The 69119-nt window shown below is 48.5% G+C and overlaps 5 protein-coding genes across 7 annotated transcripts in view; 1 reads left to right on the forward strand and 4 right to left on the reverse strand.

The window, feature by feature from the left end:
- LOC125444858 (membrane primary amine oxidase-like) overlaps positions 1-2568 on the reverse strand; it is a 13166-nt gene extending 10598 nt beyond the window's left edge. Inside the window, exon 1 of the mRNA XM_048517586.1 lies at positions 2512-2568. Within this exon, the coding sequence (XP_048373543.1) occupies positions 2512-2568 (57 nt within the window). The remainder of the gene's footprint in view (positions 1-2511) is intronic.
- Positions 2569-12306: 9738 nt separating this feature from the next.
- Positions 12307-26238, reverse strand: PSME3 (proteasome activator subunit 3). Its single transcript, XM_048517096.1, has 11 exons — positions 26085-26238; positions 23010-23042; positions 22649-22711; positions 22383-22487; positions 19799-19847; positions 17026-17138; positions 15700-15768; positions 14658-14725; positions 14465-14519; positions 13956-14042; positions 12307-12534 (listed from the first exon to the last, which is right to left on the reverse strand). The coding sequence occupies exons 1-11, from the start codon at positions 26229-26231 to the stop codon at positions 12454-12456; spliced, it is 870 nt and encodes a 289-aa protein (XP_048373053.1). The 5' UTR covers positions 26232-26238; the 3' UTR covers positions 12307-12453.
- Positions 26239-26636: 398 nt separating this feature from the next.
- BECN1 (beclin 1) lies at positions 26637-40090 on the forward strand. Of its 2 annotated transcripts, none has more exons than XM_048517095.1 (11): positions 26637-27336; positions 27535-27602; positions 27814-27872; positions 28892-28982; positions 29697-29851; positions 30878-31072; positions 31773-31919; positions 32840-32989; positions 33076-33136; positions 34215-34357; positions 39539-40090. In XM_048517095.1, the coding sequence occupies exons 1-11, from the start codon at positions 27186-27188 to the stop codon at positions 39705-39707; spliced, it is 1389 nt and encodes a 462-aa protein (XP_048373052.1). In that variant the 5' UTR covers positions 26637-27185; the 3' UTR covers positions 39708-40090. The 2 variants fall into 2 exon arrangements, 1 of the variants encoding a protein (XP_048373052.1); XR_007246231.1 differs by having other exon boundaries at positions 26676-27336; positions 34237-34357; positions 39539-39670.
- A 786-nt stretch (positions 40091-40876) lies between these two features.
- On the reverse strand, positions 40877-52465 carry CNTD1 (cyclin N-terminal domain containing 1). Its single transcript, XM_048518371.1, has 8 exons — positions 52395-52465; positions 50490-50682; positions 50323-50398; positions 49305-49461; positions 47531-47693; positions 43093-43237; positions 41208-41304; positions 40877-41058 (listed from the first exon to the last, which is right to left on the reverse strand). Exons 1-8 carry the CDS (start codon positions 52413-52415, stop codon positions 40936-40938), a joined length of 975 nt encoding a protein of 324 aa, XP_048374328.1. The 5' UTR covers positions 52416-52465; the 3' UTR covers positions 40877-40935.
- A 3765-nt stretch (positions 52466-56230) lies between these two features.
- Positions 56231-69119, reverse strand: part of WNK4 (WNK lysine deficient protein kinase 4) — a 30751-nt gene continuing 17862 nt past the window's right edge. For both annotated transcript variants that reach the window (XM_048517953.1, XM_048517952.1), the window contains exons 12-17: positions 67678-68144; positions 66050-66149; positions 63995-64310; positions 63697-63899; positions 59954-60054; positions 56231-56993 (exon numbers count right to left, since the gene is read on the reverse strand). In XM_048517953.1, coding sequence (XP_048373910.1) covers positions 56991-56993; positions 59954-60054; positions 63697-63899; positions 63995-64310; positions 66050-66149; positions 67678-68144 — 1190 coding nt within the window. In that variant the 3' untranslated portion in view covers positions 56231-56990. The remainder of the gene's footprint in view (positions 56994-59953; positions 60055-63696; positions 63900-63994; positions 64311-66049; positions 66150-67677; positions 68145-69119) is intronic.

The raw sequence follows: 69119 nt of genomic DNA on the forward strand, positions 1-69119 counted from the left end.
ATCAACTTCACGAATACTCCTGGAGCTGCACTTAGTCCGAATGGCATCGCCAAATACTCAAGCTGTCCCAAATGGATGTTAAAAGCAGTTTTCATTCATCTGCAAGTAGCAGAGTGCTGGACTAGATGGACTCTGGTCTGATCCAGCAGGCTCTTGCTTATGTTCTTATGTTCTTATCCCCCTCTTTGATCTGCAACCAACTGGAGGCTTCCCAAAGATCCAATTTAGTGAAGATTTCCCTTTTGGCCAAACAAGTCAGAAGGTATTTAATTAGTGGGAGCAAGTAGGTATTCCTAATTAAAATGGCATTAAGGCCACAGCACAGCCTCAAGGTTCCATCCTGCTTTGTCCTGAACAGCACCGGAGCAGCCACAGTAGAGAATGCCAGTCATATGAACCTATGATCTATGTTTTTGTCTAGGAATTCTCTAAGGCATTCCAGCTCCTTGGGTCCCATAGAATATAGGTGTGTCCCCCCCCCCCAGCTCCAACATATTGGTTCCGTCAGTGGTGTGATTCAAATAATTTAACAACCGGTTCCAGTGATGGGATTCAAATAATTTAACAACTGGTTGTTTACAAGCACCATTTTAACAACCGGTTCTGCCGAAGTGGTGCAAACCGGCTGAATCCCACCCCTGGGTACAGTCCATTTTAGAGTGGAGAGGAAGTTGTCATACTCCCACTCTACAAACCCCTCCCTTAGATCCCTATACTTTGGGGTATTGGTTCTTTGCCCTCTCTAGCCAGGACAACCAGTCTGCCCTTACCACTTGGGCTCTCTTCCGGTCCCTTAGTCAACGCTTGGGGTTTGAGCTCCACATGTTCTGTGCACTTGAGACCAAGGAAGGTAATAGTCCTGGAGTTCCACCCGATATCTGGGTTGGGTTCTGCGAGCCAGCCCCACCACCTTGAACTATTTTACTACCAGTTCAAGCACGAATGGGAGGAGTTCCCAGTGATCTCCCACTCCCATCGTTACTGGGTCTGTCACATGAGTCACTGGAGTCTGAAGAAGAAGAAGAAGAAGAGTTTGGATTTATATTCCCCCTTTCTCTCCTGTAGGAGACTCAAAGGGCTTACAATCTCCTTGCCCTTCCCTCCCACAACAAACACCCTGTGAGGTAGGTGAGGCTGAGAGAGCTCCGTAGAACTGTGACTAGCCCAAGGTCACCCAGCTGGCGTGTGTGGGAGTGCACAGGCTAATCTGAATTCCCCAGAGAAGCCTCCACAGCTCAGGCAGCAGAGCTGGGAATCAAACCCAGTTCCTCCAGATTAGTTACACGAGCTCCTAACCTCCTACGCCACTGCTGGGCCATCAGATGGCCATCCATTTGTTCAAATTGGAGCAGGTATTTTAATTCCTTCGTGGCCAGACCCAACCCTGTGGCCCCTGCTGGGTTCATTAGGCATCAGCTACAACCCAAGTTCAAAATTCCCTGTAGGACCGTGATGGTCCCCTTCTGTGCGTTCTTTAACTGTAATCGTATAAAAAGAGGCCCTATTGAGCCAATCACTTCTCCTTATGATCTCCCCGCTGAAATAGTTTAGGGCAGTGATAGCGAACCTTTTCGAGACCGAGTGCCCAAACTGCAACTCCAAACCCACTTTTTTATCACGAAGTGCCAGCACGGCAATTTAACCTGAATACAAATACAAATACAATACCTTTAATGGCATATATTAACCTGAATACTGAGGTTTTAGTTTAGAAAAAACGGTTGGCTCTGAGGCATGCGTTACTCAAGAGTAAGCTTGGTGGTAGTCGGTGGCTTTGCTTTGAAGCAACTGTGCAACTCTTCCAACGGGTGAATCACGACACTAGGAGGGTTTACTCAGAAGCAAGCCCCATTGCCAGCTTACTCCCAGGTAAAGGATCGCGCTTTAGTTCTTCGCATTAAAATCAGTGGGGTTTAACAGCTCTTGGCAGGGTTACCTACACTGCTTCCCCAAAACTAGGTCTTAGGTTTAATGCTAATAATCGAGCCCAGCGGCCCAGGCCAGCCTAGATGTGTGGTGTGGGGGGGGCACTCTGCGCGTGCCCACAGAGAGGGCTCTGAGTGCCACCTCTGGCATAGGTTCGCCACCACTGGTTTAGGGCAAGTCCTGCCCATTTCCAACTTTGTTCCTTGTCGGAGGACACTTCCAAGGGAGAGCTGTTCTCCATAGGTTGCTGCTGCCATTCAGCTATCAATACCCTCAGGCCCTGGAGTAGGATAGCCTTGCATTTTGCTTTCCTGGGTCCGCCGCAGCTTCTCCCCTTTGAGGTTTCCAGAGGTCAGGGTCTCTCCATGGTCTTTTCTTTTGGGCAAGTGGCCATCAGGTGTCTTTCGTCCCCGCATCTCAAACATAAGCCCATCTGCACTGTTCTCCAACAGTTCTGTTCTTTACCCATGGGGATCCGCCTTCGAGGAGGTGCCTCCTTGTCCTAGGCAGGTTAGCCATCCTTGCTACTTAACCAGCTTCACTGTCAGGGTGCAGTTCTCGACTTCTCCAGCTAGCCATACTCACCCCATGAGTGTCTGGGGGGTCATCCTGCAACATCTCTTGAGCCGACACAAAAACCATTGCACCTTGTACAGCCTCCACCCAGTCGTGCAACCTTGCTTGCTAGCAGTCGGAATTCATTCATGTAGGCGCTCACTAACCAAATATCCTGTTGGATCTGCAGGTCAGTGCAGGCACGTTCCTCCTGAAATGGGTCTTCAAAGAGAACTCGGAGGGGCAACATGAAGTCCTTGAACACCTCTAGTTCAGATGTCCCCATGTCAAATAAGTCCACCAGCCAGTGGTGGGATCCAAAAATTTTAGTAACAGGTTCCCATGGTGGTGGGATTCAATCTGTGGCATAGCGCCAATGGGGCTGGGCGGGGCATGACGGGGGTGTGGCTGGGCATTCCTGGGCAGGGCTGTGGCAAGGACACAGCTGCTGCGCCGGTCCTTGGGTGGGAAGTGAATGCACGCAGGCGCAGGCTGCCACGCACGCCGGTGCACCTCCTGCTAGACTGCTTCAAGTTCTGTGCGCTACTGCTGAGAGGAGGGGCTTAACTAAGGCAAAAATCACGTGGCAAAATCACCAATTAGTAACCCCCTCTCGACACACACAAATAATTAGTAACCTACTCTCGGGAACCTGTGAGAACCTGCTGGATCCCACCTCTGCCACCAGCCCCCCATATCAAACTCAGCTTCCATCAGATGGAAATATCAACCACCACGCTCATAAATTTGGATGAGGAAATATGGCAGCTTCTCCAGTGCCCCTCTGAAGGTGACTTTCAGATCTTGAACCATCAGGGCCCATCTGTCAGGGGGATTGTATCTATGTGATTGAGATGCATTCCTACCTCAATGTAACTGCTTGAAGCTACAAACCAATGTTACTAAAAGATACATGTAACCAGCCTGCTATATGTCACCACTGCCATCTGGGGCATTCTTTGCTTTATGATTTCACATGCTTTGTAGATAACTAGGTTCCCCTGACACCCTGGTCCCATGAGAGACAGAGCTATATCCGTTATCTTGTGAAGCCAGGTGGCTTTCTCTTACTATCTGTCACTGACCTTGGAGCACCTCAGTTTCTTTCAGGGAGGGGAGATTTGCAATGGCATGCCCTCCCCAAACAGCACTCCTCAAAAGCAAAAGAATCCTCAGGCTAAGTGAGCAAGCCTCCGAACCCTGGCAAGGACCAGTGCTGTCTTGCTAGGCTGAGAAGATCAGTTGCTACTAGTCTCTGAACAGGCACTCCCGTGCTGTTGCCAGGACTTGCATGCATCCAGAGGAAGTAGGAGGGAATTAGCTCTCACACAACTCAGTGGGTGCGCCTGTTTCTCCTTTCACCAGGTGTACCTCAGGTAGCTGCCAGTGCTTCCCTGCAGTCAACTCTGTCTTGAACTATTGTCGGGGGCTATCCAGTGGTGGGATCCAAAAATTTTAGTAACAGATTCCCATCGTGGTGGGATTCAAACTGTGGCATAGCGCCAATGGGGCTGGGCGGGGCAAAACGGGGGGGTGGCCAGGCATTCCAGGGGTGGGGCATTCCTGGGCGGGGCTGTGGCAAGGACGCAGCCGCTGCGCCAGTCCTTGGGTGGGAAACGAATGCACGCAGGTGCAGGCTGCCACGCACCTCCTGCTAGACTGCTTCAAGTTCTGCGCACTGAGAGGAGGGGCGTAACTAAGGCAAAAATTACGTGGCAAATTCACCAATTAGTAACCCCCTCTCGGCACACACAAATAATTAGTAACCTACACTCGGGAACCTGTGAGAACCTGCTGGATCCCACCGTTAGGGCTAGCTTTCCCCAGTCAGTCAAGATCTGCTCCTACTTTATTTTATTTATTTATTGTATGTAGTCCACATTTCTCACTAAGACTGAGGTAGTTTACAAAATAAAAATAGCCAGTGAGAAACAGTACAAGGCATCCCGTAAACACAGTGAGACTGGATTACAGAATTAGAAAATATAATAAAACTATGGCATATGTCCTAAGAGGAGCAGTGTAAAATGCTTCAGGCAGTTCAGCTGAGAGAAGAGGTGGGTCAGGGAGACAGGACAGAGGTTTATCTTGTTATGCACGATGGGGAGAGAGAGAACAGACAGGGAGAAGTTTTTCTCCATCTCTCATAATACTGGGTCATCTCCTGAAGCCGAAGGGTGAGACATTTAAAACAGACTAAAAGAAGTATTTTTTCATAAAACGCACAGTTCAGTTGTGGAACTCCCAGCCCCCAGGACTGGGTGGGGGCCACAAACGTGGAAAGCTTTAAGAAGGGACTGAACATGTTCATGGAGAATAGGACTATCCAAGGACTATCCATGCTCATGGAGGATAGGACTATCCAAGGACTATCCATGTTCATGGAGGATAGGACTATCCAAGGACTATCCATGTTCATGGAGGATAGGGCTATCCAAGGACTATCCATGCTCATGGAGGATAGGGCTATCCAAGGACTATCCACGTTCATGGAGGATAGGACTATCCAAGGACTATCCATGCTCATGGAGGATAGGACTATCCAAGGACTATCCACGTTCATGGAGGATAGGACTATCCAAGGACTATCCATGCTCATGGAGGATAGGACTATCCAAGGACTATCCATGTTCATGGAGGATAGGACTATCCAAGGACTATCCACGTTCATGGAGGATAGGACTATCCAAGGACTATCCATGTTCATGGAGGATAAGACTATCCAAGGACTATCCATGCTCATGGAGGATAGGACTATCCAAGGACTATCCATGTTCATGGAGGATAGGACTATCTATGTTCATGGAGGATAGGACTATCCAAGGACTATCCATGTTCATGGAGGATAGGACTATCTATGTTCATGGAGGATAGGACTATCCAAGGACTATCCATGTTCATGAAGGATAGGACTATCCAAGGACTATCCATGTTCATGGAGGATAGGACTATCCAAGGACTATCCATGTTCATGGAGGATAGGACTATCCAAGGACTATCCATGTTCATGGAAAATAGGACTATCCAAGGACTATCCATGTTCATGGAGGATAGGACTATCCAAGTCAAAATGGTTACTAATCATAATGCATACCTATTTTCTCCATTATCAGAGCAGCATGCCTATTCTATGAGGCGCTATGGAACGTAGGCAGGGCAATGCTGCCGCAGTCATCTTGCTTTTGGGATTTGCCTTGGACCAGGGGTCTGCAACCTGTGGCTCTCCAGATTGCAGAGAGAGAATTGGGAATTGTAGTCCATGAACATCTGGAGAGCCACAGGTTGCAGACCCCTGCCTTAGAGGCATTTGGCTGGCCACTGTGTGAATAGATTCAAGTGCTAATTCCCTCCCACTTGCTCTGGACGCATGCAAGTTCTGGCAACAGCACAGGAGTGCCTGTTCAGAGACTAGTAGCAACTGATCTTCTCAGCCTAGCAAGACTGTCATCAGGTCATCAGGATTTGGAGGCTTAGGAGGGCCTGTAAGACAGAGTTGTTCTGTGAAGCTTTTGTTTGAAGCCCAAAACTGTAATTGTTTTCAGCTTCAATTACATCTGTTGTTGACCCTAAAACCCTAATCCCGGGGTGGCCAACCTATGGCGCTCCAGAGGTTCATGGATTACAATTCCCATCAGCCCCTGCCAACATGCCAATTGGCCATGCTGGCAGGGGCTGATGGGAATTGTAGTTTATGAACATCTGGAGCACTGTAGGTTGACCACCCCTGCCTAATCCCTTATCTGCTTTTCAATAACATATGTTGCTGGTCTGAATTCTAATTCTGGTTTTAAACTTTTAGTCGATTTTAATTTTATTGTGTTTTCTCCAACCTGGATTTGATCTTAATTATTAAATCGAGTTTTATATGTTATGTTTTATGACTAAGCCGCTCTGAGCCCTTGTGCGTATATAAATCAAAATAAATAAAATAAAAAGATACAGGAAGAGGTGGCATTTAAGCAAATGGATAGTATGGTGAAGCTTAGAAATCAAACTCAGTGAAGACAGGAAGCGAAGAAGAAGAACGAGAAGAACAAGAAGAGGAAGAGGAGTTTGGATTTATATCCCCCCTTTCTCTCCTGTAGGAGACTCAAAGGGGCTGACAAAACACCCTGTGAGGCAGGTGGGGCTGAAAGAGCTCCGTAGAGCTGTGACTAGCCCAAGGTCTCCCACCTGGCGTGTGTGGGAGTGCACAGGCTAATCTGAATTCCCCAGATAAGCCTCCACAGCTCAGGCAGCAGAGCTGGGAATCAAAACCCGGTTTCTCCAGATTAAATACATGATCTCTTAACCTCCTACATCACTGCTGCTCCTAAAGCCAAGAGGTCAAAAGCATCCACCAGGAAGCCTTATGATGGGTTGATGTGAAGCGTCAGTTGACAAAATACGCTTTGCGAGCATCAGGAACCGCCAAATCACTTGTTTGACTTCATTTCTGCCTCGCACCTTTCCAGGCAAGGTGTTCCCGAATGGCGTTCAGAGGTGGTTTGCCCTCGCTTGCCTCTGTGTAGCGACTTCCTTGGTTGCCTCCCATGCAAATACTTGCAAGGGCTCTGCTTAGCTGCTGGGAGCTACTGAGATCAGACTAGCCTGGCCTATCCAGGTCACTGCAATGTTTTTCTTTGGCTTAGTGCAATTGTCTGACTTGACAAATCATATTTTCTGCTGCTGCCTCATCTCACCAAATCACTGAGCAACTGAAAGAAGAGAGCAAACAGGGAGTATTAGGCTGACCTCCCTGTAATTTTGATGGCTCAGACGAGATTTTGGTTTGTGCCTTTAAGTTCCACAGCCTAACAGACAAGGCAACAGAGAACAGCTCTCTGCTAGAAGAAGAAGAGTTTGGATTTATATCCCCCCTTTCTCTCCTGCAGGAGACTCAAAGGGGCTGACAATCTCCTTGCCCTTCCCCCCTCACAACCAACACCCTGTGAGGTAGGTGGGGCTGAGAGAGCTCCAAAGAACTGTGACTTGCCCAAGGTCACCCAGCTGGCGTGTGTGGGAGTGTACAGGCTAATCTGAATTCCCCAGAGAAGCCTCCACAGCTCAGGTGGCAGAGCTGGGAATCAAACCCGGTTCCTCCAGATTAGATACGCGAGCTCTTAACCTCCTACGCCACTGCTGCTCCTAGTCATGTTCTTCTCCGAAGGGAGCCATGCTGGCAAATGCAGACATTCAGCTGATGTTCTACAGTAGCATTCCGCAGGATAAAAGAAAGATAAGCTTTAGCAAGAAGCCCTGACATGTGAGAAACAAAAGAAAAGAGAATAAGGGCACTGCAAGTAATGACTCCTATGGGAAATATTGCTGTTTGGGCCTACTGATAGCCTAGGAGCAGCAGTGGTGTAGGAGGTTAAGAGCTTGTGTATATAATCTGGAGGAACCGGGTTTGACTCCCAGCTCTGCCGCCTGAGCTGTGGAGGCTTCTCTGGGGAATTCGGATTAGCCTGTCCACTCCCACACACGCAGCTGGGTGACCTTGGGCTAGTCACAGCTTCTCGGAGCTCTCTCAGCCCCACCCACCTCAGAGGGTGTTTGTTGTGATGGGGAAGGGCAAGGAGATTGTCAGCCCCTTTGAGTCTCCTACAGGAGAGAAAGGGGGGATATAAACCCAAACTCTTCTTCTTCTTACAAGCAAGTGGTTGTGGGACGAGTATAAACAGGAACTCCTGTGTGCAGACTGAAGCTAATTAGATATAAGTGAGCTAATAACTGTGAGAAGTTAAGCTGGGTCTGCCCTGGGTAGTATTTGGAGGGGCCACCTCCAGGATATTCCAGCGTCGTGACCTGGAAGCAGACAATGACACAGTACCTCTGAATGTCACTTGCCTTGAAAACCCTACAGAGTCACCCTAAGTCAGCTGGGACTTGACGGCACAAAAAGAGTGACTGTGAAGTTATTCATCACCACTGTCAAAATCAGCCGTGCCTTCTAGCCAGCAACGGTGCAAAGCAAAGGAGGATATTTTCCTATTGGCTGCAAGAGGTTCTTTGGGAAGTAGCCGAGTCAAAATACCAGGTCTGTACAGCCGGTTGCCAGGTGGCGCATACAGCTGTGCACCGTTGAAATGCGCCAAAGCAGGGCCTGATTTCTGAAGCTCCACAGTGGCCTCTAGTGGCTGCTGGGCTTTTCTGCGTCACAGTGAAAGAAAAATCATACTGGGAATTTTTATGGGCAGGTAGGGTGTGGGAGGGGGAATAGTTAAGGCTCTGTAAATTACACTATGAATCTTTTAAGTGCAAATTATCAACGAAAGGGGGAAAGGAAGGAATTGATGTAGAAAGGTTAGGTCCATATCCCATCATAAATGAGCAGAATTAGCAGTTATTTATACCCGATAGTGCCGTGGTGGCGAACCTATGGCACTCCAGATGTTCATGGACTACAATTCCCATCAGCTGATGGGAATTGTAGTTCATGAACATCTGGAGTGCCATAGGTTTGCCACCACTGTGATAGTGAGTGGAGCTAGAGGTCCAAATAGAGGAGCAAACATTTTGCATGGGTCTGCAACCTGCGGCTCTCCAGATGTCCATGGACTACAATTCCCATCAGCCCATGCTGGCAGGGGCTGATGGAATTTGTAGTCCATGAACATCTGGAGAGCCGCAGGTTGCAGACCCGATTTAGGGAATAGCTAATAAAAATTTCTAACGTGGATCCTGTGGAGCTAGTAAAGACTATAGTGATTAAGGAAATCCAACTTGCTCTTTAAGCCAGGATGTAGAATTTAATTTTTAAATTAGCTCTGATTCAGAACTTTGACATTGTACAGTTCTTCGATTTGAGGTGTGGGGGTGAACGTAGAGCAGGGGGTTCAGGGGGATTAAAATGTCCCCCCACCAGTCTCTAAACGTGAGTTATTATGCATGATTTGTGTTCCCTGATTCACTCATGATTTGTGTTCCCTGATTCACTCAGCATTAATTGAAAATGCTGGGGGGAAGAATTAGGACTAATAAAAGGAAACACTTCTTCACACAACGTGTGATTGGTGGTTGGTAATATGCTGCCACAGGAGCTTGTGATAGCCACTAACCTGGATAGCTTTAAAAGGGCTTGGGCAGATTTATGGAGGAGAAGTCGATCTATGGCTACCAATCTTGATCCTCCTTGATCTCAGATTGCAAATGCCTTAACAGACCAGGTGCTCGGGAGCAGCAGCAGCAGCAGAAGGCCGTTGCTTTCACATCCTGCATGTGAGCTCCCAAAGGCACCTGGTGGGCCACTACGAGTAGCAGAATGCTGGACTAGATGGACTCTGGTCTGATCCAGCAGGCTAGTTCTCATGTTCTTATGTTCTTATGAGGGGACCAGCCCGTTTGTCCAGCGTAGATCGTAGCAGATGACAGCGATGAACCATGTGAATGAGCCTTGGATGATGTACTGGCTTTCGTAGATGGCTGCTACTGAATCGCAGCTGCCAGCCCTAGTTGAGTCATACAAGTCAGAAGGTATCAAGTTACCCAGAGGTTTCTACCGGGCCTCAGGTTACCAACCTCCAGGTGAGACTGGAGGTCTCCCAGAATTGTAACTGTCATACAGATGACACAGATCTGTCCCCCTGGAGAGAATGGATGCTTTGGAGGGTGGACTTTGTGGCATTATACCATGCTCAGGCCTCTTCCCCCACCAACACAGCCCCTCTCATGCTCAACCACAAAATTTCCAGAAGAGGAGGAGTTTGGATTTATATCCCCCCTTTCTCTCCTGTAGGAGACTCAAAGGGGCTGACAATCTCCTTGCCCTTCCCCCCTCACAACAAACACCCTGGTGGGGCTGAGAGAGCTCCATAGAGCTGTGACTACCCCAAGGTCACCCAGCTGGTGTGTGTGGGAGTGCACAGGCTAATCTGAATTCCCCAGATAAGCCTCCACAGCTCAGGCGGCAGAGCTGGGAATCAAACCCGGTTCCTCCAGATTAGATACACGAAGCTAGAGCTGGCGTTCCAATTATCCCCCTATCAAAGGCTAAAATGGGCTTGGAAAGAGTCCTGCCCCCTACTCCTGCCTTTTGCTAACAGACACTGAAGCCTGGAATATGTGGTTGCCTAGCAACAACCACAGAGGGAACCAGTTGCTTAAAGCTACAGGCGCTCATTTTACCATTTTCAAATTTTTAAGCCCCCCCATGCACTTTTTTTTTTAGATTTTTCTGAAAACTTGGAGCCCTTTTTAATTCTACAGAAAGATCCATCTTGTCTGATAATACCCTTAAGTCACCTGAATTTAAATATCCAAACATTTGGCCGACTTTGATATCAGAATATTAGATCTACACAAACATACGTGTAAGTATAATGCATAGTAGCTACAACTGGGCAAAGCCGGGGTCCAGCCTCCTCAGCTATGCTCCAAGGGGGCCGGGCTCTGACCAGGGCAGAGGGGGAGCTTGGGCGGCAGAGACCCCCGTGTATCGCTCTCTGCAGCTGAAGGAGAAGTCCTGGGCTCAAGGTCCGAGTTGCCGATCCACTCACACACAAGGGCACCAGTGAGGAGGAACTCAAAGTATCTATTACCTTTAATTTGTCGACATAGTAAAAGTTGTACATACGTTCAATGTGGCAAGGACAGATGAACAATCCAAGAAAGCAACTGATCCCAGGGCGGGGCGGGGCGGCTTTCAGGCAGCAGCTCCGAGGAGTCCTAACCCAGACTTGACTCCAGGGAGGCTGGCCCAGCTACAAATGAGAAAATGACACCACGGGGTTGGTAGGGAGAGCGTAGAAAAGTTGAGGGAGCTGGAGCCTCCTGTGCCTTTGGGAGCTGGCAGGATTTCTAACAGTAGGAATCAAAAGCAGCCAGAGGGAGGAAGGGGCTGAAGAAGGTCATTCTGCCTGCCACTATTTTCACAAATCTAACACCACAAGAGGGACAGGAAGTCAGGGAGAAAGTTTCATGGGAAGCTGTAGCATCTCAAGCTAGTTGGCACCTCCTTCCAGCTTTCCTGAAGACCAGAGAAAGGGAAAAGGAGAAAGGAGCCTAGCAGGATTCATCCAGGCACAGGGGGCCAAGATAGTGTCCAGGGCTGTCCTGAGAGCCAAAAGGGCCAGTCTCACAGACTGCTGCAAGTCACATTCAAGGGGCCAAGGGAGCCTGACTCCGAGCTGTTAGTGCACTGATTCAGGATTTGCAAACCAAATCCTGCTAGGCCAGGGGTCTGCAACCTGCGTCTCTCCAGATGTTCCTGGACTACAATTCCCATCAGCCGGGGCTGATGGGAATTGTAGTCCAGGAACATCTGGAGAGACGCAGGTTGCAGACCCCTGTGCTAGGGCGACAGTTTGAGCAGCCTGTTTGTCCCCTGTCAATCATCATGGCATGAAGGACGCCAAGGAGGAAACTACTGAAATTTGAATTCTGGGAAAGATTAACAGGCCTCAAAACAGCGAGTGGGGAAGGATGGAGGGGAGAGAGACAACCTTACAGTGGTATTAGGATCTGGGTGGCTAGACAGGTCACTGGGAAGGATGCAGACAGCCAGGGGAAATGAGAAGGGTTGTTTCCTTGTTTCCCTTTCCAGGTTATGTTTTCCTAGGAAAGACTGCAGGGCTGCAGTGAAGGATCACATAAACCAGCTCTTTGCCGCACTAGACTCAATGCTGCTCTTGACTAGGATCGAGGGATCAACCCCCCTGGGAGGGAGAGTTCCTCTGGGCTGCTACAGAGCAGTCGCTCGCAGCCGTTGGCATCGGGATAAGAACTGTTGGCTGACCACTCGTCCCTTTCCCACCCAGCAAGAAGAAAACCTCAGCCTTGTGCCTCCAGGATGCCAGAGATGGGCGCCAGCCCCGAGACCAAAAACAAAAACCAGCCAGAGAGAGCTAGGAGAGAGTTTCTTTAGACTTAACTAAAAGTGTGCAAAGCACGGTTTCCAGCCAGCTTCCCCATCTCAACAGTCACATAACAACTGACAAGGCAAAGACTCTCTGGAGCCTGCTGAACATTTACGAGTTCAGAGTGTCGACGTGCTCAGTAGAGGGTTTCTGCGTTGCTGCTTCGGGGCCGCTTGATCTTCTCAATGTTCTTCAGGATCATGTCATGCAGGGTCACCTGGTAGGAGGGAGGGGGAGAGAGAGAGAGAGATAGAGAGAGAGAGAGAGAGAGAGAAAGGGGGGCTCATTCCGCACATGCAGAGTAATGCACTTTCAAACTGCTTTCAGTGCTCTTTGAAGCTGTGCAGAATAGCAAAATCCACTTGCAAACAGTTGTGAAAGTGGGTGCTGTGTGGTTTCCGGGCGGTATGGCCATGTTCTAGCAGCATTCTCTCCTGACGTTTCACCTGCATCTGTGGCTGGCATCTTCAGAGGATGCCAGCCACAGATGCAGGCGAAACGTCAGGAGAGAATGACGATGCCAGCCACAGATGCAGGCGAAACATCGGGAGAGAATGCTGTTAGAACACGGCCATACAGCCCGGAAACCACACAGCACCCAAGTGATTCCGGCCGTGAAAGCCTTCGACAATACAGTTCCGAAAGTGGTTTGAAAAGGCATTATTTTGCGTGTGCGGAAGGGGCCAGAGAGAGATTGGTCTCTTCCTCTCATGCAGACCACTGATCTTTGCAGAGGACAGTCTGCTTTTGTTTCCCAAAGAACATCAGGAAGGAAAAGTAGTGGAGTCCTCATGCAGCCGTCGAGTCACCCCCGGAGGCCTCTAAGAGGCCGGAGCTCTCTTTGAGATCCGCAGCCCATTTTTGGGGACCCACAAGGCCCATGGCTGTGACCCATGATGGCTAAACAACTGGCAGAGTGGCTGAGAGATGATGAGGAGGAGGTCTGGCTTTGGGAGTGGTCCCGGCTGCCAAGCACCCAGCTCCTCTGCCCTGCCTCAGCTCCGCAGGGCCCAGGCCACCATCAGTCTCTGCAGGGCCAAAAAGTCGCTCCTCTCCTCCTTCAGCAAGTTTCGCATCAGCCGCACAATGTGCAACTTGTGACAAGGAGGATTCAGCCTTCAGTAGAAGAGTTTGAATTTATATCCCCCCTTTCTCTCCTGTAGGAGACTCAAAGGGGCTTACAATCTCCTTGCCCTTCCGGCCCCCAACAAACACCCTGTGAGGTAGGTGGGGCTGAGAGAGCTCTGAAGAACTGTGACTAGCCCAAGGTCATCCAGCTGGTGTGGGGGGGAGTGCCCAGGCTAATCTGAATTCCCCAGATAAGCCTCCACAGCTCAGGTGGCAGACAGGGAATCAAACCCGGTTCCTCCAGATTAGAATGCACCTGCTCTTAACCACTACGCCACTGGACACCCCAACCTTGACTCTCTTACCATGATCTGTCCGTGCTCCTTCTCCCCCCACCCCAGACCAAAGGAGATCCACAGGATGCTTCCTAAGCAAAGAGCATTAGCTTTCTTGACCCTGGCACGGTCAGGTGGCACAGTACAGGGAGCCGAGACCCACCCACCCCCTTTGCCTCCTTCGCCTGATGAAGGCAGTGACAGCCAGGGAGGGGTTACGAGGAGACTGACTTACATATTGATTTCTCAGTTCCGATATGATGAGCCGCAAACTGATGTATTCTTTTTCATCCATCTCGGTCACTGTGCGGCGATAGTCTTCCTACAAAAACACAATGAGCCAGACATGTTTTGCCGCCACCGAGCCATAAACGCTGTGATTCAGCAGCACTGGGCTCATCTTCCAGGCAAGAGTCACCAGCAGGCATGCCACCTTTCTGGAATCTGCCCCCCACGACCCTCAGGGGTCTGAAACCTGCGGCTCTCCAGATGTTCATGGACTACAATTCCCATTTGGCCAATTGGCCATGGTGGCAGGGGCTGATGGGCATTGCAGTCCATGAACATCTGGAGAACATCTGGTTGCAGACCCCTGCCCTAACAGTTCGGAACCAAGCAGAAGATCCAAGATGGAACCTTTCAAATGATGTCCAAAGCAATGCTTAAGTAATATTATCATTGCACTCCATGCTGTGAAATGTGTTCCCGGGCTGGCCTGTGAGTGGATGTGATGTTCACACTTACCACATGGGGGTATTTTGCAATCTTAGAGACCAGCTTTGCCCGTGTGATATAGTATCTGAAAAGGAAGTAGAGGCTGGCTCAAATGGGGACCACCACAACAAATGCTCCAGAGCAGTACATGTCCATTCAAGGAAAAGCCAGCCTTGGAAGGGGCTCGACCAAAAAAAATATGCCGCCTCAGAAAATGGCTCACCTAGAGATCTGGTCCAGGTACGAGGCTGCCTCACTCTCCACAGTACGGAGTTCAGCTACAGTCTCTTCCTGCAAAGTGGGGGGGGGGGGGGGTCGGCGGGGGGAGAGCAGGCAAGACAAGCATTAGGAGAACATAAGAACATAAGAACAAGCCAGCTGAATCAGACCAGAGTCCATCTAGTCCAGCTCTCTGCTACTCACAGTGGCCCACCAGGTGCCTTTGGGAGCTCACGTGCAGGATGTGAAAGCAATGGCCTTCTGCTGCTGCTGCTGCTCCTGAGCACCTGGACTGTTAAGGCATTTGCAATCTCAGATCAAGGAGGATCAAGATTGGTAGCCATAGATCGACTTCTCCTCCATAAATCTGTCCAAGCCCCTTTTAAAGCTATCCAGGTGAGTGGCCATCACCCCCTCCTGTGGCAGCATATTCCAAACACCAATCACACATTGCGTGAAGAAGTGTTTCCTTTTCTTAGTCCTAATTCTTCCCCCCAGCATTTTCAATGGATGCCCCCTGGTTCTAGTATTGTGAGAAAGAGAGAAAAACTTCTCTCTGTCCACATGTTCTACCCCATGCATAATTTTATAGACTTCAATCATATCCCCCCTCAGACGTCTCCTCTCCAAACTAAAGAGTCCCAAAGAAGAACCTCCAGGCTCATTTGTGCCTGGCTGTACCTGACAACCCAGCAATTGGGAAGGCCATTTAAATCAGCCACCTCTCGAGTCTCCACCTGGGCATAAAGACTCCACCTGAGCCGAGACGGTTAGAAATAGTAACGCCGCACAGCCTCATCAGAAAACTTTCCAAGAACTGCAAGACCACATCCAGGACCAAAAACCATGCCAGGGATGCTACTTCTTAAAGGGACAGGAAAGGTCCACAGTCGCTCTTGCGAGCCCCTACCCACAACAGTGCCGTATCCCACAAGGATACTCCCTTGCCCCATATGGGAGAGGAACAAAGAGCTCCAAAGCCCCAGCTCACACAAAACCCCAGCAAAACACGCCACAAGTTGCTCAAGCCCAAACGGCTGATTTACCTGAATGGAAACACCAAAATTGTTGCCGTCCTCTATCCTGGGGATCAGCAGTTGTACCCACATTTTGACCTGCAGGGCAGATGAAGTTACAGACACAAGGTCGTTACCTTTCAGGACAACCAACCTGGTAAGGCTGCAGTGCAAGCAAGCTTATAGAGACGGACTCAAAGCCAGGGGTGGGGGTCAGGGAAGATGGAGAGGGGCCGGCTCCCAAAGTCTCAGGAAACTCCAGCACTGAACCGAGGTTTGAAAAGTAGCTTCCAGCTTCAAAACCGATGCCTAGTTCCACACTCACATGATAAACCTACTCCAGAGGACCGGGAGGGTGGGGGACAGCCTGAAACTAAGGGAGGGACACGCACAAAAGGCTCTTTCTCTATTCAAGACATTCCTTCCATGTTCAAGGGGGGGAAGATGTCACAGAGAAGGGTTCAAGCCTGGCCATCTTCCTGATACACTAGTTTCCAATGCAGGGGGATTTTCTTGGGTACGGAGCAGTATCCGCTCATGCAGGTCTCATCCCACAGTCTGGCAGGCCGGAAGTCAGTTGCCCACCCACTATGACAGCCAGACCCCTTTTCCTGCCGAAGCCCAGAGATCCGCCCAAGTCTGCTGTCATGAGGTATGAGTTCTTACAAGGACAGGCCCACAGACGTAGTAAAGGAAGCAGGTTTCTTCTCAAAAGCTGACGTGCATGATTGGGCCCTTTGTTTCATCTGGGGAAACGGTGTAGCACAGGGGTTAGTGTAGAACTGGGACACAGGAACCCCAAGTTCTGACCCCGCTCTTGGCTATGATGCCCACCAGGGGGGCCCTTTGGTCAACACTCTCCCAGCCTAGCCTATTTTGCAGGGCCGGTAAAAGTAAAACCAACAGAGAATGGAGAGCCCACACATTCTGGCTTTGGTTCTCCGAGGAAGGATGAAATAAAAACAATTTCAGTAAATAGGGAGCCGACTAAAAAGCATGTCTGATTCTGACGAGCAAATTGCCACTCAGTATCCAGGGAGAAAGGAGTCACATGGCGTAGTGGTTAAATGCTTGCACTGCCACTCACAGGGTCAGGAGTTCGAGCCCCCTGTGGGTCAGATATCCTGGCAGCTGGCTCATGGTCAACTCAGCCATCCATCCATTTCTTGGTTGGTAAATGAGTACCGAGCTCATAGCTAGGGGGTGAAGAATAGCTGGGGAAAGCAATGGCAAACTACCCCACAAAAACGGCTTGCCTATGAAATCCCTGCTCGCAGTGGTACCCCAGGGTCGGACACGCCTGAAGGGGAAACTTTACCTTTTTATCCAGGGAGAACGGGGTTAACCGGCACTCACCGTGTTGCACTTTTCAATCAGCAGCCGGATCTCAGGCTTCACCTTCTCAATGATATCCACCAGCTGCTGGTTGCTCTTCAGCATCCCATTCGGCATGACAAAGACTTTGGTACCTGGCGCCACAAGAACAGTCATGCCATAAGAACATAAGAACGAGCCTGCTGGATCAGACCAGAGTCCATCTAGTCCAGCACTCTGCTACTTGCAGTGGCCCACCAGGTGCCTTTGGGAGCTCACAGGCAGGATGTGAAAGCAATGGCCTTCTGCTGCTGCTGCTGCTGCTCCTGAGCACCTGGTCTGCTAAGGCATTTGCAATCTGAGATCAAGGAGGATCAAGATTGGTAGGCATAGATCGACTTCTCCTCCATAAATCTGTCCAAGCCCCTTTTAAAGCTATCCAGGTTAGTGGCCATCACTACCTCCTGTGGCAGCATATTCCAAACCCCAATCTGGTCGCCATGCCGTGTTTATCCCAGGAAGGGGACTGGGGCAGAGAGGTGCCTGCAGGAAAACCATCCTAAGCAGAATTGCACTCTTTGAAGTCCACCAGCTTCCAAGGACTCAGATGGGTGCAACTGTGCTGAGGATGGCTCTATAAGGCTCTCGTTCTCTGCACTGCTGAGGCCTCTCTCCCCCGGAGCCCGTCTAGCCCGTTTCAAGAAAAATCATGCAAAATTTTCCCCACATCTCCACACCAGGAGTCTTGTCTGCTTACAAGGAGAAATGCCGGCCCACACAGCTTGTTACCCTACCCTGTTTCCCCGAATATAAGACATCCCCTGAAAATAAGACATAGTAGAGGTTTTGCTGAAGTGCGAAATATAAGGCATCCCCCGAAAGTAAGACGTAGCAAAGTTTTTGTTTGGAAGCATGCCCGATGAACAGAACACAGGAAAAATAAGACATCCCCTGAAAATAAGACATAGCGCATCTTGGGGAGCAAAAATTAATATAAGACACTGTCTTATTTTCGGGGAAACACGGTACAGTACTTCGTGAGTTTGAAAAGCTGCACTTGCCACGCAGTCTACTTTCTCCCCTGCCATCCCCCGATATAGAAACCTAAGTTCTACTTTGGAATGTTTGATCATCTTGGGAATAATTGTATCGTTTCGCACAATATGGTGCCCAAAGAGTGAGTTTCAAAAGTTTGTGACAGACAGCGGGCATTTGTGCAAGTTCGGTCTCTTTGGGTCAAGCGGCCATTACCTTTGGCTCAGATTCTCAATTGTGCATGTTTTCCCCCCTTCAGACCCCACTACGCCATAGATTCAAGAAGCTCTGTGGTTTTAAGGAGTGGGGAAAGTGTGATATTTGCCCTGCCTGTGCAGAGAAAGTGGAGGACTTTGCGTTTTGCTCCACTTGGCTTTTCTGCTCCCAAAACACCTTCCCCTATCCATGCAGGAGAAGTTCCTCTAGCATTTCTAGGTGATCACTGAGGCCTCCTTTTTTTAAAAAAAGCTATTAAGACTTTTGATCTGTTACCCCTGGTGTCTTAAAAAAAGAGAGGCAGCAAACAACTTCCCAACCCGGAAACATGGGTCAGGGAAAACGATGGCTTGGTTCAGGAGGAGCAGCAGGGCCCTTCCTTGCGTGTAAATGAGGGAATGCGGGGAGACCTTGCTGCAAAACAGACAGCCGTGAGGCAGAGGGTGAGTGCGCAAAGGGACAGTGACATCTTTTTTGTTCATTTCAAACCTAATGTTTTTTTGCTCACTCAAATCTGGTAGCCCAGAGGACCATTGTAACTTTTTGAAAACAATGAAAACCGGACTCTCTGAAAGGACAGAGCACTGAAAATATGAGCCAAAACCACAAACTGTGCATTTTAGTGGGGAAACAAGAGTCATTTTCACCTGATTGATTGATTGATTGATTGATTGATTGATTGATTGATTGATTGATTGATTGATTGATTGGATTTTTATACCGCCCCATCCCCAAGGGGCTCTGGGCAGTGTACAAAATAAATTATAATTATAAATAAGTTACTAAAACCTTTAAAACAGCAATAAGAGTAATAAAAGGTGTCCGGCCAACCCCATTTTTAAAATCCTTCCCAGGTTCCTCCAGTCACTGGAGACGGCGAGTCCCATTAGATGATCGGCCCAGATGTAAAGAGCCAACTGGGGGGGGGGGGGGGGCACCATTTCAGCAGTTGGTCCCTCCAAAGGCCCGGCGGAACAACTCCGTCTTACAGGCCCTGCGGAACTCACTGAGGTCCAGCAGGGCCCAGACAGCCGGAGGAAGGGTGTTCCACCAGGCCGGGGCCAGAGCCGTAAAGGCCCTGGCCCGCGTGGAGGCCAGCAGCATCATTGCGGGGCCAGGGACGACTAATAGATTGGCCTCCACTGAACGGAGAGGCCGTGCAGGGACATATGGGGTGATGCGGTCTCGAAGGTACGAGGGTCCTAGGCCGCGGGAGGCCTTAAAGGTCAACACCAGCACCTTGAAGATGCCTTAAAGGTCAACACCAGCACCTTCTATCCCAGATATGCACAGGACTTGGGAACAAATTTTACTAGCATCTGTCTATCATTTAAAACTGGAAGGCACCAACCCCATCCTTTGGCAAAGGCAGTATAAACTGAAACATCAAGTGCTTACAGTCCTTGGCACAAGAATTGAACATTTCAAACCCTGGGCTTTCCAAAACCTGCCCCACTTTTAGGGCTCCACACTCTAGTAGGTCAGTTTTCACAAGAATTCAGGCTAGCAATTCAAGAGACCACAGAGGCACCCGGGAGAAAGCAGCTGAGCATTGTAAGCTTACCCTGGAAAGTCTCTTCGCAGTCCTCCAGCTTCCTCTTTTTCAGGTTGGGCTGAAAGAAACACAAGTGGGAAATTTTATTACTGCACTGTGAACACATCAGGAGTCAGAGACCAAGGGGACTTCCAGTCTAGAGTTTAACAGAAACAGAAGATGTGATGAGCTAATAAGGAGTTTGAAAGTTGGTAAGCAGCAGTATAAATGAAGAAGAAGAAGAAGAAGAAGAAGAAGAAGAAGAAGAAGAAGAAGAAGAAGAAGAGGAGGAGGAGGAGGAGGAGTTTGGATTTATATCCCCTCTTTCTCTCCTGCAGGAGACTCAAAGGGGCTGACAATCTCCTTGACCTTCCCCCCTCACAACAAACAGCCTGTGAGGTGGGTGGGGCTGAGAGAGCTCTGGAAAGCTGTGACTAGCCCAAGGTCACCCAGCTGGCGTGTGTGGGAGTGCACAGGCTAATCTGAATTCCCCAGATAAGCCTCCACAACTCAAGCGGCAGAGCTGGGAATCAAACCCAGTTCCTCCAGATCAGTGTGCACCTGCTCTTAGCCACTACGCCACTGCTGCAGATGACATAATGATGATATTGCCAGTGCAAAATGTGGAGACTGTTATGTAAAATTAAAGAATCTGGGAATCTGGCAGAGTTTAAGCTGAACAAAACTAAAATACAGATGAAAAATATGGAACAAACATTGCAATTTAGATTATCTCAACCATCTGGATGTATGGTGGAAAAAAATTAAATATTTGGGAGTGTGGCTGACAAACAAGAACTGTGTGTTACTCCAAAATAATTAGGTTATAAAATGATGTAAAGAAAGACATGGTGAGATGGAAAAGACCAAATTTATATTTGATGGGCAGGATTTTGGTGATAAAAATAAATATTGTCATTAATGTTATTTTTTCCCCAAACTATTCCAATAATTAATTCTGTAACATGCTTTAAGCAATGGCAAAAGATTGTAAGAGGTTTCTTGCTGGCAAATGTAAAACTATATTTTGAAGTAGTCACTTTGATAGGGATAAAGGGACGGGAGTTGTGGATTTGGGTGGCATGGATATTTGTGGTATGAGAAGGGAAGGGTCCATAGAGAGATAACTGATCACTTTGTCAGAAGGAGTCTTCTCTGGGCATGGATGAAATATAAAAAGTTTACAGCAAGTGCAACGCCATTATGGCTGTCCCCAGTTGAAGATTTTTCTAGGAAATAAGTTAATATGCAGGAGAAATGGCCTATGTGTAGAGAAGTGCTGAATTTTTGGAGTGGTAAACGGGAACTTAAGCCTATGGATGAGATAAATTATACTGTTAAAAACTGGTTCCATTATTACGTTGAAAACTGACCAAGGAATATGGGTTTTGATACCCAAATGACAGCATTTGAAAGTAATGTATGTGCAAACGATGAAAAACTGATTACCAAAGTATATAAGATGTCACTAAAATGGGATATAGAAGATGAGGTTGTAAAGTCTGTACTGATTAAATGGGTCAGATATGTTGTCGGGAACATACAAATGGAGCAGTGGGAGAGACTATGGAAGAGTAATTTAACATTCACCGCATGCTATAATCTGAAATAACATTACTATAAAATGATATATAGATGGTATTTGACACCAAAAGGCTGGCAAAAATGTATACAGCTATATAAAATAAATGTTGGAAATGCCAAAAACACAAGGAACCCTTTTTTTTAATGTCCTGATTGTGTACAGAGGCCAAAACCCTTTTGGAATATGGTACTACAAGAAATACAAAAGATTTTGAAGATAACAATTGTGAAAAAAACCTGAAGTTTTTTTGGGGGGACGATCAGGAGATGATATCCCAAATCTGCTTTTCATGTACCTGTCTACTACAGCAATGACGTTGTATGTGCAGTAATGGAGAGATAATAAAATACCAACAAAGGAAGACTGGATGTTGAAAGTTACAGAATATTCATAAATGGCAAAATTGACAACTTTAATAAGAGACAGTAACACAGAAGAGTTTACAGAAAACTGGAAACCTTCCACAGGCTATTTTTTGAAAACGTGGTAGTAGACAATTGCAGGATTTGAGATCTAAAAGACAATGGCAGAATGAATTGGAATATTAATAATGATATAGAATATAACTGATAAATTGTTTGATTTTTAACTATATGCACTAGAAGTGATTAGAATTCAACAAGACAGCTGAAAGTCACTGTATGGATGTTCTGGGTTTAGTTTACTTAGTTACAATTGGTTGTGTTTAGATATTATCAAATGTGTGTTTTATTCTTTCCTGTAGTTTGTGTATTCTTTATTTCTATTTTGCATTAATGTAACTGTGGATGTGGAGGTGTATAGTGGGGTGTGTGTGTGTGTGGCTTTTCCTTTTTTGTGTTGGGAAAATAAAAATTTCTTTATAGAAAAAAGGAGGCAGAGATAAGGAGGGACCTAGAACAGCAATAGTCTGCTCCCCATTTCAAGGTGGGCTTCCCAGGCCATCCAGGACACAAGAACTTGTTCTGATTTTGTTCCACCAACTACTTTATCAAAGTCAAATCAATCAAGGACTCCAAATCTATCAACAACTCCGACAAGTAATCTTACCCCATCCAATCCATCATGGCTGTTTGTAAGCAGAATTGGGTCAGGAACAGGAAGGTTCATGTCTGAGTGGATCTGGGTTAGATCATGAATGTTCAGAATGGGATCCTGCGAAATAAAACAGACCAAGAAGTGCCTGAGATGCTGAGTAACGTCTACATAAGTTCCCAAAACAAAACCAAATTCAAACTCAACACCACATCAAACACAGCGAACAACGGAACCATCCTAAAGACTTTACTGTCCAGTGAGGGGCAACCAGCACTTACCTTGAGGAAAGCATCGAGTTCTAAAAGCTTCTTTGGAAAAAAATTTGCGACTAGATCCTCCGCCTGAAGAGAGAACACACAGACATAACACATAAAGTACCACAACAGCCATTGGAGTGAGCACACCAGAAATGAGGCCAAAAGCCGGGCTCGTAAAAATGGACCAGCACAGGTCAGAAGAAACTCTTTCAAGAGCTGAGGAGCTAACAGTGGCCTGCAACAACGGGAGCTTGGAGCCACTCTCGTAGATTGGCAGATGCTCTAAGATGCGCTAAGGGTTTACAGGGAGATCTTTTTTATGCTTCAATGGAAACATTCATGTAATCTTAAACATTAGCTCAAAGTAGCGGGAGACACTTACTTCACCTGTGATCCGCTCCCTGAAAGAATCAACCTGCAAGGAGAGAACAGAAGCAGCAGCTCAGTTTAACAGAGTCAAGCTGAACCAATTCAGAAACTTGCAGTTGTGCAATTCTTTGACCACCACATAACAAAGCACACGGCAATCGTATTACTATGCAAGGCTAAACAGAAACTTTGAATGTAAACGGTTAGACCAAATGCAAACTGACTTTGTTTACATGTTTATTTCATTGTTATCACACCCTTCTTCCAAGGAGCTCAGGTGGCATACAACATTCGGACCCCCACCCCATTTTTTATCATCACAATAACCCTCTGAAGCACATATGTCTGGGGCCGATTCCCCACGGTCAATTATCAGGAAGAACTCCCCACTGCCTGATCGATGAACGAGGACTCATCCCGGTTCTGGCGCTCATTCTCCCCCTTATCCCGCGTCTTTGCCGAACCTGCATGTAAGTACTACTTTTTCAAAAAACACATCTTCGATCCAGTTTGGAGGGGAGGATCGGGGGTCTACTCCTGGTTCAAATTTCCCGCCGTGGAGCGTGACGCAAATGCCTTACAACCAATCAGTGCGTGCGGTGCTGTTCTCACGAGAGAACGATAACCAACCAGAAACTTGGGCAGGGGCAATGTGCTGACGTCATAACGCGAGCATGTTTCTGCGGGAGAAAACAAAAGGTCCCGCCCCAACACGGCACAACAGCCAATCAGGAGAGACCCGCCAAGCTGATCGCGTGGTAGTGGGGATTGTTGCATTTCTTGAATCCAAGATAGGCCTAGATGTCTTCACTAGAAACATGCTGCGGTGGGAAGGTTGAAACCTCGATGAAAAAGTGCAGTTTATTTTCAAACTTGGTTTCATCTAGATTGAATTTTCCGGTGGGGATTTGGCCTGGGACAGAGTTAACAGATCCAAGGTCAACCAGTGTGCTGTAATGGTTAAGAGCGGTGGACTGTAATCTGGTGAACCAGGTTTGATTCCCCACTCCTCTACATGAAGCCTGCTGGGTGACCTTGGGCTAGTCACAGTTCTCTCAGAACTCTCTCAGCCCCCCCTCCCTCACAATTAAGATGGCGCTTATGCTGATATGTGTTAGTTGTTAACCTGAGATGTTGGACCAGTGTTAGGATTTGTTGTAATTGACGTTGCTTTATGCCTATTGTATTGATATGCTGTTGTTATTTACTATGCTGTACACCGCCCTGAGCCCTTTGGGAGAGGGTGGTATATAAATTAAAAGTCAAATAAAAAATCAAATTAAAAAAACCAAGGTGTCTGTTGTGGAGAGAGGAAGGAGTTTATAAGCTGTTTTGAGACTCCTTGAAGGTGAGAAAAGTGGACTATAAATGCAAACTCTTCCTCCTCTTCTTCTTCATGGCAAGCAAGATCTTAAACCTGGGTTGCCTCTACCTAGTTCAAAAGTCAAACCACAATAACTATTTTATATTAGTACTGGTTGATCTTGGCAATCAGTTCTAGAAGCATCACCGAGGGCTGGACCTATCTGTACTGTCTGGCCATCTACAAATTTAATACTGTTCCCTAGAGAATATCTAGTTGCTTTTTCAACACTGGGTATTTAACTTTGTTTTCATTTTCAGCGCTTCAACCCACTTGCCTTGTTTGACCTTATAAGGGAACCTGAGCAAAGACACTATTAAAAATCCAGAGGCCGGGCTTAAATTGCAAAGAACTGCTTATAAAGACTGCATCTGCATCAGCCAGAGCCCAGTACCAGGCAATGCGGCTTAATTAATGACAAAGTGCGGCTGAAGAATTGTCAAAGCTGCTGAATCATTCAGGAAAGCAGCCCTACTTTGCACTCAGGACCCAAAAGGTGCCTTTAGGAGGGTGAACTAAGTCTCAATTTCCTGCAAAGTGGCCTCTCGTCATCACAGAATTTGTTTGCACTTTATGACAGCAGAAGAAACATTCCAATGCTTTCCTCAGGCCTGACATCATACGCACAAACGGCACATCTGCACACGTGTGGATTTCAGGGACAGAAAACCATCCAAGGTCTAACCTAACTCACAGGGTGAGTAACTGATGAAGAACTGAAGTCTGCAGCAACCTTGGGATAAATCACTGGCCCATCTTTTATGAGTAAGAAATTAAGACTATGAAATCTTGGACAAGAACCGGGAGATAATTTATAAGCTTATTAAAGAATTTACTCCTAGTCTTTTCTGTGATCATGCTATTCAATGTGACAAAAGATGACAGGCATACCTAAGTACTACAGATATCAGGATAATAATGAAACCGGGACCCAAAGTGTCTTACAGCGTTGAAATGGGGCAGATAAGAACATAAGAACGAGCCTGCTGGATCAGACCAGAGTCCATCTAGTCCAGCACTATGCTATTCGCAGTGGCCCACCAGGTGCCTTGGGGAGCTCGCAGTGGCCCACCAAATTCCTTTGGGAGATAGTGTGGTGGATCTCTCCTCCTTTGGAGGTGTTCAAAGAGAGGCTGGATGGCCATCTGCCAGGAGTGCTTTGATTGTGTGTTCCTGCATTGCAGGGGGTTGGGCTGGATGGCCCTTGGGGGTCTCTTCCAACTCTGTGATTCTATGATTATAAATCTGACAGACAGGGCTAAACTAAGCAAATGGGACTCCGTTGGTGATTCCCCAGAAGCAGTCGCATGAACCTGCGGCAGCAGCGATCCGTCGATGGTTTTTGGAGCTCTGCTGCCCCGACTTGGACAGACCTTCCCTGCCTGGCCCGGACAGACCTCAGACGTTACGCGGCGTTACTATCCGGGCGGCCGCCTCCGGCCTGGAGCACCCCCCCCCCCCACATCCCCACCCGGGCCCGCCGTAGGTCAGAGCCACGCCGGGCAGCGAAGGAGCTGGCCAGGCCCCTCCTCCTCCGGCGGACGCGGCACGAGAAGCAACCGGGACCGGCTGCGCATGGAGGCTGGCGCGGCGCAACCGCGCTCGCTCTTCCGAACTCGCCGGCCGAGGAGAAGGCGGGACGCTCCGAGGGACGCTCCGGCCGGCAGGGGAGCGGGCGGCTATTACCGGCCTCGGCCCGCCCGCCCCTCTCCCCCGCGCACCTACCTTGAGCTTCACTTCCGGGTCCACCTTGAGGAGGGAGGCCATGGCGGGGCGCGGGGGTCCGCGGCCGAGTCCGTCTGTCTCCGTCCCTCGCGCGCGACCACCCCACCGAGCCGCCGGCTTGGCTGTCGCCGGAAGTGACGACATCATGCCCCGCCGCCTCCCTCCGCCAGCCAATGGCTGAACTACCTGCAGTCAACGTGACTTCTCCCGCCGGCGGCCCTGCGCCCCGGAAGCCGCGCGACTCCTCCACCGCCGGCTCAGGGGCCTCGGCTTCCCCGGCCACGCGCCCGCTTCCGCCCCCGGCGGTGCCGGCTCCCCAGCGCTTGGCCGGCAGGCGCGGCGGCCCCGGAGGGAAAGGGAGGCCGCCGCGCTCATCTCCGAGCAGGAGCCGCGCGGGATGGGATCGGGGCGCCGAGCGGGCCCAGTCCCCGCGGTTGCCATGGAGACGGCGAGGCCGGCGGCTACTTTCACCCCGTGACCGGGGGGGGGGGACTGGCGGACGTAGCCTTTGCTCCGGAAGAAGAGAACGAACGTCTTAGCCATTAAGCCCTACTTTGCCCGGAGGAGGGACTTCCGGTTACTTCTGAGACTCCTGGAAAGGAAGGGAAGGGCGGTCCGCGGCGTGCCGGCGAGGGGCGGGGGCCTTCTCCCCATCCCGTTTTATTTCGCGGCAAATGCGCTGCCGCGGCCGCCGTGGTGGCTAAGGGCGGGCGGAAGCTCCCACGGGTAACAACCCTGTCGTGTAGGCCGGGGATCCGGAGCTTGACAAGGCCCGAGAAATTAGCCCCCGGAAGTCGCCCTTCATGCCCGGTTCTAGGCGCTCGATCTCTATGGTTTGGGTCCGGAAAAGGAACGCGTAGGAAAGCGCAGTCGGCGCAGAGCCGGAGGCGCCCCGGCTGTGCCGGGTTCCGCTCGCCCGTAACCAGCCAGGCCTTCTCGAAGGCCAAGGGGCGGCCTAGCCGGCCTACCAGCCGGCAGTACTTAGCTGCAAGCGCCGCTTCCGAGCCGGGAGGGAGGAGGGAGGCGCGCCTTGCCCGAGTCGGGCAGCGATCGCTGCGGAGCTCAGCAGCCTCCTCCCCCCGCCCCGCCCCCGGGGCCTGGATGTTTTGCGAAAGAGGCGCCGGGCTGGAAGGGTCCAAGTCCCCCACGTGCACCATGCAGGTCAGCTTCGTGTGCCAGCGCTGCAGCCAGCCCCTGAAGCTGGACACTTCCTTCAACGTCCTGGACAAAGTCACCATCCAAGAGCTGACAGGTAAAGACGTGCTGCAGGAGGCTGCGCTGAGCCGGGGCAGGTGGAGGCAGTTTTTGGGTGGGGGGGGGGATCCCGGGGCCACGGAGCGCTGGGCTGTCAGGCGGGGCTGAGTGGTAATAGCTCAAAAGTAAGTGTAGGATGCTCTTCAGACCCCCACTCTGCAAAGCAAGGCTTCAGTAACTGCTGTTTTCTGTTTAGCACCTCTGCTTACTGCTGTTCCAGCGAAACTAGGGGATGCACACGAGGAAGAGACAACGTTGACAGAGGTAAGGAGCCTGGCTCATAAGATAACCTTTCAGTTAGTTGCTCTTTCAGGATTAGGGCAGTTGCAACACCCAGGTATGTGCAGCCTCTGGGTAGGGTGGTAAAATTGGACTGATACAGGTTCTGCACTTACATGCAAGATCAGAGGCAAGCAGGTTGATGTGTTTGTGGCGAGCACCTGTGTCTGGGTGTCATGCTGAATTTTGTTCCCAGGAAGCCTTTGTTGAAAACCGCCAGGATGGTGTGTCCCGAAGATTCATCCCTCCTGCCAGGTATTTACGGCTGTTGTGTGTTTTTGCTGTAGATTCTTATTTTCAAAAGTTGCAAACCTTTGCCTCACCTATGAAATAGGCAAGTGCAAAATTGCCAGGGAAGTGGGGAGGAAGTTGAGATTCGTTTCTCGATTGTTTTAGATCAGGGGTCTGCAACCTGCAGCTCTCCAGATGTTCATGGACTACAATTCCCATTTGGCCAATTGGCCATGCTGGCAGGGGCTGATGAGAATTGTAGTCCATGAACATCTGGAGAGCCACAGGTTGCAGACCCCTGTTCTAGATACAGTCATACATCTTACTGTGAAGCAGGGCTGGGATCTGCAGGATCCAACTGGCGGCAAAGTATATAAATATCTGTAGTCTAATCCTTATTTGTGAGACTGTCTTTTTTCTTTAAAATATGCGCTCTCCAGTATTAATCCGAATTTTAAACTGGTTCCGTATATTATTAGCTGCAGGCTGTAGCCTGTACCTGCTGTGGTAACATGGGCTGGACAAAAACAATTCTGACTCCTGTGCTAGGACCTTCTATTGGTCCTGACCATGGTATGACCCAGATGAGAAATGTGATATAAGACTTGTTTACAGAACAGCTGTTCCAGATGCCTCAAGTAAGCAAGCCAGTCTGCACATCAGTATTGATGAAGAAAGCCTTGGGATTTTTTTAACTGACAGCTCGTGGGAAAGGAAAGCCAGTGTTCTCTCAATAAAGACCCAAGTAACAGTCGGGGGGGGGGGGGGGGGTAGATCAAAAATGAGGCCTCCTTGGTCTACCTGTCATCTTTTTACAGGCAGCTGGGGCCCCAATTGTAATTATGTGATAGTGAAGATTTAGGCAAAACTCAACAGACTTTCCTCATCAGACATGGGATGTAAGCTGCCCGTTGCTCATTTTCCACTCTGGGTACCTCTTTTAAATTTAGAACCAGCCAAGTGAGGTACAAAGGTGAGCTGCTCTGATATCAGGCTTTGGTAACATCTGTGGGAATGTGGATAAAGCCGGTTGTGTTTTCCAGGATGATGTCAACAGAGAGTGCCAACAGCTTTACTCTGATCGGAGAGGCCTCTGATGGAGGCACCATGGAAAACCTCAGCAGAAGACTCAAGGCAAGCGCACTCTCAAACTTGACTGTCTTTCAGAGAAACCTTGGGGTCATTGGAGCAGAGGCAAAGCTACAAGAGGAGCAGGGGGTGCACGCTGCACCGGGCACGCGCCTGGGTGGCACAAAAATTCAGGTTTGTGTTTTTTGTATTTTTTGCTTTTTGGCCTGCAGGGGGCACAGTTTTTAAGTTAGCAGTACCACAATTTCAGGGATTTTTCAGGAGACTCTCCTGATGATACCACCCAAATTAAGTGAGGTTTGGTTCAAAAGAGGTGCCTCATCCCCCATTGTTTCTAATGGAAACTAATAGGAGATGGGGGCTACACCCTTGAGGGCCCTTAACTCTGGACCCCCTGAACCAAACATCACCAAACCTGGGTGGTATCATCAAGAAAGTCTCCTAAAGATATCCTGAACCTTTGGTGCTGTTAGCCTAAAACCTGCGCCCCCTGCAGGCCAAAAACTGAAAAAACACTAAAAATACAAAAAACACAAACGAACAGGGGAGGGGGCAAAACTCAGATTTTGCACCAGACTCCATTTTCCCTGGCTATGTCTCTGCATTGGAGTGTATGAAAATACAGAATTCAACTACCTAGAGTTTGGTTTTGCATCATACAAACTGGCATGATAGTTTTATTGTGGGAGTGTTTCACTCTTGTGGTCTTAATCGGTGGAAATCCTTTTCCTTGGCAGAACTGTCCCTTTTGCTCTCCAGGTTACAGGTGACCTGTTTGACATCATGTCTGGGCAGACTGATGTCGACCATCCTCTCTGTGAAGAATGCACTGACACGCTTCTGGACCAGCTGGACACCCAGCTCAACATCACAGAGAACGAAGAGCGAGATAGTCAAAGGAACTTCTTCCACAAGTATGTGGGGGGGGATCTTTAAAAAAAAAAAAGAGATATTTAAAGGACCAAATGACATGGATTCCAGATCGTAAGGCAATTATACCAAAGGGGAGAAGAGAGGTACTGTGTAGTGCTGCTAATTTAAAAAGTACCACATTTGTTAATTCCTTCGAGGCAAAAATAGGAACACCTGAGAGGAACTGGACCCCTTTTCCATGTGGTCACAGTCTGAATCAGGGACATGTGTGGCTTAAAGCCGTGGGTTGTAAGTCTCCCTCCTTTGCCTTCGCTGTTTTGAGCTTGAGAGCCAAGTTTACAGTATTTTGATTTCGAATACCTTTAATGGCATATAAATAGTTTAAGATTAACATTGCAAGGTAATAACAGCCTTTACAACTTCTGACGAGTTAAAATAACACCATTTAAAAATTTAGCCACAGCTTCCAACAGCTCGTAGTTGTGGCTGTTTAAAAGATACATAACCTTTTGTTTATCTGTAATGCCTTCACTTCCATGCAGGAAGGGGATTATGTGCTTCTTCTTACCTATCTCATAAAAAGGACAATTCAACAGCATATGAGATACTGTTTCCACAGAACCCATGCCACACGGGCATTTCCTTTCTTTATGTGGGATTCCAAGGTGGCGTCCAAGGCTAAAGGAAGAAGGCAGGGCATTACACCTTGCTAAGGTGATTGCTCTATGCCACTGGGCCTCAACCAGGAGCCAAGTTACAGGGGCACCGCAGGAGAGCCTGCCTAGGGGCTCATTGTGGAAAGAGCAGAGAAACGTCTTATTTCCTGGAACATGTTTCCCATTCAGGGTAGTGGCACGTGGGTCGTCTATGGATCTGTGTAAACGTAAAATCCTCGCCTCCATTTTGGAATTAAAAGCACATTGACATCTGTGGTGACCAGAAAGGCAGCAGTGATAAAATGCAGGACTGCTGCCTAATGCTTCAGTGCACTGAGGCCGGGCATCTGGTCTCTGCAGTAGTTTCTTGCCCCTCTTCAAATACTCTCGCATGGGGGTCTTTGCCTGCAGGCACTGCTTAGAAATTCTGGAACAGATGAACGAGGACGACAAGGAGAAGCTGCAGCTGGAGCTGAAAGAACTTGCCCTTGAGGAAGAGAGGTTGATTGAGGAGCTGGAGGCGGTGGAGCAGAAGCGCAGAACCATGGCGGAGGCCTTTGAGAAGGTCAGGGCTGAGGCGGAACAGCTGGACCAAGAGGAAGTGGAGTGAGTGCCCAGCTGTTGCAACGTCTCCTAGCTTGTGATTCTCTGCCTAAGTCTGTCCCGAAGCTCTTGGCTGTCTCATCTTTTCTTTGGTTTCTGCCCTCTTCCTTCCTTCCTGGCTTTTCCTCTGCTTACTTTCCTCTCTAGGCCCACAATTTCTAAACTCAAATACATTGTGTCTTCCTTTCTCATTCTCTTCATTGGCTCCCTATAACTCACTGTTAAGACTTCCCCTGGCTACATGTCTAATAAATGTTTTTCCCTTCATTCTTTCTACGCAGCAGTGGCGAAGCAGTTAAGAGCAGGTGCATTTTAATCTGGAGGTTTGATTCCCCACTTTGCCGCCTGAGCTGTGGAGGCTTATCTGGGGAATTCAGATTAGCCTGTGCACTCCCCCACACGCCAGCTGGGTGACCTTGGGCTAGTCACAGCTTTCTGGAGCTCTCTCAGCCCCACCCACCTCACAGGGTTTTTGTTATGAGGGCAAGGAGATTGTCAGCCTCTTTGAGTCTCCTACAGGAGAGGAAGGGGGGATATAAATCCAAACTCTTCTTCTTCTCCTACTGCCTCCAAGGTGAGAGGACTTGTGCAACCATATTCTGGTTCAGATGCCGGTGGTCCTGGTGAATAGTCCAGGGTTTGGGGAGAGGTGGTATCTCATACCCAGGAAGAGTAATCTTGTCTCCCTGATTGCTTCCTGGAGGTACCAGAAGGAGTACAGCGAGTTCAAGCGGCAACAGCTGGAACTGGACGATGAACTGAAAAGTGTGGATAACCAGATGCGCTATGCCCAAATGCAGCTGGACAAGCTAAAGAAAACCAATGTATTTAATGCCACCTTCCATATCTGGTAAGTTCTGGCTAGACTTGATGCAGTGAGGGTATTAGATTTGTGATGTAGGAGGAAACCTCAGAGGGGCTCTGCTTCTGGCCGCCTCCCTTCTCTAGCTCAGCTTTTCTACCTTTTTTAATGATTCCTGGAATTTTCTCACCTCCACCTCTCCCAGTAGAGCCCTTTCCAAGGGGCCTCTTTCTTCTGAAAGAACCTGCATTATTCAGCCTGGCATGCAAGTCCTTGGGCTATCAGGGGTCTGCAACCTGCGGCCAATTGGCCATGCTGGCAGGGGCTGATGGGAATTGTAGTCCATGAACATCTGGAGAGCCACAGGTTGCAGACCCCTGGCTAATTCATGGCCTCGTCCCTTGCAAACGTCACAAACTGTTTCAGTGGTAGCTGGGCACCAACCCAAACTTGTGTCTATTAGGAGCAAGAGCGTTTTGCTTTAAAGGCTCCTCGTTGAGCCAAAAAGAATTGGTGTCACAGGTAGGCTGTCTGGGTTGGAATAAGCCAGGGGTGGGCAATTATTTTTTCCATGGGGCCGCATAAGAAACAGAAAATATTGTGGAGGGCCGGGCCAAAAGGCGGGGGGGCGAGGCGCTTTTGAAAGCCCCGCAGAAGTCAGCAGCCAAGGCAACCGGCTTCTGCGGGGCTTTCAAAGGCGCCTCGCTCCCCAGCAAGGCAGGGGGGCCAGTCAGGGTCATCCGGCAGGCCGGATGTGGTCCGCGGGCTGTATAATGCCCAGGTCTGGAATAGGCAGATGTAGTTGCAGCACCCAGATGTTCTGCAGGTGGAAGAGATGCTGTTTTGGAAGGGCGGGCTCTCTCGTCGATGCTGTTCTGCAAAGTTCAGTTCGGCTCTTAGATGTTCTATGGAACTACCCTGCGAGGCTTCCGCTAAGACTTGTCTGATGCCCGCTCTGTCTCGCGCAGGCACAGCGGCCAGTTTGGCACCATCAACAACTTCCGCCTGGGTCGCCTCCCCAGTGTGCCTGTGGAGTGGAACGAGATCAGTGCCGCTTGGGGACAGACTGTGCTGCTTCTCCACGCTCTTGCCAATAAAATGGGCCTAACCTTTCAGAGGTAGGTGGGGGAAGCAAAGCTATATCTTCTTGATGGCTGAGCCATTCAGGCAGGAGGACTAAGCAGCTGCCCTCAATTTCTTTCAGGTACCGCCTCATCCCGTATGGAAACCACTCTTATCTGGAGTCTCTTACAGACAAATCCAAGGTAAAAAGCTTGGATTTCTTTACTAAGATCTTGCTGATGTTTTTGAAACAGCTTACAAGAAACGGACCCATAAAGAAAGCGTCGAGAAGCCTTGCATCGTATGCTGCTCAGTGGCTTCCGTGGTATTGTACCAATCTAAACCAATGCGCACAACGATAGCTTTCTAAAATGCAAATGCTAAATAACGTATGTTTACATTTTACACATAACAGGGCAACCTTCCGTTGGGAGGTATTAAGCGATACCTCAGTTCATTCCGTTTGGCTGTACATTCCACTCATTGTTATTTAAGGTGCAGTTCCATTTCTCCACTTTGTACTCTCTCCTCCAGAGTTAGCTTCCAAGAACTTGTGCCATGTAAAATGTAAAAAAATGTTATTTAGCATTGCATTTTAAGTATCGTTGTAAGATTGGTTAGATTGTACAATACACGGAAGCCACTGAGCAGCAGACGTGCGTCACATTTTCTTTGCAGTCCGTTTCTTGTAAGCTCTTAAAGGGCGCACGTGACCCTTTCATTCATTATTTTCGAAACAGCCTCAGGCTTTGAGAAAGCGACGGAAAAAGGGTCCATTTTCTTGTGGCGGGTGGCAATTGTGCGCTCTTGCTAGCAGGTGAAAGAATTCAAAGGACGCGGTCAGAAAATCTAAGCCATGGAACATATTTCCACATAATCTGACAAGGAATGGGATGAAAATTGCTCAGAGAAAAAATAAACGGAAGTTTGTTTTTCACATATTCTATCTGGCTTTCCTGGGGGATTGGCTCTCCATTTTTGACTTGGTGTTCTTTGTGGGAGAGAAAGTTTGGGGTTAGCTCCTGCCAGCTTTTTCCTTAGCCTAGTTCTCCTAATCACAGTCCCAGTTCTACATGGTTTGGTTTTTTTAAAACTGTAGGTCCCGTGATATTTTGAACGGTCAAAGGAGGACTCTTCCTCCTTTTTCAGTAGCAGCGAAGTTTGTTGGACCCAACCCTCTTTCTCTTTTCAAGAACCTGAAAGGATGAGTGTCCGTAAGTTCTTAAGGCATCTGCAAAACAGTGTGTGTTTGTTTCTGGCATCAGTGTTTGTGTCTTCAAGGAATTGCCCCTTTACTGTTCAGGCGGCTTGCGGTTTTTCTGGGACAACAAATTCGACCACGCCATGGTAGCGTTCCTGGATTGTGTGCAGCAGTTCAAAGAGGAGGTGGAAAAGGGCGAGACCCGCTTCTGTTTGCCTTACAGGTAATACAAAAAAAGTCTCATTGCTTCAAGAGAAACTCAGAGTCCTTTTCTTAGTGGCAAAAATACATCAGGATAAAAAATGTGTGAACCCTTCACATTAGGCATAATTAAAGGATTTCATTGCCACAGGTGGTTTTTGAGACCCTTGGCTTCCAGAGAGGCCACATCGTCCATTCAAATGCTGTTGAACTTTAAATCTGCTATCCAGGAGTGGAACAGCCATTTCAGAGATCTGCTATCCAGTAGTGCAGGGGTCTGCAACCTGCGGCTCTCCAGATGTTCATGGACTACAATTCCTATCAGCCCCTGCCAGCATGGCCAATTGATGGGATTTGTAGTCCATAAACATCTGGAGAGCTGCAGGTTGCGGACCTGTTTTATGGTAATGACCAAGGCAAACTCTATGCTGGGGATAATTAGGAAAGGAGTTGATAACAAAACTGCAAAGATTGTCATGCGCTTATATAAAGCCGTGGTGCAACCGCACTTGGAGTCCTGTGTTTAGTTCTGGTTGCCACATCTCAAAAAGGATATTGAAGAGATAGAAAAAGTGCAGAGAAGGGCAACGAGGATGATTGAGGGACTGGAGCAGCTTCCTTATGAGGAGAGGCTGCAGCGTTTGGAGAGGAGACGTCTGAGGGGGGATATGATTGAAGTCTAAAATTATGCATGGGGTAGAAAATGTTGACAGGGGGAGAATTGTTCTCTCTCGTAATACTAGAAACCAGGGGGGCATCCATTGCAAGAAATGCTGGGGGGAAGAATTAGGCCTAATAAAAGAAAACAGCTATCTTCATGCAACAAATGTGATTGAGTGTTTGGAATAATGCTGCCACACAGGAGGTGGTGATTAAGTACCAGCTAACATGGAAGTAGCTTTAAAAGGGGCTTGGACAGGATTCGATGGAGGAGAAGTCGATCTATGGCTCCCCAATCTTGATCACTCCTTGATCTGAGGATTGCAAACGCCCGGGAGCAGACCAGGTGCTTTCGGGGCGAAATGGGAGCAGCAGAAAGCCAGGCGCTTTCACCTCCCTGCCGCGTGAGCTCCCAAAGGCACCTGGTGGGCCACTGCGAGTAGCAGAGAGCTGGACTAGATGGACTCTGGTCTGATCCAGCAGGCTAGTTCTTATGTTCTTATGGTGCCAGGGGGTGCTGCAGGCCTGCATGGCGAGGGACCAGCCATGGGCATGTCCTTCCAGGCGAGGGCCTCTCAGGTGAAGGGGCGGGGCCTGGCTGGCTGGCTGGCAGGGGCTGATGGGAATTGTAGTCCATGAACATCTGGAGAGCCGCAGGTTGCAGACCCCTGCAGTAGTGGAACTTCCATGTTCTCAGATCTGCGATTGAGAGCCCGTGCTGGCCCCATGACTGCTGCTGCTTTCCCCATGTGCCCATGTTGAAAATGATTCTTGTTGCTTGGTTTGAAGCATTGTAAGAGACGACTGATGGATGCTTGGGAAGGTGACCCCTTGGGTCTAGGAGTCATCCTTCATTGAGAGAGCCTCATGGCTGCTGTCTTGAAGATCACCCGGAAAGCTGTTCTTTAAGAAATTCTTCTTGGGCGTGGGCAACTGGCTGCAAGATTAGGATTTCAACTTTGGGTGAGGTTGCCCCTGGATTTCCATTTGACACTGGAATGATCTCGTGGAGGAGAACCCTCTGCCTGAGCATGTGGCCGGAGGCTTCCCTAGAGGGCAGGTCCCAGGGTGACAGCGGCAGGCCTCTCATTCATCCCTGGAGCATTTGTGCCTTCAGTGTGTTTTTCGGGGTTCTGTTCTGTCGCACATGATTGTTGTTTATTTATTTATTTATTCGATTTAATAAACTGCTCTACCCCCAAAGGGCTCAGGGCGGCGTACATGTCAGAGCAAACACGGCAATAATACCAGTGCACAAAAGGACAAATTGAATAAACATTAAAATCCATAAAAGCAGTTAAAAGCAGCAACATAAACCAACCACCCCTTGGCGGGTGGCATCCAGTCCTAACCCTGGGAGGAGACTGATAGATCACTGAAAAAGAATTTTTTTTAAAAAAAATTATACACTCTCTGTCGATCCAGCTTTTAGGTCTGTCCCTAGATTGCCTCGGTGTTCGTTGCCAGTCGTGTAATTTTGAAAAAAAAACAGATTTTACAAGGGATTCCAACCCTACGATCGTCTCAAGAACTAAGTTTTCAATGATCTTGTCTTTCATGGACCAAACTCCTTGGGAGCCCAGGATATCTATACACACCCCCTCCATCCTTCCGTTCCACTTCAGTCTAGTATATTGTGGGTAGATTTGTTCGAGGGAGGAAATAATGTCTTCTGTCCAATTCCAGGATACGGTGGAGAGGAAGGTGATCACTCAGCAAGTAGCTGTCTACGGCAAATAGATCAATGCAACTTGCTATAAGGGGAGACTGAAAAAGAATAGATGGTACATGGAAATCCCAAAGGGAGGAACTCAGCAATAGCTAAAAGCCTGGTGGAACAGCTCGGTCTTACAGGCCCTGCAGAACTCACCAAGGTCCTGCAGGGCCCTAGCAGCTGGAGGAAGAGCGTTCCACCAGGCCGGAGCCGGGGCCATAAAAGACCTGGCCTGGGTAGAAGCCAGCTGCATCATAGAGAGGTGGGGGGCCACCAGTAGATTCGCCTCAGCCGAACAGAGACGCCGAGTTGGGACATATGGGGTAAGGGGGTCTCGAAGGTATGAGGGCCCCAGGCCATGAAGCGCCTTAACGGTACCAGCACCTTGAAGATGATCTGGAACTCCACTGGTAGCCAGTGCAGATGGCACAGCACAGGGGTGATGTGATCCTTAGCTGACCTGCCTGTAAGAAGATAGGTCACCGCATTCTGGACCAGCTTCAATTTCCGGATCAGTCGCAAGAGAAGGCCCGCAAACTCCTTGTTTGGTCTCAGCTAAATTTTGCAGGGGTTTTTGTTCTGTGTTTTCCTGGCTGACTGCAGGAGAGTATTTTGCAACATTTACACGAGACAATTGGCTGAGGAACTGTGGATTTTCTTGTTCAATCAGGGTCTGGTAGTTTTAACTGCTGATGTTTTGCCTGTATCTATGACAGGCATCTTCAGAGGCATGTTGTTGTGAGATGTTTGTCTCCATGGTAGTGTTGTGGAAAATTTACAACAGCCAGTCAATTCTGGTTATGAACATCTTTGGCAAGACATTGAACGTCAGAGGTTTGAAGAGAGCCAACGTCCGTCTGCTGCTGGCATCCGGCTCTCCCTCCTTTTTCTTTGAGCCAGAACAGGGGAGGGAACAGAAGTGCTGAGCAGGGAGGTTGCTTGAAACAAGAATGGAATGGAGAAGGGATTGGTCTAAATGGGCCAGTGGCTTTGAGAAAGGCCCTTCACCTTGGCATTGATGGCACAATTTCCTCCTTTAAAGTGCGCGTCCACAGGACTCCGAGGCCGTGCTGTGAGATTTACTATTTGGATGCATCGCATTTGCTAGACAGAGAGCCCTGCCACTGTTGTTCTTGCTGTTATGCTGCCTGGGCTGTCTTTCAGGATTGTTCGGAGTCTTTGATTTGCATCCCAGAAGGTAGACCTCCACTGATTTTGAATTAGGCTACTTGAGTTTAACGTATCTTGCCAGTGCTCAGAGGGACATCGGTTTGTTTTCAGCCAGCATTCACGAACGATGGCTTTTGCCTCCAAGGCCTAATTGCTTCAGCCACAACATGTGCAGCACCTGCGTATTCTAAATCCAAATCCTTTATTAGGCATAAAACCGGAGTGTGTCATGAATTCCAAATACAATAAAAAGATCATTATTGCACAACTTGCAGTACACAGAGTAAAAATGTAGCAACAGCTTCAGAGATTTCAGCATTAGAGTTATTTAGAAGCTTAGCCATTTTTGTCTGATCAGAAAGGAGCATAAATCCTGTTGGTAGTACAGTTCTCAAATCAGTTCTGATGTTGTTGTATTTTGAACAGTGAAGCAGAATATGAGAAAGTGAATCAGTTGAATTAGGACAGAAACGACAGCAACGCTCATTTTGTGGGATATTAGAGAAGCAACCTTGAAGATGTACTGACAGAAAAGAGTTGCACCTTGCTCTAGTCATGACCCATCTGCAATTGTAATTAACAAGATGTTCCAGGTATATAGCAGGGCTAGATTTCTGAGGGATAATCCCAAAGAATATTGGAGAGCAAGAGCTTTGCGCTTTGCTCAGGAGAAATTGATATTCTTGATCAAATAATCTAGACTTTAAGCGATGGTAAATCTCCGGAGCGGTGAGCATTTGTAGGGCCTCCCAAGAGAAGCCCAACCTGCGTGTTCTTTAAGGTGGCTTCAGAGGCATCTGCTTTCAGAAATATGGGGGGGGGGGGGTGTTTGAACAACCCAGTGGTAGCGTCTTGTTTATGGAATGAGGAAGGTGCTCATGTTGTATCATTCAGGCCTCTGGTGAAAATGTCATATTGCAAGGTTTTTGAGTAGTTTAAAGCAAAGGGCCCGTGGCACAATGGCAGAGTATTTCCTTTGCGTGCAAAAGGACCCAGGTTCTGTCATCTCCAGTTAAACAGATCCCCGGAGGGCCATTTGCCAGTCACAGATCAGCTGTCTGACTTGGTCATGCCATTTCATGTCAGGAAGTATGACTTGAGCGGTAGCTTCATGTGCTCACCCACAAGGAGGCTGTGAGTCAGTCAGTGATTTACACAAAGGCACGTGTGGACGGTTTGTAAAATAGATACAAGCTGAATGGCCAGTGGGGGTGGCTGAACGGCTGAGCTTGCGGAAGGTCTCAGGTTGGATTCCTGGCATTTCCCGTTAAAACTATTAATTAGCAGGTTGTGCCGGAGGAATCGCTTCCAGTCAGAGCACAGGGTACTGATCTTGCTAGACTGAGGTCTGACTCAGTTTACTTTCTAGGTAGTCACTCCAGTTCAAGGAACTTGTTTGGTTGTCTTAGCCTGGGGATTTGGAAGCAGCTAAGAAGTTTTGACATTCCTATATTCCTGTGGTGGCGAACCTTTGGCACTCCAGATGTTCATGGACTACAATTCCCATCAGCTGGCAGGGGCTGGTGGGGATTGTAGTCCATGAACATCTGGAGTGCCATAGGTTCGCCCCCACGGACCTAGTAAATCTGATCGGGAACAAGATGGCGTGCGCACTTGGAGTTTTGAAGCCTGACACGGCCTTATGTTTCTCCCTTGCAGAATGGATGTAGAGAAGGGCAAGATCGAAGACACGGGCGGGAGCGGTGGATCGTACTCCATTAAGACGCAGTTCAACTCTGAGGAGCAGTGGACAAAAGCCCTGAAGTTCATGCTGACCAACCTGAAGTGGGGCCTGGCCTGGGTCTCCTCCCAGTTCTACAATAAATGACGGAGAGCGGAAGGGGGGGGGGGGGGCGTCTCAGAGTAGAGCCGCTGGTTGTGTTAAGGCTGGCAAAAGCAGCGTTTGTCCCGTAACCTTCCTACATCTATGACTATACAACCAAAAAAAAACCCCACAACAAAAACTGTAAGACATTTTTTAAAGTTTCACTGTCAAGTAGAATGAGGCCAAATGGCTGGATTGTCCCTGCCGTGACGTTGCAATTCAGCAGCGAGGAGGAGGCTGGGCTCAGCTGGGGCTAGCAAAGGAGACTGGGCCCTTTCTGAGAAGTCTTGGCAGACAGCTGTGCCCTCATTAGTGCCGGCAGTCTGGTCACTGCACAGAGGTACACAAGCAAGCGCAAAAATAAATGAAACCCAGTTTGTAACCTGGAGGATTGCAGATTGCTTATTTGTCATAGACGGGCTAAACCTGGCCTCCCCACCGTTTATAAATCCTTGTTTTCCTTCTGAGATTAACTCCAGAAGTTCTTCAGAACAAAAATGCTGTAAGTACACAGCAGTTTGTCCACTTTGTCTGTTCCACCCAGCTGTAATTCTCCACTGCTGCTGACACTGTGGATTGCTTTCCTGTAAGTAGATTCAAGGCCCTCAGAGCAGTGGTGGGATTCAGCCGGTTCGCACCACTTCGGCAGAGCCGGTTGTTAAAACGGTGCTTGTAAACAATCAGTTGTTACATTATTTGAATCCCACCACTGGTCCAGAGGCTGTCTCAGGAGCAGAGATGCTCTAGTACAGGGGTCTGCAACCGGTGGCTCTCCAGATGTTCATAGACTACAATTCCCATCAGCCCCTGCCGAGAGGCCCTCACCTGGAAGGCCATACCCACGGTCGGTCCTCGCTGCGTAGGCCCACAGTGCCCCCTGGCGCCGTAGACAGTCCTTGGTCATTACCGTAAAACGGGTCTGCAACCTGTGGCTCCAGATGTTCATGAACTACAACTCCCATCAGGCCTTGCTGGCAGTGGCTGATGGGATTTGTAGTCCATGAACATCTGGAGAGCCACAGGTTGCAGACCCCTGCCCTAGTAACATTTCTTCCTTTATTTCAGATATTTAAAGCAGATGGCAAAATAAAACAATCAGGATGCCATTAACTGCTTCCAGCCCCATGCCTCGTTTGTTCATCTCAAGAGCAACCTTTAATCACGGAAAAAGCTGAAACATAAACATTTTAATAAATAAATGAGTACATCCGAGCCAGCAGAGCACTGACGGTCAGGGAGGGACACTTCTGCTGTCCCCCACAGTGGAGTCGATGCTGTGCTTCAAGATCGCGTCGACTATCTCAACGATGCTCTGCGTGCTGATGCTGGTGATGTCGCTGAGGTTCTCTGCAACCTTTCAAAAGAAGCGGGGGCGGGGGGGGGACACACAGTATGGGGATGCTTAAGGGTGGAGAAAGTTCTGGCGTCTATCCCATGACCCCAGCTACTACAGCCTGTTGGTACAAGAACATGGGGCTCAGCAAGAAGGGCAGACAGACGTACCTGGCTCCAGCCTTCAGTGTGCAGCAGGAAAGCACTTGCCCCGATGACTCCCACAGCCAACAGCACCAGATCTTTTCTCACCGCTGAGAACTTGCCTCTGTATAGTGGAAATGGCACAAAAATGCCTGCTTTCATTTTCCCGCCAAAGCAACGGTACATCGTAGAGCATAACACAAAAGCAAATACACTTCAGGACTGAGTTAAGTTGGACAAATGTCTGTGTCTGAACATTTATTTTCCAGACCTCCCTTTGCAAGCCAGTGCCACGCGTATGGCAAAAAAAATTCCAAGCACCTGGAAGATAAAGGTTTAGCAATTTGAATAGTGGGGGGGGAAGTCACTGCATAGTCAATTCCATTCTATTTCCTAGACGGCCTTTCTTGCAAAACCTTTGCAGCTTCAAACAACAGGAGCCTTATTCCAGGGGGATAGAATAATTTCTTAGCTATTCTGGAGATGTCTCTTTCTCAGAACGGCATGGGCAGAGCATACCATTCTGAGAAAGAGACATCTCCAGAACAGCTAAGAAATCCAGTTCTTTACTTCTGTGTTGGACCCAGGGACCTAGTGGCAGAATTAATATATCCTGTCTAGACAGAATGTATTGGAATCAGCCTCTTTGGCACTCCCAACAGGACTGGACAAAGGAAGACAGTGTACTATTTAAATGACTGATTTGAGAGATGAGAAGCAGCTCTGCGAAGAAAGAATATCCTTGCTGCTGCTAGATAATTTCTCCTGTTTTAAATTATTGCAAGAAGTGCTTTAAAAACGAAGACATAAAAGAGTCAACCTGCGGCTCTCCAGATGTTCATGGACTACAAATCCCATTTGTAGTCCATGAACATCTGGAGAGCTGCAGATTGCAGACTACTGGAAGGGACTAAACCACAAGCAAGGGAGGGAGTGGGTCAGCTAGTCATTGGCTAAAGGAGAGTTCCATATGTCCAGCCATGGTACTTAATAATACAGAATTATATTTATGGGCCTTGAAACCACAACAAGGCTTCTGTGATGGAAAAGTCTAGAGCTTGTTCAACCAGTGCAGCGTGTTATACTATAACTCCAAAGACGAGCAAGTCTTTATTGGCATAGACAATAGTAAAAAACTGATTTAAAAAACATATACAGTACAGGAAATAAGTGTTAAGTGGAGGGAAATCTACTGGCATTTAGTAATTTCCAGGAGAAAGTCTGCCACTATCATACAGAGAGAAGGATCAGGATTGTCCAGCAAGTAGTGTAATCTAAATAAATCGGGGAGATCGGGTAAATGTAAAGGAGTAAGATTCACATACTTGGATCTGATCTCCTTGAATCTGAAACAGTGTAGTTATTGGTGGGCCAGAGATACTATAACTCGTTAAACCAAAGAAATCTACAAGGACAGCTTAAAAATGTAAAGGATCGAATAAAATGATCCCTTACTAAGGTGCTATGTGGCTTTGTTTTCATGACCTGTACAGTTTGGGTTTTAAACGGAGTAATTCTATAAAGCCACTCCAAAGAAACTGAGGACCAGTCTTTGAAAGAAGGAGGGTGTTGCATCAATGTCTGTTCTAAAGGACTGTGGTGGAGACTATCCATTGGGGCTGTTTGCCTTCAGGCTCAAAGACACTGTAGGTTTGTACAAAGTTTGCTGTTGCCAACACTTCAGTGTCAGATGGCAGCTTTGGAACCAGACTTGAGCCCAAGCAGAGTACTGACAAAGAGGCTTCTGTTACCGCACGCTGTGCAGAAAAGTGACTCACATTTTCTTGGTCAGCAGGGTACTTTATATAATGCTACCTTCAACCGTGATTCTCAGGTCTGGTCTTTCTCCTCCACCCCCATCCCAGAATTATTGCTTGACTTTAGCATAAAGGGTGCTTTTTCTAAAACTCACAGCTGGAGTTCATTGGGTGATGTGTTTTCAATTGAAGCCTTTAGCAGGGTGTTGTAGATGCTGCCCTGCAGGAGGTATGTCAAAAGCAACTGATGGTGGCACATGGTGTACATCTGTTCCATGGGAAGCAAGCAGCCATTGTACTCTGTCAGTGTGGAAAAACAGAAAGCAGATGAAGCTTCTGTAAGAAAGGGAGCAGCAGAAGTTCTACCCTGAACCAGCAGAGATTCCTCAGATCACAGCCCCAGCTGAGAAACCTCCAGGTCTTTTTCTGTGCTTCCCACCCTACATCTGCAAAGTACTTTTGCACAGCCGTAGGGATTCTGTTCTAGTTAATTTGCCTGTGGCTGGCATCTTCAGAGGTGTATCACGGAGGGAAGTCTGTTACACACTATGTCCAGTGTCTCTGTGATAACACCTCTGAAGATTCCAGCCACAGATGCAGGCGAAACGTCAGGAACAAGATCCACCAGTCCACGGCCACACAGCCCGGAAAACCTACCACAACCAGTTGAATCTGGCCGTGAAAGCCTTCAACAATGCACTAAAAAAAATAATTCCCCAGTTTCTACCATTTGGAGTACAGCTCAAACCAGCCAATTGACTACAGTTGGCTTAGATACAGGGTCTGCAACCTGTGGCTCTCCAGATGTTTATGGACTATAATTCCCATCAGCCCCTGCCAGCATGGCCAATTGTATTGTAGTCCATGAACATCTGGAGAGCCACAGGTTGCATAACTGCACTGTCTTTGAAATCTCTCATAAGTTTAAAATAAGAGAGCAGACCGTTCTTGGGGAACCACTTACAAGAAGTATATGGTAAATAAAATTACTGTAAAGTGCTCTAATAGACTATGGATGATAAGCAGCGGCAAATTCAGCACAGCTGCCAAATTAGGCTGCCGCAGGGAAGATGTGTGCCAAGTCCGTTAATCTTGTGCTACACGGCCAAGAACCCAGAGGGCGTGTTTATTAAGTTAGAAGACAACAAAAAGCTGAGAGGCAAGACAATGGAGGCAGGATTCTTTTGTTATGACAGGCTGGCACACGAGGCGAAAATAAAATTAATTCCAGCAAGGAGGGACTAAAAATTTTTTAAATCAAAGGTTATAGGACAGGGGAGACCTGGCTTGGCAGCAGCAGTACATGTGAGACGACTCTGGGTGTCCGTGCGCTGCAAGCTGAACATGTGCCAGCAGTGAGATGCAATTTCTAAAAAGCCAATATAATCCTGGACCGCATTAAGGAAAGTGTAGAGTCCAGATCACAGGAAGGAGTTTTGCTCTAGTCTCTACTTGCTCAAGCTTCCATGGAGAGCTGTCCCCAATACTTTTCAATCTCTACACAAAGCCCTTGGGACAAATCGTTTGAGTTCAGGAGCTGACTTGTATTCTGTATGCTGACGACACCCACTTCTTTATTCAAATCTCCTCTATCTCAATTCCATCTCTATCGAAGAGATAGAAAAAGTGCAGAGAAGGGCAACAAGGATGATTGAGGGACTGGAGCACCTTCCTTATGAGGAGAGGCGGCGGCGTTTGGAACTTACAGTTCCACAGGGCCTGTAAGACGGAGTTGTTCCGCGGGGCCTTTGGGGAGGCCAGCCGTTGAGGTGCCGTCCCTTGTATCCCATTCCATCCTTGGAATCAGTGGTGGGATCCAAAAATTTTAGTAACAGGTTCCCATGGTGGTGGGATTCAAACTGTGGTGTAGCGCCAATGGGGCTGGGCGGGGCACAACGGGGGCGTGGCCGGGCATTCCAGGGGCAGGGCATTCCTGGGCGGGGCTGTGGCAAGGACGCAGCCGCTGTACCGGTCCTTGGGCAGGAAATGAATGCACGCAGATGCAGGCTGCCACACACGGCGGTGCACCTCCTGCTAGACTGCTTCACGTTCTGCGCGCTACTGCTGAGAGGAGGGGCGTAACTAAGGCAAAAATCACGGGGCAAAATCACCAATTAGTAACCCCTCTCGCACACACAAATAATTAGTAACCTACTCTCAGGAACTTGTGAAAACCTGCTGGATCCCACCTCTGCTTGGAATTATCTTTGAGATCGACCGCCGCTGAGCTGGGCTACTGATACTGACACTGATATTTGGATTCTGAAGCTGTGGAGTCATTGGATATTTAAATGGTTTTAACTAAGATGTCATTTATGTTTTTATTGGGGTTGTTGATCATCTGATTTGTGTTTGGTACACCGCCCAGAGCCCTTAGGGCAGGGGTCTGAACCTGCGGCTCTCCAGATGTTCATGGACTACAAATCCCACCAGCCCCTGCCGGCAGGGGCTGGTGGGAATTGTAGTCCATGAACATCTGGAGAGCCGCAGGTTGCAGACCTCTGCCTTAGGGGATAGGGCGGTATGTCAAGTTGAAATAATAAATACATACATAGATAAATATTCAGGCTCAAATCAAGATGTTGACTATCCCATATGAAGCCTTGGGCCGTCACATCTCTAGGACCACTTCTCCTGTCGTGGTCTCCCTGACAGCCTTGTTCATTGGAGCTGGGCCTCCTACAGGTGCCAGCCGACAAAGGGGCAAAATCAATAGCTGCCCCTACTTGTACCTTTTTTGTGGTGGCTCCCCCCTGATGGAATGGCCTACTAGATGAGGTTAGGAAGACCCCCAGTCTCCTGGCTTTCTGCAAATTATGCAAAACTGAATTATTCAAGAGGGCTGCATGTCACAAGATGGACCAGATAGATACCTGAGCAAAGGTTTAGGGACAGTGGGTTATACCACTGCGTTTAGTTTCTGAAACCAGGGTCCCTGGATGTTATTTTGCATTGTTTACGGAGTCATATTAATACGTAAGCTTTCCTTCAGTTTTGTGTTCAGATTTCTACAATCCAAATTCTATTGCATTGTTTATTGGACGTCCTAGCTGGTTAACTGTATTAACTTACTCTGTGTAATCCCTGAGTCAGTCAAAAGAGAATTGGGGGGAGTGGGGAGGCAGGTGGGGCCTCTCTTCCCAGGCACTTCTCGCCTGGGTCACATGGGGGCGCATTTGGCTGAACAAGGTTGAGGACTTCTGCTGATGCTGTAAATGTTGCCCAAACCTTCCCGTTGCGCATGGAAAGGAAAAATGTATGCCTCTAAACCAAAGCTTACCCAGTATTACACCAATTGTCATCCTGATTTAAAAGGTGACACAATTGTATATGGACGGTTAAGTCCATAGACTTAATATTAACATGGTGAACACAAGAAAAAATGTAAATCTCGCAAAGACCAGGAAGCCAAGTTGGAATTAATTATCTGGTTAAAACGCAATGCGTGAATTTTATGTTTTTAACAGTTAAGCTTAGCTTAACTTTTTTTATTATTTTTCTGGGATTTTAGTTATTAATATTAATTTGTATTAAACTCTCTTTTTCCTCTTTCTCTTATTCCCTCCTTATCTTTCCTATCTCTCTTCTTTATTTAGGCTTTTGTGAGATGTTAGTTATTAATATTTTTTGTAACTAAAAAAATAGTAACTAAAAAAATTAGTAACTAAAAATAGAGATTAATAAATTGTGAGATGTTATTAATATTTTAGTAACTAAAAAATAGTAACTAAAAAAATAGAGATTAATAACTAAAATTAATATTAATTTGTATTAAACTCTCTTTTTATTCTTTCTGTGATGGAATAGTACTGTAAAACTAGCAAAGTCACATATGACTGTGAAAAGCATCTTTGCCTTTTGATCTCCTGGAGGGAGGACAGGAAACTATGCAGAGGTGCCGGGATGAAACTTCAAAGGCCTGAATTACCTCATGGCCTGAACAGAGTTTTCCTGAGAAGGGGAAAACAAAGGTTTTTAATTCCATCTTGAGAAGTGGTCAGAGAAACATCTCTGGAGCCATGGAGTTCCCGGAACAGGGACAAAGAACCAAAAGGGACATAACCACCTAAGCAATCCCTTAACCGCAATCATGTTTTATTTCTTTGATTTCTGTTTTTCAATAAAAATCGTTGAGACCTCAGCTGGTTGGAGTTATTGGAGAAAAGAACCCAGGTTTTAATGAAACAAGCGTGACTCTCCCAGGCTTGCTTTCATGATATGGTGGCAGCTTTTGTGGTCTCCGTGATACTTTCTTTCTTTTTTCTTTCTTTCTCTCTTAAACTCTCTTTTTCTTCTTTCTCTTATTCCCTCCTTATCTTCCCTATCTCTCTTCTTTATTTAGGCTTTTGTGAGATGTTATGATTTTATGTAAATTCTCTCACTCTTATCCCTATCTTCCCCTTTCCTTAGCTTCCTTTTCCCAAACATCAGAGCCTTAAGACCTTTGGACCAATATAGAAAGTATTGTGTACATGGCATTCTAAGTTGTTTGCTAGAACTCTGTATAACACTCCTTTTAAATCTCCAATAAAAACATATTAAAAAAAATAAACCAAAGTTTACCCAGGAGTGAACCACGTTTCTGGCCCTTACCTAAGACCTCCAACAGTAACTCCGTGTAAGCTAAAGGATTTGGAACGTTGATCTGGAAATGCAGAGCTTTCAGAATGGCAAGTTCTGATTCCAGCAAATCCTCCATAGTATAAGAGAAACCCATTGACTGCAAGAACCTCTGGACCATGGTGTTGTTGACTGTCTGCATGAAAAGAGAACAGAGAAGATGCCAACTCGGTTTGTTCATCTCCACCATAGTTTGGTGTTAACAGGGCTTCTTGATTGCTGCTTGATATAGCTTTAAAAGTCAGATAGGTTACCTCACAGGAACATATCATGCTATTAGAATAAAAGCTAAAACTTCTAAAAATTAATGCTTGCTAATTGAGAAAAAGCTGATATAAATATATAAACAAAATACTTTAAAAAGCCATGCGACGATGTAATTTCCCCAGTAACGTCAAAGGCTTTTCTTTGCAGGTGCAGATGGACCACTGAGAAGGCCAAGGGAAGAAATCCTCATTAGAAATTCTTAAAACCTATTTGCAAAAGCCCCCTTTTTGTTGCAAACAGTCACTATGATTTCCTCATTACTTGTGTGTCTTAAGCAGAGGCGGAGCTACAAGGGGACCAGGGGGTGCGCATTGCACCGGGCGCACAACCAGGGGGGCCAGCAAAATTTTCAAGTTTGTTTTTTGTATTTTTTAGTGTGTTTCAGTTTTTAGTGTTTTCCAGTTTTTGGCCTGCAGGCTCCAATGGGATCTAATAAGAGATGGGAGCTTTGAGAGTCCATAACTTTGGACCCCCTGAACCAAACTTCACCAAACCTGGCTGGTGTTATCAGGATAGTCTCCTAAAGATACCCTGAAATTTTGATGCTGCTAGCCTAAAAACTGTGCCCCCTGCGAGCCGAAAACTGAAAAATACAAAAAACACAAACGAACGGGGGGGGGGGGGGGCGGCAAAATTCAGATTTTGCCCCGGGCTCCATTTTCCCTAGCTACGCCTCTGGTCGGAAGTGCTGTCAAATCGCAGCTGACTTATGGCGAACCAGGGTTTTCAAGGCATGAGATGTTCAGAGGTGGTTTGCCACTGCCTTCCTCTGCATAGCAACCGTGGTATTCTTTGGTCATTTCCCATCCAATCAGGGCTCACCCTGTTTAGCTTCTGAGATCTGACAAGATCAGAATAGCTGGGGCCATCTAGGTAAGGGCTGTTATTTCTTACCATAGGCCAGGTGTGTCGAACTCATTTGTTATGTGGGCCAGATATGACATAAATGTGACTTGGTCAGGTCAGGCCCTGGGGGGGAGGGGTGGGTGCCCTCACCTGGTGAGCCCCCATCAGGTTCACCATCCTAGATTGGGATGGGGGAGTGGCTACCTGGTTGCTCTATATGGTAAGGAATAATGGTACTGGTCAGCTGGCACTGAGGAAGGTGGTTGGCACAGGGGTGGGCTTGCCATGGTAAGGAATAATGGTACTGGTCAGCTGGCACTGAGGAAGGTGGTTGGCACAGGGGTGGGCTCGCCAGGCCAGACCAGGAGTGGAGGTTCCTCAGCTGGGTTGTGGGGCAGATAACCCCTCTCAAGGGTCCGGATCTGCTGTGTGGGCTGCATGTTTGATATCTATGCCGTAGACCAGCGCTTGGCCATGCTGGCAGGGGCGGATGGGATTTGTAGTCCATGAACATCTGGAGAGCCACAGGTTGCAGACCCCTGCCATAGACTGTATCAGGCCATAGCTTACACTGAGTACAAAGCTTGCAGAACAGATAGACGGTGAGAGCAGGGTAAGTCTAGAACTGGCTTACGCTGTAGTGGAAGGAAATTTTGCTAGCTAGCTGGATGCAGGAGACCAGGCGTAGCACATACGTGTCACCAATCTGCTTCCTCAGTGAGACCCAGTTGCTTTCGTCGTCTTCTGCTCGAGGGGAAATGGAGAACTCTTGGATAACCATGAGCATGAACCTGAGAGGAACAAAAAGAAACAGCTTGCCTGGAGAAAAGGATTCAAGTTGCTGGTTAAATAAAATTTGACTGCTTCCAGCAGGTAGGATGAAAAAACAAAGTCCTTCATGCAGTTTCTTGTTCTCTCAAAGACTGGTTTAGGCTTCAGGCCTACAATGGAAAAGCTTCAGTTGGAAAATATTCTCTCTATTCTAGAAGGCCAAGAACAGTAGAACCACATTCCTTTCAATTAGCAATGATTAAATCCAGAGGCAGAGCTACAAGGGGCACATTCCACTAGTTGTGCGCCTGGGGGGCGCAAAAATTTCAAGTTTGTTTTTTGTATTTTTTTAGTGTTTTTTCAGTTTTTGGCCTGCAGGGGGCGCAGTTTTTAGGCTAGTAGCACCAAAATAATGCTGAGGTAGATTATTTCCCTTGAAATGTTTGCAAGCGTTGAAGCTGTAGAGAAAAACAGAGTTTTCCCCCTTCACAGCATTATGTATCTTGGCTATTAGCGTATTCTGTCATTGTGGACTTACTCTGCTCCATGTTGGGCACGAAGAGGATCTTGAAACTGATGACTGGGAAGGAGTAGCCCTGTCAGCCCGTCACAGTAAACTACCCACAACAGCTCTTATTGAAGTGCAACTGGATTTTTGTTTTCTATCTTTAAGTTGATACATGGCTAGCACACATTGCTGCAGGTAGCCAATTTCATTAGTTTCAGAAAGGGAGGGGGGAAACCTTATGATACAAAGGCTCTTGTGTTAAGGCTGATGACAGCTTTCATTAAGGTCTGCCAGCTCAGAGATGACTAAATTAAAGGTTATTTTTAAGGTAGGCTGGGTAGTTCACCACCACCCAAAGAAGCCAGAAAAATACCTTTCAAATATTTCAATTGCTTGGTATCTTGCAAGTTCAGGTAGGCTCCATTTTTCAGACAAAAGAAACACAAACTCTAGTAAGAAGAAAAAGAGAGAGATGGAGAATTCCAGGACTCATAATCAAAGGCTCTCCCCGCTGAAGAACATAGCAAGCTCTGCTCTCACCCACTATCTGTGTCTCCTTGAAGCAGCCGGTCTCATCGCTCAGCTCCTGTAAATCTTGTTCATTCTCCTTAGCCATTTGCAGCAGAGCATCTTGAAGAAGCTCCGGGGCCACCACCCCAAAGACCGGCTCTGAGTGCTGGTACCTGGCCACCACCTGTTGTGGCAAACCCATCGTAGGAGGGCTTCCAACACCCTGAATGGCATAAACGACAGCAGATATGGCTTCAACTTGACAGCTGTTTTGGATGGGGAGATCACTTATTTGCTATTTAGATTACTTATATTCTGCTTTTTTTTCCTCCAAAGGGACCCAACTCAGTATCCAAAACTGTTCATTACCATTTCAAATATCCTGCAGCCTGGTTTAAGACTGAGAGAACTCAATAAGCTTTCGTGTCAGAGTGGGGGATTTGAATGTGGCTCCCTCCACCGCTGCCCAATATTGCCCGTGTATGTCGGCAGATGCAGGTTGCAGAGCTTCATCCGCATAAGAACATAAGAACAAGCCAGCTGGATCAGACCAGAGTCCATCTAGTCCAGCACTCTGCTACTCGCAGTGGCCCACCAGGTGCCTTGGGGAGCTCACGTGCAGGAGGTGAAAGCAATGGCCTTCTGCGGCTGCTGCTGCTCCCGAGCACCTGGTCTGCTAAGGTATTTGCAACCTCAGATCAAGGAGGATCAAGATTGGGAGCCAGAGATCGACTTCTCCTCCATAAATCTGTCCAAGCCCTTTTTAAAGCTATCCAGATTAGTGGCCATCACCACCTCCTGTGGCAGCATATTCCAAACACCAATCACACGTTGCGTGAAGAAGTGTTTCCTTTTATTAGTCCTAATTCTTTCCCCCAGCATTTTCAATGGATGCCCCCTGGTTTTAGTATTGTGAGAAAGAGAGAAAAATTTCTCTGTCAGCATTTTCTACCCCATGCATAATTTTATAGACGTCAATCATATCCCCCCTCAGACGTCTCCTCTCCAAACTAAAGAGTTCCAAATGCTGCAGCCTCTCCTCATAAGGAAGGTGCTCCAGTCCCTCAATCATCCTCGTTGCCCTTCTCTGCACTTTGTCTATCTCTTCAATATCCTTTTTGAGATGCGGCGACCAGAACTGGATACAGGACTCCAAGTGCGGCCGCACCACTGCTTTATATAAGGGCATGACAATCCTTGCAGTTTTATTATCAACTCCTTTCCTAATGATCCCCAGCATAGAGTTTGCCTTTTTCACAGCTGCCATGCATGGAGTGGACATTCCCATGGAACTATTCTCTCTATTCTATAAAGCCAAGCAGGCCTTTCATGATGATGATGATCCCAACACCCCCACTGGGACTGCACAGGGCACAGGCATGCCAACTCCGGCTTGTGAAATTCCTGGAGGTTTGGGGTCGGAAAGTCCGGGGCTCCCTCCCCAAGCACTGTGCCCCTCTCCAGGCACCCCTCCCCCCCCCCGAAGCTGCAGTGTTTGTGTATGGGGAGGGGGCAGTGGTGGGATTCAGCCGGTTCGCACCACTTCGGCAGAACCGGTTGTTAAAATGATGCTTGTAAACAACCAGTTAAATGAGTGGGATCCCACCACCGGAACCGGTTGTTAAATTATTTGCATCCCATGACTGGGAGGGGGGCGGCTGCAATAGGGAGGGTCTGTCCACAAGCGCCCCCGCCCCCCACCCCCAGGCTGGGACGCAGCTGGAGATCTGGGGAGAGGAGGGACCTGAGGAGGGCGCGGTTTGGGGACCTGAGGCGCTTCCACGGGGGGACTTCCATGCCAACGCGGCCGCCCCTCCAGGGGAAATAAGGCAGGTCGCCCTGGAGACGTGAGGAGGGCTCCAGCCACCGCCTGGCGATTGGCAACACTCCTCCTCGCCTGGCGGCCGAGTGGCGCGGGGCGGGGCGAGTCTTTACCTGCGCGCCCTCACCAGACATGGCGGAAGCAGCGCCGCCAGGGGCAGAGCGCCTGCGCGGGACTGGCGCCGCTTCTTCCGGCCTCTCGCGAGAGTCGCACTCCCGGAATATGTCTGCTCCCGTACAAGAAGGCGGCGGCGGCGGCGGCTCTTCTTCTGCGGGGGACGCCGAGTCCCTGGCCAGGCGGAGGCTGATCGGGCCGGCCGCGGGGCCTGCTGCGGGGCCCGGCGTGAGGGCGGCGCAGCGAGGGCTGAAGGTGCGCAACGCGCTCACGGCCCTGGCCATCGGCGCCGTCGTCGTCGGCATCTGTATCCCTTTCGGCGGGGGCGAGGGGAGGGGGCTCGCGGGCCTCGGGCGGGGGAGCGGGGGGGGGGGGGGCTTCGGCGGCCTCGTTTCCTGCCCCTCCTCCCGCACGCGAAGCGGGGGCTGGGCTGGGGGAAAATCACGCGTCTTCCCGGACCGCCTTAGGACAGGGGTCTGAAACCTGCGGCTCTCCAGATGTTCATGGACCACAAATCCCATCAGCCCCTGCCAGCATGGCTAATGAGATTTGTAGTCCATAAACATCTGGAGGGTTGCAGGAGGAAGGGGGCGTCGTCCACGTGGGCTCCCCAGGTGAGCACTTTCCCGCCTGGCTCTTTGCCTTGGACTCCAGGATCAGCCTGGAAGACCCGGCCTGAGGGGTGGGGGTAGAGCTGGCCGGGCGGGCAGCGGCGTGTGGGCTCGCCCCCTCGCCTGGGCATGATGGGGGAAGCCCTGGCAGTGAGGTAGGTATAGATTTTTATGGGGGGGTTCTGGGGGTGAGGCCAGGGCCCCCACCCGCCCTGGGGGCGTGACCACACCTCCCTAAGCCCCGCCCCTAGCCAAAGTGCTTATAAAAGCAGTCCCTTCTCCCTCCCCTCCAGGCAGAGGGGTACCTAGGGAAAATGGAGGCCAGTGCAAAATATGAGGTTTGTGCCCCCCCCCCCCCACCGCTGCCAAGGCTGCTGTGATGCTGGAATCCACCCCCAAACAGTATCACTTTCAATGATGTGTCAACTAAGGAGCCCAGATTCTCCTTTTAAATCCACCTTACAGGGAGAATCTGGGGTCCCCAGTTAAAACAACATTGAAAGTGATGCTGTTTTGGGGTGGATTCTCCCCCACTGTGAAACAGCACCACTTTCAGCGTTTAACCTGGGGACCTCAGATTCACCCTTTAAATCCATGCCGAAGGAGGTGGATTTAAAAAGAGAATCTGGGGAAATTTGAGGGGGTGCCTGCTGTCAGAGGTACAGTTGTTAAGCTACCAGCACCAAACTTTCAGGGTATATTTAGGAGACTCTCCTGATGATACCACCTAGGTTTGGTGAAGTTTGGCTCAGGGGGTCCAAAGTTATGGACCTTCAAAGGTGTAGCCCCCATCTTCTATTAGCTCCCATTGGAAACAATGGGAGATGGGGCACCCCCTTTGGGAGTCCATAACTTTGGATCCCCTGAACCAACCTTCATCAAACCTGGGTGGTATCATCAGGAGTGTCACCTGACGATACCCTGAAATTTTGGTGCCGCTAGCCTAAAAACTGCACCCCTGCAAACCAAAAACACACTTTTAAATACAAAAAAATCCACGAATGGGGGGCGGAGCTTCAGATATGCAATGGGGGGTTGAACCCAAGAACCCCCGCCCCTTACCTATGTCCTTGGGGCCTGGCTTCCCTGGCTGTTTCCCTAACGGAGCTGCGCACAGATGGCTACACCTTCTATTCGGTCTCGCAAGAGCACTTCCTGGAGCAGCTGGAGCTGGAAGCCAAAGCCGTTCGGGCCCAGGCGGCCAAGACCTCCGCTGACTGAGGCCGGCTGAGCCCTGGCACCGGTGGGCACCTATATGGGCCGTCTGGCCAGCTGTGCAGAGGCCGCCTTGGACACGCTTCCCCCTGGCTGGGCGTTGGGGCGCCTCTCTCCTGGGCGAGGTTTGCTGGCGACCCCCCTCGGACTACGAGCTCCTCCCGCTGGCTTGTGGAGCAGCAATAAAGGAGCTTTGTGAAGGTGGCCGTAGCCTTGTTTCTGAAGCTGCTGCTCGGGGGGTCCAGGTGGGTGGGAAGAGCGTGGCTGAATGCCAGGCCAGCTGGCGGGCTGTGCCAGCACCTGCGAAGCATTTCTCATTCCTTCTGTTTTTTACTCGCCAGCTATTTAGCCACCTTCGTTCCAGGAAGCGGGGAGGTGTTAAAACTTTTTCTGAGTGAAACTTCCCTGCTGCAGAGGTGACCTGGGGGAGCAAAGTGAACGGGGAAGGAACCATAATCCTGCAGGTTTGATTAGACGTTTGTGTGGGCGTAAGCTAGGGTAGAAGTAAGGAGTAAGCTAGGGTAGAAGAATCATCTTTCAGGTACCGTGTTTCCCCGAAAATAAGACAGTGCCTTATATTAATTTTTGCTCCCAAAGATGCGCTATGTCTTATTTTCAGGGGATGTCCTATTTTTCCGCTCCACAGCTGCATGCTCTGGTGTTGTTCGACGGGCATGCTTCCAAACAAAAACCTTGCTACATCTTACTTTCGGGGGATGCTTTATATTTAGCGCTTCAGCAAAACCTGTACTACGTCTTATTTTCCGGGGATGTCTTATTTTCGGGAAAACAGGGTAGATGTTAGCATTGAGGTGAGTGCAAAAGAATAGAATTTGCAGGTGGGTGGGAAGGGCAGGCCTTCGACCAGGCATAGGAAAGGCCACAGTGAGAATCCAGCCAACCCTGACCCCCAAAGCACGATGGAAAAATGATTCCCTATGAACTACAGACTTAGCCAGAAGAGGGCACCTCTGGCACCCGTGCCACTCTGTCTGCCTGCTGGGAAGCTGCGGCAGTCCCATCAGAGATTCTGAGGTAAGTCTCAAGGGCCATTCAAGGACTCCATGACATTGGCAAGGAGAGTCAGGTCCACTGCGGTCCTTTATCTTGACCTGGCTGCTCAGCTGTGGAAACAACGTGCAGCGAGGGTTTTTGCCAGCTCTCCCACAAACACCAGCTCAGCCCACAAGGAGCGCTCCGGCAAACTTTGGCCCCGTATGGAGGATCATCTTCCTCACGTTTACAGCTGCATTATTGACATAGTTCTCCTTCTCACTAAATGCTCCCTGTTGAGTAAATTATTATAGGAGCATTTGGCCCTGAACCAAATGTGGCATCTCCCTGTTGAAAGGACATTTCCTTATGAGGCTGAAGGAAGGGAAGGGAATTTTCCATTTTCTTTGTGCTTCTGGTTCTGTCTGCAATCCAGGCCTGGGAAGCACATAAATGAGGGCAGTTTCCCTCTCACAGTAAGCGTGCAACGGTCATTTTTATTTAACCCCTGCATCCTGTAAAATTCTGTAATGTTGAGAATGCCATAAACCAGTGATGGCAAACCTATGGCACGGGTGCCAGAGGTGGCACTCAGAGCCCTCTCTGCGGGCACGCACAGACAGAGTTCATCATGTGGGGGGGAAACACCCCCCCCCACACACACACACACACATCTAGGCTGGCCTGGGCCGCTGGGCTTGATTATTAGCATTAAACCTAAGACCTAGTTTTGGGGAAGCAGTGTAGGTAACCCTGTTAAGCGCTGTTAAACCCCACTGATTTAAACCTCAGTATTCAGGTTAAATTGCCGTGTTGGCACTTGGCGATAAATAAGTGGGTTTTGGGTTGCAGTTTGGGCACTCAGTCTCTAAAAGGTTCGCCATCACTGCCATAAACCGAATCGAGGACCACCAATGTGAGATATAGCCCTTGCAAATGGTCCTTCGCGTCCCAGAGTTAGTCAGAAGGAATTTTCCATTAATCGTTTTTTTTAAAAGAGTCACGTCACCAAATGGTTCTCTTCTAAAATAGATATATATTTATTTTTTTAAAAAAAAACCCATACACAAGCACGAAAGCAACAGGGATTGTTCCCTGACTGCACGCTGCGATCTGGGTAGAAGTGGAGCTACAAGGGCAATTCCCATCAATATGGCAGTGGGGAAAAAGGCAGCACCAAAGCTATCGGGAACAGAAGGCTGTGGGCCAAGGCCAAGGATGCCCAGAGGGCCCCGATCCCTTTAACGTGCTGTGCCCTTCCCCCTTAAGGCAACTGCAGAAAGGCTTTGGAGAGCTTTGGGAACTGAGCCAAGCAAGGCACCTGCACAATTTCCCTGCGCCAACTTCCTCCCAGGTGCCTGAATCAAACTGCTTTCATCTGGCTGGGAGCAGAAGCAGCTGAGCCATAGCGCAACGTCTCTGGCCTCGGGCACAGGTCATGCTGACTCCGTCACAGCATCACTCCTGGGGGAACTGGCACCAAAAGCATCGCCGAAAAAAAGGCCTTTGCTTCAATGCACGGCTCTGAAGCCTCCATGAAGGGGCAGCGAGAGGCTTAGGGTGCACAGATTTCCCGTGGGGCTGTTCTGTCGCTTCCAGTCCTGTTCCTTCCGGTGCTCTGGCACAGTTGGTTGTGGTGATCAGTCCAAGGCAACTGCTGCATCAATCTCCTGCTGCAGAGGGTATTGCTTGTGAGCAGAGTCCCTGGCTGCTTGCATCCATGGGTGGTGGGCAACAGTCTGAGGTAGTCCGAAGAAGAGTCTACAGGTAGGGTGGCTACTACAGAAAGAAAGGGAGAGGTGTGAGACACATACACACTTCGCAAAATACACAGACTGAGCCCTCCTAGTGTCAGAAGAATGTCTAAGAACGAGTGACTACTGGTTAACATGTTTATTTGGTTGTCATTCATAACCGTGAGGAACCAGCGAGAACCTACACCCATTCATTTCCAAAGTAGAAGAATCCTAGTGTGAGATGCTCACAATGGAAAGTGAGACTGGTGGGGAGAACAAAGAAATGACACAAAAACACAACCAGCAATGTCAAGAGAGCCGCCCCTTGCCTGTCTGCTGCAACCAGGTTCTCCATTCTCTCCTTGAACAAGGAAAATTGGCTCAGAGTCAGAAAGGATCTATTTGGGCTAACTGGATGGAACAGTGTGGAAATGTAGGTTGGTTTAAATGAGTTCCAGCTGTCTGAATGAGCCATTAGGTGCGCTGTGCTGGACAAAACTGTCACTTCTGCAGTTCTTTGATATATGGGCCACACTGGAAAACAAGCCACGTTCCCCAGTCTCTCCTCCACAGCTGGTCAAAAGGAGTTCCAAATTTATCTGGAAGATTTTTCTGACTGGGAGAAATGCAACATCGTTAAGTTTATGAACGCAGTGGAGTGATTTGTATCATGTGGGGAGAGACTAGTTTAAGGTCATACATTTGGTTTCTTTTGTGGTGCCAATGGAATTTCTTCAGTTTTACCTGCAAAGTTCTCAGTTTGGAAATCTTCAGTGCTGAATAACTAGAGGAAGAGAGGCACTCTCTCACCCATGAAGGTATTATCAAATTTTAAGACCAAGAATGACATTTTTTAGAATATTATTGGGGGAGAAAAAGTTTAGGCAGCATACTCCCCTAGGACTGAATAAAGTGAGACTTAATTTGGAGTAAAATGCATAGGATTTTATCATTCCTGATGAGATTTTGATTAAGATGATTGGTTCGATCCAAGATTTTAAAAAAGAGAAATATAACATGACATTATTACTTCAGTCCAGCTGGGACTGAGCATAGATTTCAGCTAACAGATTTAATGGATTTAAATACCTGGCTGTTAAACCCCGCACCCCCCGGTGAGGAGGAGGTGCCAGAGTCCATCTTCAGCACCTCTAGCAATCCGGCCTCTCTGTTACTTCTCAAATTGTTGGTATCCATGTAAAATCTGATCTGCTAACTATTTTACTGCTAACTATTTTACTATATCCCATGAGCAATGATTGCCAGCCAGCTATGATGCTGCCTGTGCCAAGTCTGATGAGGGCTGCCAGGATAATTTGGGCTCAACGTTTGGAACACTTTGGCTAGGCGTGATTAAGGAGTGGCACATTGAGGGCATGCAACTCGCAGAAACTGAGAAGATACCACTGCTGAAGTTGTGACCTTCACCTTAACTGGGCAAAAAGCAGGCTTAATGAATTGCGTACCTATGTCCTTACATGACTGGAAGATTTTTTTTATTCATTACCTTTTACAAAATGTATCTAAATAGCTCCCCTTGTTGGTGCATCTTCTCTGTGTGCAAATATGGTTGATGTAGCTGCCTTTCAGTGTGTGACATAAAACACTCTAACAGAGGCTGCTAGAAGGAGGTCTGGGGAAGTCACTGCCCATGTTGGGGCAGCCAGTCTCAGACTCTCACGGGGCTCAGCAAATAAGCCTAGCAGCAGTGGCGTACCTAGGCAAACCTGAGTTTGATGCCCCCCCATGGGTGGAGCAGACCTGCCACGGCACTCACCCTTCCCGGACGGCTCCAGCAGCCCAAGTTCACCAGAGGTGGAGCTCCCCGTCCTCCTGCTCTGCCTCTGGTGGCTTGTGGGCCACTGTACAGAGTGGGCAGGGCTTAGCCAGAGTGGGCGGGGCTAAGGAATCAGGCGCCCCCACGTGACAACAAATTTCTGCGCCTTGGGGAACTGCCCGCTTTGCCCAATGGGCGGTACGCCACTGCCCAGCAGCCAATCAGTACTTTCCCCGGGGCTGATGTGTGCTCAGTCCAAGCATGGCTTGCCCGTGCTGCCTGGAGTCTCCCAGATGATCTGTAGGGAACGTGGATGAACTACCTGCAAGCCTACAGACTGCAGAAAGGTGTCAGGTTTAGGTTGTCCTCATGAGAACTGAACAAGTTTGGAAAAGCCACTATTGTGTAGCATGCCAGTGGTTGAGCATTCCATCATCAGGGAGCCTGGGGAGTCTGCTCATCACAAAATCAGGATAATGTGTATGAATACAATTTGACCAGATTTCAGAAGAAAATCTAATGCAGGCTGAGTGGCTGCAGTAAAGCCATTTGAAAGGTTTATGTTGATAGTGCTGGAAGGGGACCTCCTCCTCTGCATCATTTGGTGACTATGCTCTGAGGTTGTTTTTGATACTTTCTTTCTCTGATGAAACAGCATCAAATCCTGACTGGTCATGTTGGTGTTGTGTCATGGATTTGCTCTGCTCTGCCTCTTCTTCCAACAGGTTGCTCACATGGTGACAGAATCAAAATGGGCATCTTAACCTACAATGTAATGCTTTCCTGATGCAAAGTGTCGACTGGGTTCCTACGTTCCATAACTCAGATAACCTTTAATGGCACAGTACAAAGATTTAAAATAAAAGACAAAAATTAAAAGACAAAAGTACAAAGCAAAATTAAGATTGTTTATGACCGTGCATAAAAACCTGGCCATCTCTTTATCCTTACCCAAAGACTCCTTGAATACCAATCAACAACACAGGCAGCCTTCAGGGTACAATTACAACACCTGTCCACCCAGGGTGCAGTGGGTCAGAAGAGGTTCCTTCTCTAGCCTGCCTGACACAGGCAGATGCAGCTTCTGGCCAAAGGCTCAGCGGCTGCAAACCTAAGAATGTATTTCTGGAAATAAGCCCCACTGAATAAAATGAGGCTTACTTCTGAGTAGGCACGGTCAGGCTTGCCCCCACAACTACCTACTGACCCCATAACACACGTCTCACCAGGCATCCCACGTCGCTGGCAAAGGTCACTCCCTTGATTTGCCGCTGCTCCTGGGAGAGGCCGCTGCTGCCTCCACTGACAGAATTCCTCCGCATGATCCCTGCACGGGAGTCAACAGCATGAGTCAGAGTAGGGGATACAAAGAGGACCATCTCACAAGTAAAAATGCAGGAGGCTATTAAAGAACCCCTCTGGAGCCTCTGCCGTTAACTGAACGTAGTCTTTCTAGACATAACTTTTCCAGGAATTTTGAAGGCGAAGTAGGTAGAGTCTGCCACAGCAAACTCAAAACGAAAGTCTACTGGCACGTTAATAACGAAAACATTTTAATATGAGTTTTCATGAGCCACAGACCATTTCTTCAGATATGTGAAGGGAAATTTATAGAGAGAATTCTTAAGGGAAAGATTACGGGGTGGGAATATAACTCCTGTTGATTTCAGGAGGGACTCACACCTAAACTTTTTATCCCAAATCCTCCCTTTTCTCGTTACACTGAGAATTTACACTTGAAAAATTCACAGTGGACTTTATACTGAGCGTATCTGTTGTGGTTCCAGCTGTACCTGCCATAATCTTTCATTTAACAAGAATTCCCAGTGTGATGTTCCTTTCACATATCTGAAGAAATAAGCTGTGGCTCACAAAAGCTCATATTGAAACAAACATTGTTTGTCCTTAAAGTGCCTCAGAAATTGTAAAGCCGTAGAAAAGAATCATTTTTCCAGTTTTTTGACGAGAGGGACGTAAATCTAGGGAACAGTTGAATTATATGCAATAGTTAATTCCTTATCAACACTAAACTTCTTTTACTGCTTTAACAATACAGAATATATCACATATAATTTTATTAGCATATACAATTAGATTGTTTGACATATTTATGAAATGTATAAGTATGAAATGTCTTCGTTTTCTACGAGCCAAACTGCAAGCACATCACTGGAGACAACTACAGCTTGCTGCAAAATTTGCTTCCTTAGCACATACATGTTAGTTTTTGCTATCTGAGAGGCAGGAATAAAGTTGAAAACAGAAAATACTAATTTTGTAGCAAACAAAAGAACATATTATTTGAACAGGAACAATCTCATACTGTCACAATAGGGTTATCAAGTTTGCATATTGAGTTAAGCTTTAATGCTGAAAACAGTGAAGTATTCAATAGTGGTCAGCCTACATGTTGTAGTTTATTTAAAAAGATGAAGTTAGTTATGTTTAAACAGTACTGACTTAGTTGCGATCTGACTCCTAAAAAAAGAAGAACTAAATGTTTGTGACAATGAGAATCTTATTGGATATATCCCTTGCAATCATTAGTTCCAAATGGTTTAAATATGATCCAAGTGCTTTTAAGTGAGGTGTTGGCATTGAGACGCATTGTTACTTTAAGAGGTAATCGACTTATTGGAAACGTTAAAGGGATGCAGCTGTTTCATATAAACTATTGTATAGTGAATATAATAGTTCTCAGTTTGGGAGGATTTTATGGTGGTTTATTCAAATGTTGAGAATGCACTGAGGTATTCTACTATCGATAAACAAGGTTTATATTTTTATATATATATATATATATATATATATATATATATATATATATATATATATATATATAAAAAAAAAATTTTAATCATTACATATAATGAATAGTGTGTATTAGATGAGTTGTTATTTGGCAATATACTTTATTTTTGGTACGTAGAATTATTCTAACTTCAAAATGGGGAGAGAGCCAGCAGCCTGTCATTTATCTGTTTACCCTGAAAAAAAAGATTACAGAGTTAATCAGGGATTGCCAAAAAGCTATCTTTGAGAAAGATTACAGAACACAGAAGGACTTTTGACTTCTCGCCAAGAGTTTATCTATGAAAGGGATGTTTATCTCAAAGAAGACTGCAGAATAACCAATAACACAGATACCTTTGGTTATTTACTAACTTGAAGATTGGTGTAAATTTGTTCCAATAAATTATGAAGACGATGTAATTAGCTTTTGCCCTACAGCTATGTGCTCTGTACTTTGTTTAAATATTCCGAACTGCCACGTGTTCTGAACCTCACTTGGCTGGGCAATGAAGGAAAAGTTGCTGATGAGAAGGAAATGCAAAGGAGTGCGGCCTGCTGAACACGGCATCTAGTATTTCTCCCTGAAATGTGCACAGAGGCCCTAAATGGCAGCAACATTTCCATCCTGTTCTTAAATTCCGACTATGATCGTACTCTGCCCTAACCTGGGTGGCCCAGGCTAGCCTGATCTCTTCAGCTCTCAGAAACTTCCTGGTGAGTACTTGGATGGGAGCCCACAAAGGAATACCTGGGTTGTTCTGCGGAAAAAGAAGGCAACGGCAAACCACCTCTGTTAGCCTCTTGTCTTGAAAACCCTACCAGGTTGCGTAGGTCAGCTGAGACTTGATGCCACTTTTCACACACTGAGGCTCAACACAATATGGAGTGTTAAATTGTTGTGATTGACAGGATGAGACTGCTAATAAACAATGTACCGGGCGGGCATAGAGTTCCTCAATCTCCTGCTTCTGCCTGGCCTGGAGCGTTTGCACTTCAGACATGTGCCTGAGCAGAAGCGAGAACAGTGCTATCAGTCACAGACTAGGAAAGGTATTTGGGCGTCTTAGTTGATAGTTCCATGGGAATGTCAACTCAATGCATGGCAGTTGTGAAAAAGGCAAACTCTATGCTGGGGATCATTAGGAAAGGAGTTGATAATAAAACTGCAAAGATTGTCATGCCCTTATATAAAGCCGTGGTGCGACCGCACTTGGAGTATTGTGTCCAGTTCTGGTCGCCGCATCTCAAAAAGGATATCGAAGAGATAGACAAAGTGCAGAGAAGGGCAACGAGGATGATTGAGGGACTGGAGCACCTTCCTTATGAGGAGAGGCTGCAGCGTTTGGGACTCTTTAATTTGGAGAGGAGACGTCCGAGGGGGGATATGATTGAAGTCTATGAAATTATGCATGGGGTAGAAAATGTTGACAGGGAGAAATTGTTCTCTCTTTCTCACAATACTAGAACCAGGGGGCATCCATTGAAAATGCTGGGGGGAAGAATTAGGATTAATAAAAGGAAACACTTCTTCACACAACGTGTGATTGGTGTTTGGAATATGCTGCCACAGGAGGTGGTGATAGCCACTAACCTGGATAGCTTTAAAAGGGGCTTGGACAGATTTATGGAGGAGAAGTCGATCTATGGCTACCCATCTTGATCCTCCTTGATCTGAGATTGCAAATGCCTTAGCAGACCAGGTACTCAGGAGCAACAGCTGCAGAAGGCCATTGCTTTCACCTGCGTGTGAGCTCCCAAAGGCACCTGGTGGGCCACTGCAAGTAGCAGAGAGCTGGACTAGACGGACTCTGGTCTGATCCAGCTGGCTTGTTCTTATGTTCTTATGACTAAGATTGTAGACGTCTGAGACAAGCACAGAATATACACGATGCACTATTATGAAAGCAGTTACTTATGATGTACATGGAGGACAGAAAGTTCCCATTATCTGCATCAAGTAGGTGTCTCGGGGCCGCATCCTAAAAAATCTCCAAGGCTTGCAAGATCCACAGGGCAAAAGAGAGAACTTTCTCTGCCTCGGAAAGCCCAATTTTTTCTTACGTTTGCAATTACGACTTCAGCAAAATGAGTCTGGCTTTCAAAGTGGTACACCCAACGGCACTATCCTGTTTATTAGATTCTGTTTCCAAGGGGCAGGGGAACGGACACAGCTCACCTTGTGGCTGCCCATCCAGGCGCTGCAGGCTGTTGCGCCGTGAAAAGGAGCTGAAACTGCCCTTGGAGAGGCGCCTCTGGCGGTTGGAGAGCATGGCAGCGGGGGACACGATGCCAGCAGGCGGCACCTTGCCCAGGCGGGCATAGAGTTCCTCAATCTCCTGCTTCTGCCGGGCCTGGAGCGTTTGCACTTCAGACATGTGCCTGAGCGGAAGCGAGAACAGGAAGAAAGAGGTGGTGTCAGTGAGGGGAGTAGTCACAGAACAGTAGGGAAGGGGGCGCCCTGGCCCGCCGCTCACTTCTGACGCAAAACCTGAAGTTCCTCCCAGACTTCGTCATCTTCGGCGCTGTCTGTGTCGTCACTGCTTGGATAGGAGGCGCTCTGCAGGTAGTTCACCCAGGGATGGGGGGTGGAATGGGCCTCCCCTTCTGCCTCTCCTTCCGCCACTGGCGTGGTGCCCTCCTCTGCTTCCTGGACCAGCGTTCCGCCTGGAGAGTCGCTCTCCAGCTCTGAGGTGCAAGAGGAGTTAGGTCCATTGTCCTTAGGGGGGATCTCGGGGGGCACGTCCCGTGTTGGTGTCACCTGGAAGCGGCCCAGGATCTTTGGCTTGGGCTCTGGAGGTGGAAGACAGCAGATGGGCAGGGTCATTGTAGGGCAGTGATGGCAAACCTTTTCGAGACCGAGTGCCCAAATTGTAACCCAAAACCCACTTATTTATCACAAAGGGCCAACACGGCAATTTAACCTGAATACTGAGGTTTTAGTTTAGAAAAAAAGGTGGGCTCCGAGCTGTGTGTTACTCAGGAGTAAGCTTGGTGGTAGTCGGTGGCTTGGCTTTGAAGCAATCGTGCAACTCTTCCAATGGTGAATCATGACCCAAGGAGGGTTTTCTCAGAAGCAAGCCCCATTGCCAGCAACCGAGCTTACTCCCAGGTAAAGGATCATGCTTTAGTTCTTCACATGAAAATCAGTGGGGTTTAACAGCGCTTAACAGGGTTACCTACACTGCTTCCCCAAAACTGGGTCTTAGGTTTAATGCTAAGAATCGAGCCCAGCAGCCCAGGCCAGCCTAGATGTGGGAGGGGACTCTGTTTGCGCGTGCCCACAGAGAGGGCTCTGAGTGCCACCTCTGGCACCCGTGCCATAGGTTCGCCACCACTGTTGTAGGGTGAGGAGGCAAGTCCTCCCGCGGGAATTTGTACGTTCGTGGGAAGGAGAACGACAAACAACGGTTTTCTTTCGGTTTACTAAAATTCTGAAATAAACATTCAACACTTCTCCCACTACTCTGATCTGGAGGAACCGGGTTTGATTCCCAGCTCTGCCGCTTGAGATGTGGAGGCTTATCTGGGGAATTCAGATTAGCCTGTGCACTCCCAACACACGCCAGCTGGGTGACCTTGGGCTAGTCACAGTTCTTCGGAGCTCTCTCAGCCCCACCTACCTCACAGCGTGTTTGTTGTGAGGGCGGGAAGGGCAAGGAGATTGTAAGCCCCTTTGAGTCTCCTACAGGAGAGAAAGGGGGGGATATAAATCCAAACTCTTCTTCTTCTTCTACATGTATGAGGAGCAGCATAAATCATCATGTTGTCTATGTGGACTTTTAATGTGAAGTCCCCAAAAGACACAAGGCAGACAATCCCCTCCATTCCCCGCATATGGGAAGGCTGTCCACCCTACTCAGAGGTCTATCACCATTGGGCTTTCTCTAGGGCACAGAATCAAGCCTTGCTCCAGGCCCTCAGCACAGGCCCCCAATCCTATGGTCAAGGCCACACGCCCTCCTCTTCCCTCCACAGGTGTCAAACTCGCGCCCCTCCAGATATTATGGACTACAGAGAGAACTTTTTCTCTCTTTCTCACAATACTAGAACCAGGGGGCATTCATTGAAAATGCTGGGGGGAAGAATTAGGACTAATAAAAGGAAACACTTCTTCACGCAACGTGTGATTGGTGTTTGGAATATGCTGCCACAGGAGGTGGTGATGGCCACTAGCCTGGATAGCTTTAAAAGGGGCTTGGACAGATTTATGAAGTCGATCTATGGCTACCAATCTTGATCCTCCTTGATCTGAGATTGCAAATGCCTGAGCAGACCAGATGCTCGGGAGCAGCAGCAGCAGAAGGCCATTGCTTTCACGTCCTGCATGTGAGCTCCCAAAGGCACCTGGTGGGCCACTGCGAGTAGCAGAGTGCTGGACTAGATGGACTCTGGTCTGATCCAGCAGGCTAGTTCTTATGTTCTTATGTACAGTTCCCAGCATGATGCTGGCAGGGCATGATAGGAACGGAAGTCCATAACATCTGGAGGGCCACGAGTTTGACACCTGTTCCCTCCAGAGCATTCCTTACCTTCATTGATGGGGGAGAGGTGGGCAAGGCGAGAGGCAGGGGCTGGAGAATCCAATACAGCCTGGTACGACCCAGGATGGGGACAGGTAGAAGTAGGTGACTGTTGAGAGAGAGCAGAGATCAGGGCACTGGTATCCCCCTATGCCCCTGCCTCCAGCCCTCCAAGGCCCACAATTCCCAGGATATTTATCTATTTTATTTATTTATACTTTAGACTTTTATACCGCCTTATCCCCGGGAGGCTCCGGGCGGTGTACAACATATAAACATGGTACAATCATAAAATAATGACAAACCTTTAAAAGCAGCGATAAGGACAATAAAACTGAGTATACTAATATAATAAATGCAAGTATTAATATAAATGGCGTCCAGCGACTCAAGAGGGAGGAACAGCGAGTCCCATTAGGTGACAGCGGCCCAGATGTAACGGGCCTAAAAGGGGGGGGGGGGGGGACTGATGAAAAAAACCAATGTTCTCTCCTGGGAGGTGTGCACTCTTCAACAATCAACAGTTCGGGGCAGCGATAGCCTCATGTGTGCTCACAAGCAACCCACAATAAAGTGTGCCACTCCGTTGGTGACCCTATTAGGTCCCACCTCATGGGGTTTTCTGACGATCAGAGGAGGTTGGCTATTCCCTTCTTCCCCTTCTGCCTGGGTGGTTTCCGCTCCAAATACCAACCCTGCTTAGCTTTCAAACACTGACAAGGCCAGGCTAGTCTGGGTGATAAGGGCCCCTACTACAAGCAGCCAACAAGATTGAAAACCATCATTCAAGACCGAGGCCTGGGCGTGAGGTGGGGGAGCAAGAGGCCGACATTCTGGGGAGGCAACGGCATCAAACTTTTTAGGCACCAGCTTAAAATGCTGTAAAGTTCCAGATGTATTTTTTAGGATCCCCTGAATCTTAGAAGCTCTTGTTCTTAACACCTCTGTTGGGGAGATCCAGAAATAATGGCAGCAAAGCTTTTGCAGGGCCAACCAGACCATTGCCGACTGAACAGTAAATGGCATTGGTTCTGGTGGGTTTTCCGGGCTGTGTGGCCGTGGTCTGGTGGATCTTGTTCCTAACGTTTCGCCTGCATCTGATCTGTGGCTGGCATCTTCAGAGGTGTGTCACAGAGAAAATTCTCTGTGATGCACCGCTGAAGATGCCAGCCACAGATGCAGGTGAAACGTTAGGAACAAGATCTACCAGACCAGGGGGTTTGCAACCTGTGGCTCTCCAGATGTTCATGGACTACAATTCCCATCAGCCCCTGCCGGCAGGGGCTGGTGGGAATTGTAGTCCATGAACATCTGGAGAGCCACAGGTTGCAGACTCCTGCACCAGACCATGGCCACACAGCCCAGAAAACCCACCACAACCAATTGAATCCGGCTATGAAAGCCTTTGACAATACAGAAAACGGCATTCTTTCCGAGCTCAGACTGTTTGTCCCAACGGCCAGCAAGAAGGCCGGGATGGGGAGATGGGGGGGAGGGGCCCGATCCGACGGCCGAGCACCACTGCCCACTCCTGCATCTTGCAGCTGGTCTTTCGACTCAGGACAGTGCTGAGGTTGGGAGGCAGCCCGCCCTCTGCCACCCACACCCCTCAAAGCTTCAATTCGAGCCCAGCTTACCAGGCCGTTCTGGGGACTCTCCAAGGCGCAGGTGTTGGAGGGCGGCAGACCCCCTGGAGATGCCGGTGACCCAAAGAGCCCATTGCCCACCTGGGCTGGCTGAGCGGGAGGCGCCATCTCCGGGTAGACGAAGTGGGCGGCAGCTTGGCTGGCTGGGCAGAACGCCGGCGATTGCGGGGCAGGGGAGGTGTAGAGAGGGCCGGTTTGGGCAGGGACTCCGGAAACAGCTGGCAGAAACGACTGGGCCACGCTCATCACAGCGAGGGAGAAGACATTGGCAAGAGAGAACAGGGAGGGGGAGGGGGAAGGGGAGGAGGTCCAGGGAGAGGGAGGAGCTGGAGGATAGGACAAGGGGGAAAGGAGGGCATTTGGCGGGGGGTTCGGCTGGGGCATCGGGAGCAGGGATGGAGGCATCGTTGGCCCCCTGAGGTAAGAGGGCCAGGTCTGTGCGGCTACACCAGGGGCACCTGCAAAGAGAAATGGAAGATCCTCAGTAAATGCTGGGCTGGAAGGCAGGCGAGGGAGGGAGGCTGAATCTCTCCGGCCCTCAGGCAAAATACACCCCCTGCTAGCACAGCCACAGTGTCTGATGCGCTCTGCCTACGCACGGACCTCACTACCTCACTCGCCTCAAGCCCTGAATCACGTCTGGGCCACGTCTGCCTCCTCCGTGACCACACATTTTATGCAGAAGCAGAATGAAAACTGTGTGACCAACTAGTGGACGCTCAGCATGTCTGCGTGAGGTACAGGTACAGTTTCATACTATTTAAATAATTGGTTCTGGTTGCAGAATTCTCAGCTTTCCAAGAATATAGACTAGTAGTAAAGCTCATTTTAGAATATAGATTATAGACTAGTAGTAAAGCTCATTTTAAAATGAAATAAAATGGGATCTAGACCAGTAATGGCGAACCTTTTAGAGACTGAGTGCCAGGGGCGGGGCAAGGTGAAACTCTGTCCAGGGCATGCGTGGACCCTGTGCCCCTGCCACGCCCCCACCTGCTTCCGCCCTGCCCTGGAACGTCCCCAGAATGCTTCGAAACACCCCGTCACACCCCTGGAATGCCCTTGCTATGCCCCCGCAGGGGTGCATGCCCAGTGCATCGCGCATCCCTCGCCACATTGGTGCTATGCCACTGCCGAGTGGCCAAACTGGGGCGATGGCGCGCATGCCCACAAAGAGGGCTCTGAGTACCACCTCTGGCACGCGTGCCATAGGTTCGCCACCACTGCTCTAGACGGAAAAAGGGGTGGGCAGGAGGGAGGGAAAGTGGAATGGGGAGGTTGGGGGGTAGGTGAAAGAGGGAGAATGGGGGAGGGTGGAATGGGGGAGGGTTTGGGGTGGGGGAGGGGGTATGGGGAACCTTGGAGTGGACTACAGAATCAACTGAAATCCTCCCCCAGTGCAGTCAGTATACACAGTCCAATCTCACCTGGTT

The sequence above is a fragment of the Sphaerodactylus townsendi genome, linkage group LG15 (assembly GCF_021028975.2).
Source record: "Sphaerodactylus townsendi isolate TG3544 linkage group LG15, MPM_Stown_v2.3, whole genome shotgun sequence".
NCBI lineage: Eukaryota > Metazoa > Chordata > Lepidosauria > Squamata > Sphaerodactylidae > Sphaerodactylus > Sphaerodactylus townsendi.

Bases quoted from the DNA above. Each gene is read 5' to 3' on its own strand.
- CNTD1 (XM_048518371.1), bottom strand. From the start codon at position 52,415: ATGTCTGGTGAGGGCGCGCAG. The intron at 43,238-47,530 runs GTAAGGGCCAGA...CCACACTGACAG, and splicing joins GTTACTGTTGGAGGTCTTAG to AGTACAATGGCTGCTTGCTT. The intron at 41,305-43,092 runs GTGAGTTTTAGA...TCCACTATACAG, and splicing joins TCACCCAATGAACTCCAGCT to AGGCAAGTTCTCAGCGGTGA.
- PSME3 (XM_048517096.1), bottom strand. From the start codon at position 26,231: ATGATGTCGTCACTTCCGGCGACAGCCAAGCCGGCGGCTCGGTGGGGT. The intron at 17,139-19,798 runs GTAAGCTTACAA...TTGTGGCGCCAG, and splicing joins CTGCGAAGAGACTTTCCAGG to GTACCAAAGTCTTTGTCATG. The intron at 15,769-17,025 runs GTGAGTGCCGGT...TCTGCCCTGCAG, and splicing joins TGATTGAAAAGTGCAACACG to GTCAAAATGTGGGTACAACT.
- BECN1 (XM_048517095.1), top strand. From the start codon at position 27,186: ATGTTTTGCGAAAGAGGCGCCGGGCTGGAAGGGTCCAAGTCCCCCACG. The intron at 27,603-27,813 runs GTAAGGAGCCTG...TTTTGTTCCCAG, and splicing joins AAGAGACAACGTTGACAGAG to GAAGCCTTTGTTGAAAACCG. The intron at 34,358-39,538 runs GTAATACAAAAA...TCTCCCTTGCAG, and splicing joins CGCTTCTGTTTGCCTTACAG to AATGGATGTAGAGAAGGGCA.